The 72,089-nt window shown below is 34.4% G+C and overlaps 1 long non-coding RNA gene across 1 annotated transcript; it reads right to left on the bottom strand.

Moving 5' to 3' along the window:
- Nucleotides 1–30,698: 30,698 nt before the first annotated feature.
- On the bottom strand, nt 30,699–64,135 carry LOC145675535 (uncharacterized). The gene is made up of 3 exons (XR_014129146.1): nt 63,442–64,135; nt 49,060–49,115; nt 30,699–31,398 (listed from the first exon to the last, which is right to left on the bottom strand). It is a non-coding gene; the product is annotated as an uncharacterized LOC145675535 (long non-coding RNA).
- Nucleotides 64,136–72,089: the final 7,954 nt, after the last annotated feature.

The raw sequence follows: 72,089 nt of genomic DNA, 5'->3' as shown, positions 1-72,089 counted from the left end.
GTTGTAAGTCTGTATCATAATCTTGTAAGTCTGTCTCATAAGAAATGAATAGAATATATATTAGCATTGTTTACATCGATTCTGTCTGCGCGTTTACACCGAAAACTCACTGTCGTTGTATCAACATTTTAGGAAAGGGGTGCTATGTTATACATGGAGCCTTTCTTTCTCTATTCGGACATGGAGCAACAACAAAGTTATTTTTATTCATTTTTTGTCTCAATAATTACCCATTCTTTAAAAATTTCACGCATCGACACCGCTTACTGTATTCCATACAATGTGTTTGTTTCGCGTTCTCTTCCACGTGACGTCACGTCGCTCAAGAATTCTGGGTAAATTTTTCTCTCGATAGCAGAAAATGTGCTACCTGTAATACTCTATATACATTGGTTGGTATGTATTAGAGATGCGCGATTGCGAGATGTTACAATCGAAACGTTTCGAGTGTTTGAACCTCCCGAGACATTTCGATTGTGATTTCTTTAACGAGAGGTTCTTACAAGCAAGGTCCACAACGAGGCACACTCAGATCCGACTCAAACTTCGCCCAGAGGACACATAATGGAAAAGAAGAAAAAATGCCAAATTGGAGCTGCCCAATGCCAGAAACACCGGAGTTATGCTCCCCAACATAACGCACCACGCGACAATAGGATCTAAGGTAAACGTCGCCAAGATACCCGTTTATGTCGAAAACGGAAAGGGCGAGAAGCACCGGGGTGATATCAAAAATATACCTGATATGTTATAACAACGTTTTGATGACCATCTTGAAAGTCACGATCTTGGATATAGCGTAAGGTATTGAAATGAGAAGTGGGATGTGTGATATATCAATGTAAGTTAAAATGCAAAATGAAAATCAATGATGTAATCGCGAAAAACATATGTGTAATGGTGAGGACGTGATGAAGTGTAGAAGAAAAAATTATTTTTTTTAGTTTTACGTCCCGCGGTTATGCCGACTAGGCTAAAGGAGACGGTGATTATGAGAAATTAATGAAATGTTGGAATGATGAAAGTGTAGAAGACTCGGGTAAAACAAACGTGTATGCGAAGGACAGAAGACGCCACGGCATTGGGTAACATGCCACGGCAATGGTACGCGACAAGTAAACGTAACAGTGTCTGTACATGGAAGTGTGTCTGCATTGGCGCATTATGTCTTTCAAGGATATTGGGACCCGGCTTGGTACAGTAAAAACCACAGTTGCACCCGCGATACGAGCGTTCGTTTGAAGACTATAGGAACTACAAAGGGCTATCTATTGTGAAACAGCATGAAGGCAGCTCGATCGGGAGAGTAGGTAATATAATATTGGATTGGTTACCAAAAGCAGGACCTACCTGGGATCGAAACTCACTCCTGGGCAACGTTTTGTACGTTTCTTATTCACTTTTCCTGCTGTTTCGTGAAAACAAAGGACATTTCGGCCTATGTTTGTTTGAACAACAGTATTTGAAACAAAGTATGCATGGGTGATAAGGCCCAGCCATGTTCTAGCTGACATTTCTTTACGAATGTTTCTTTTCTTTTGCGCAATGTGCTACACTGTTTTTCGACGGGAGACGCGGTGATTCTGTGGTAGAGCGCCCACCTCTGGTGCTTGGGGTCCCTGGTTTGATCCCAGCTCGCGCCGTGTGGACTTTATGGTGGACAAACACCGTGCTCGTGGGTTTTCTCGGGGTTCTCCCGTTTCCTCCCACTTTCTTCATTCCACCATTTCACTCATCTCTCATCATCACTGTCTCCTTTAGCCTAACCGGCATAATCGTGGGACGTAAAGCTCAAAGATTTCATTTCATTTTTTATTTTTCGATGATCCCAAACAGAATCACAATATCAGTGAAAGGCAGCACTGCGGAGTCGAGTTCCATGAGTTGTTGCAATCTCCTACGAGAGGGCTAATTTACCACACAGTGAGAACACTCGAATTGTGTTTACGGGTTTCACTGGCACAGATGGAACGAAGTGAGCGTGACAGCAGGTGCTAGCCCGTGAGAAGTGATAGTGTGTTTGTGGCATACGTGAGTCAAAACGCGCAATATACTGTATAGTGAATGTGTCCGTACTATTGTTCATCTAAAAACGCCAGTGTAGACCTGCAATATGAACCCTCTCAATGTGGTGTTAGTTATGCAAAGGGAGCTTTCAAAACAAGGGTACGTTCAATCGACAGAACCGACAGTGGCGGAACGAAAAGCAGCTGAACACATGCTGGAGTTTTTGAACAACTACGATGTAACAGAAGTAAATGTGGATGAGACTCTCGACATTGATGAATACGAACCCGGTCCGGCCCAAACAGATGAAGAGGATGCCGCGGATGGAGTGGTGACAGCACGCTGCATTGGAGTGATTCTTCGCCCGAACCACAGGCAACACCGTTCTCGTCCGACAGTGACTATGAGCCGAATGGAAACGAAGGTAATACAAAATATTATACGCTAGAGGACAAAGTTAACATGTTACACTACTGGCTTGACTTAAAAGGCACAGGGCGTCAAACATTCGTACATCGTTCATATCGCTCGATGAAACACAGATTCCGCAACTGTCCCTCGGTGAAAACACTGTTTAAATGGAAAGAACAACGCGACAAAGGCTTATTGAAAACAAAACGCGAAGTGTATCGCGAAATCACAGAACGTGTGCTGCAACAATATATAGCTGCGCGACGTGATAACCGCATTGTCCATGACAGTGATCTTATATTATGGGCAAAGGAGCAGACTCTGAAGTGTAGTCTCCGTACGTTCAATGCTAGTCACGGATGGATTGGGGCACTCAAACAACAAAACAATATCGTGAGCCGTAAAATCACGTCATATGTCACAATGAAGTATGTACGCGACAAGGAGGATATTGATTTGGTTATTACTGGGTGGCGTGACGAAACCAAGACCACCATGGAGGGGTTTGAGAATGCAAATATATGGAATGCTGATGAATCCGGTTTTGCGAAAGAGTTGAGAAGTGGGCGCACATTAGCCAACAGAGGATCATCGCACATTCAGGGCTGTGTCCAGTCTGTGCATGGAACGACGCATACGTACTGTGGTGCCGTTGTTGTCGAAAGCAGGGGTGGTAGCGGATAAACTCTTTGTCATTCTCCAGGAACCCGTAGCTTTAAGTACTAGGGTTCAGGACAATATGTTCGCCGCACCAAATTTAGTGGTATTCTGGACGCCTTCTGGTAAAATGACAAGGGAAGCGTATTCGGTTTTCATCAAAGAATGCGTAATACCACAAGTAGCAGCAGATGCTCCCAACACACAAAGCCTTCTGTTGCTAGATTCATATGGACTTCACAAGACAGACACATTTCCAAGGCTACTTCATGAAAGTGGTTTCACCGCCGATCATATTCGCATCCATATTATACCTGAAAAAACTACTTCGCAGTGCCAACCGTTGGATCTGTATTACTTCCGTATGTATAAACACATGGTACGACGGATTTCGGAGGCATTGTGTGACCATACCAACGTGAACCTTCACCAGCGAGACACCGTCCTTAAGCTGCATTCACTGGTACACAACCAATTTTGTTGTCCACGATTTCATATGACACATCATTCCGGGTGGAAACTAGCTGGATTAGCAGAGGACGTTGCTTTCCAGTACAACAAAACTGACTTTTGTTTCAATCTACGACAGCGTGAATGTTGTAAAGACGAGTGCCCAGAACTTTCTGTGATCAAATGTGCTTGGTGTTTGCGGGAGCTGTCTGTCACCCATTTCTTTACTCACTACCACTACTGCCGAGATTTTCAACAATAGATACAATCTTATATATCTGTATCTATGTATATATATCTGTGTGTGTATGTAGCATTCCAACTCAAATGTATATGTTTCTCTCTATGTGTGTGCGTGTGTGTTTCTTTGTCGCATCATCCATGTGTTCTGGGTTCCTTTGGCCGTTTCTGTTTCATCGCGTTAACAACATAACTTCAGCTGTTTTTCCATACTCTGCTCGCATGAAATCCTCTTCACGTTAATACCATGCTCGATACGTTATTAGAGTTTGGACATTGGTTTCAGTTTCTAATTCTACCCGACATCGATCTTTCACAAGACATCCTTCACGTTTCAATACCTTACGATATATTCACGATAACGGCTTTCAATATGGCGGCCAAGTCTGTGTTAAACCATATCAGGTATCTTGGTATCATCTCGGTGCTTCTCGTCCTTTCCGATTTCGACCTAAACGGGTATCTTGCGACTTTTACCTTATATCATATTGCCGCGTGGTACGTTATGTTGGGGACATAACTCCGGTGTTTCTGGTATTGGGCAGCTCCAATTTGGCATTTTTTCTTCTTTTCCATTATGTGTCTTCTGGGCGAAATTTGAGTCGGATCTGAGTGTGCCTCGTTGTGGACCTTGCTTGTTAGACTGTATGGAGTTGGCGCGAGCCAATAAAAGCGAAGTACGATTATTCAAGTTGAAACCTGCTCCTGCTCGTTAATACAGACAATTACAGACGATTTCCCTTAGCGAATGCAACAATCGAGAACAACCTTTCGATTGTACAAACCTCTCGCTAAGCAATCGAAACAATCTCTAAGCGGAACCTCTCGATAAGGAACCTTTCGATTGTTAGAACCTCTCGCAATCGCATCCTAGTGAATACTATGAATACAGTAGTCTGTACATGCACGAAGGGGAGGTCGAAGAGTAACAATCATGTTTCATTCTGTTTATACATGTCCTGTACGCCTACGATGAAGATATCAATTCAGTAATTCAATATCGTACATGTAACAAAGTCACTTGAAATTGTATGGAAAGGCAATTTAATATTGCAACTCTTACTGTCATTTTTATATATATCATCTTTCGATATATATAACGAAATACTTGCACAACGAAATACTTGCATATCAGAGTACTTTTCATGTATTCGTTTAATAAACGCATGTCCCTTCTTCACTTGAAGAAATGGACAATTAAAAAAACATTTGGCATGTTCTATCCATGGATCATCGTTATCAGTCAAATCTTTTAGTCCACGAGCACAATAGAAGCATGTAGTTTGGTCTCCTTTGTTCATGTAAAAAAAATCCAGTATCACTTAATTGTTCAGAACGTTGTTTTGTTGAAACAGGCCAATGTTCGAATGTTCTTAAACGTAATTCCTTTGTACAGTACTGATTATGTTAAACACCAAAACATGTATATGCAATAATATGTTGTAATTCTGGCTCTTGTTGGAATGGTATTCTTCCAGATACAGAATTCGGTCGCAGTTCCATTCTTAATCTCCAACTAGCGACATCTCGTTAAAAATTGGCGGCCTGTAGCGACGACCGGCGGTGGCTCCTCTTCCGTTTTGAAGATTATACCACCAGTGGCGGAGACGCGACGAAATGCCAATGAACCACAAAATCACCCTCCCAAAATATGATAAATCGCCTATACGTGTACGATAAAAACACTAGAAAAAGTACCAAAAAAATGCCCCAGGAGGAGCTCGAACCAACAACCTTATGATTAGTGGGCCGCTGTTCCACCGCCTTTGCCACGGAGGCGATGAAGAAAACGTCGTTTGTAAAGGGATAAATCGTTGAGATCTTTTTTTTAATTTGGTCAATCAGAGTGCTCCTTTAACGGTGTGTGTAAGGCGATAACTGTTTGGGATAAGATAAAATTAGTAATACATGTAATTTTATAACAAAATGACGCGTTTCTATTTACTTTATTTCATAGTTTTCCCATACTCACTATGTAATGATCGACGATAGGTGCCATCTAAATTCATACAATTATCGCATTTATCTCAATATTTTTCACTTCATGATGTTGAGGCAGACGTTATTCTTAACCCCCGGAGATCACTTTAAGAACTATTCATTAGGAAAAAAAATAATATATAATAATATCCGGATGCACCTGAGTGGTGATTGTTCGTGTTGGTCCCTTCGCGATTCTCTGCGACGAGTCGAAGGAGCGCGGATCAAAACGAAGCCCTCGCTGCTTCGCTGTGGTAACTTTAAAACTTCAACTCGAGATATCTGTTTCGACTTGACGAAACCCTGCTGCTAGTGGGACATTAGCGGCAATCCTTCGACTCGTCACTATATTGACGATCAACGTTTACCAGCAAGTGGGCCACTATTTTTTTACGGCGTGTGGTAGGTCCATGTCTCATATAGCCCCGCACTGAAACGGACGTTAAACTTAAAATCAACTCAACTCAACAAAAAATACAGTATTCGCAACATATATCCACATTTGCTTACCATGCGGTTTATAATAATTGCTGAAGCTTGTTTATTATATGGAGCTCTTAGAGCACATGGCAATCAACCCATAAAATTGTGAGGAAAATAGACATAAAATTTGTAATGTAAGCTTCCGTATGTTGATTTACTTACCTTGATTTGGAACTTTCAAATTTCATACATTATTCCACTGGATAGTATCGATAATTCATCAAGGAAATAATTAGATCACGATAATTTAATTGATATTCATCGTATTTTTTCCCATGACAAACACTTTGCCATTTTATATCGTAAATGTCAGATTCATCGTTATTGTAACAGATTGGTGCTTGAGCGATTGACCGTAGAAATTCAAACTCCAATTAAAATTTGAGAACCTGGTTTTATTACAAGTATAAACTTTTAAGTCGGTATAGAAGAGGCCATGGATGATATGACAAAGTTGATGACGATGTGTTTTGGTAGGTCAGTGGTGAGTCATGGTGTAGGTAGTCAGTCAGAGTGGCCCACGGTGGGTGGTGAATCATGGGTGAGAGTGGGTTACGGTGGGTGGATTGTCAGTGGGTCATGGGTCAAGCTTTCATTGACCCACACCATATCTGATCAAATCTGTAAAACCAAACTAAACAAGGAGCAATAATACACAAAACGCTCAAGATCATAGCTATTCATGACATAATTATGGCATGATCCGAATAACACTAGTATATCCAAAAATCATCATTTGTCATATCTTATATTTCAAATGTTGTTAATACGTAAAGTTCATTGATCTCATCACTTATTCATTTTCTGTCTTATGATCATCAAAATCTTTAAAGAACTTCCCGTAGATATAGAAAGGTGAAATTAGTATCCAGGCTTTGTGTAGCGTGTGAGTAAACAAATGAAAAGCAACACGATAATATTTCCCTCCCCAAATCCCCTAAAGTGTAGTGTGTTGATTATTCGAAAACAGGACTTGAAATCCAATCAGAAAATTAATAAAATATAAAATATGTAGCCCAGTCTCGACTTTGCAATAATAATAATAATAATAATAATAATAATAATAATAATAATAATAATAATAATAATAATAATAATAATAATAATAATAATAATAATAAAGGAATAGCAGAATTACAAAATCAAATACGTTAACGATATATTCCAATTAAGAAAAAAATATGGCCACGACGCAGGTCCATAACTTGTGGTGTCAGAGGGCCACTGCCCACCAGGGAAGTTCCCCACCGTTCCACGGGGGCCATTTTAAGACAAAATTGTCTTACTGCATATACGATACGAACATGAAATTATACGTAAGTGAAGCATCAAAGAGGTTCACTACATTACACAAACAGATCAGCAGACAAAATGTAATAAAACAGAAACGGTCGTGGGCACATTTCAATAAATAAGTCTATTATTAGGAGCCCTAGAAATAATATTTATACGTATATTATTGTCAGGTTTGTGAATAGTGTCCCCTTAATTAACATGTAGGGTTTGAAACGGGTCCTGAGGCATAAGTAATGCAGACCTTGTTGTACGGGAGGGCCCACAGGCTTCAGGGGACCATAAAGAGTAAGAAGAGCGTAGAAAGAGGGGGCCCAAGAATTAGGAAAGCGACTTTTTCTAGGGGATGAAAATACGCGTATTAATGCTTTCCCCTCCCCAGAAAAAATATCTAAGTTCCGGCGCTGCCACGACGGTATTCGAACCCGTTTCTCTGCCATACGAGTTTCGTAATTTGCCAATCTACCACAAATTCCTCATCTGAAGAAAAAACAATAAACTAGTAGTTAGGAAAGATAAAAATTGAACTTTCTTTTTCTACACGTGTTTATGCAATTCAAAGAACGCGAAAATAATATCTACCGCAGGTACCTAGTCAAGGGGCGGGTCTGGATTCCTTGACCTTCCTTCGAAACCAGACATGAAAATATTAAGGAAAGATTAAACAAAATGAAACTAGAAACAGAAGATCCAGCTTTAAAAATATAAAGCTACAGCAAGCGTTTGGTTACTATTTCTTATGAGGAGCTTTGTGTGGGGGAAACAGGAGAGGAGTCAAGTTAAAAATGGATATTATTGTAACGAAGCATTCTGAATTCCATCTAAGTCCCTGCTAATCATGGACTACAAATGACGATCAGATAGACTCTCAGGTAGAACTTCAGAAATACTAATAATCCCCAATGAGCCTGGCAACATAGATTCCAGTGATACTTGTTAGAGATATTTTCAATTTCCCGACAACACTAATCTATTTTGCGGCAGGGTGTTTTCACTGCCGAAAGAGATCTCGTTGCTATCCTTAACGAATTTAACGAAGGTACGAAAGAGAAGAAGAAAAGACAAAAAGAACCGAGTTCGAAAGACCTCGGAAGACTATGGGCCATATGCATAGTCGAGCCCGTAGGGGTACCCTAGACGAACCGTACCTGTGGGATACCTCAATCTTCCTCTTGACTATGTATTGCACAAAGCTTCAAAACTGATCCCTCAGGTACGGTTAACACTGAGGGCTGGTTTGTCTAGCTACACCTCGGGCGACTAAAACTGTGTCAGAAAAAGTTGAAGGTAACGCTCCGAAGCTCAGTTCTACTGTGAAAGTGTAAATATGGCAGGCATGCAGAAACTATAATGGTAAAATGCGTGGCACATGATTCCATGTCAGAAGGGCCCAGACAAAAGGGCGAGAACAGAAAGGCCCGAGTCAAAACGGCCCTGCGACTAAAGGGCCCAGGTCAAAAGAGCCCGCGACAAAAAGTGCCCAGGTCAGAAGAGCCCCGCGTCAAAAAGGCCCGGGTCCAAAGAGTCACGCGACAAAAGGGCCCGGTTTAAAGGGTCCAAGTCAAAAGGGCCACGCGCCGAAAGGCCCCGGGTGAAAAGGCCCCGGTTAAACAAGTCCCCGCGTCAAAAGGGCCCCGCGACAAAAGGGCCTGAGTCAAAAGGGACCCGCGTAAAAAAGGACCCGTGAAAAAGGGCTTGAGTGGAAAGGACACGGGTAGAAATGGTCCCACGGCCAGAAAGCCTGAAGTGCACGAGGGGAAAGTGCCACTTTAGTAAGTAGAAGTGATTGTCCAACGGAAGGTACAATATCACTGGTTATTAGAGACAAAAAGGAAACTTGAATGGTGATCTTAATTTTGTTTGTTGCTGTTTGTTCTGCAACAATCCCCATCGCTTAAGTCCGTCCTCGATGAAAGTTTGCCTTCAACCGCATCTCTCTGAGTTTGTAGATGTGGGAGATCCGGGTTCGATTCCCGGCGGGATTTCTTGTGGTTCGAATTCCACGTTAATCGGTAGGTCCACATCTCATACAGCTTCGCTGCTGAAAGGGACGCTAGATTGAAAATCACATCATATCTCTGAGTTTGTATTCTCAAGACATAGCGCAATCAGACTATCTATTAATGACTGTTCCCTTAGTTCTAAAATTCAATTTCTGCCTCTATGTCAAAGTAGGAAAACACGTATTATATGAATAATATTATCTTGAAAACGTTTCTATAATTTTGGTGTAGGAACATACATGTGGATCTCCATACAGGGTTAGTCAAACGTATTGGGACAGAACAAAAATAACGACACGCGTAGACGGAGGAAAATCAAATGTTGCAATTGGTATTATTGCAAAAACTGCATTGGCTTGGAGTGTGGTCACCGTGGAAGCCACTTTGAATTACACTATATTGCGAATCGCACATTTTTAATGGAAAAGGCAATGATTTTACACTTCAGTTTAGGCTTTATATTTCCGCAAATGAGAATGTGAATTCATTTTTGACACATTACCATTGGTTTATGAGACAGGGTGTTTGACATATGTATCTAATAGAAAAGGTATCATGACAGGGCAATAACAAAGAGACAAATGGACAAAGGAAAAGTAAATGTTACAGGTTGGTATTGGTGTTAAAACTGCGTTAAGTGATCATGGCACCCAACTTGAATTCCGCATATTATATACCATAAAATATTTTCAAATAGACAGGGGTACTTATGTCACAGAAATTTAGGCTACAATCTTGCTACAAACGATAATCTGAATTATGGATGCGCACGAGACAAGCATTGAGGCTTTCTCGTCTCAAAAATGTACTGTAAATGAATTGTCTCGGCTCGAAAAATGTGCATTTGTCTATTGAAAGAGCTGTGTCTCGCCTCGAATTTTATCAGGAAAATTCTGTCTCGACTCATCTCGTGCGCATCCCTAACTGAGTCGACTTTTGACAGATCTCTATTCATTTACGCGATAGTGTGTGCTAAGTTTGACATTTGTTTCTAGTAGAAGAAAGTATTTAAACAGGCAACTAATAAATAGTACTTCATTGTGTTCTTAACGTTTCTGTTCATTTGCTTGCGTGTGTAAAATATTGAGAAGTTACCACATATGTATAACATATTTTAATAGTAAGTATATTTGTGATTAATTGCTACTTTACGACTATAAAGCAATAGAATGCTTTTAATGTGCAGTTTCGAGTATTTGGTAGAGCTCAACAACTTCGTTCAAATAGTGAGTGATAACGATGTTTCTTCTGGTCAGTGTATTGCACCATGTAGAGTTAATACGGGAAGGATATAATGGTAGAATTGCTAGAAAGAAACCATGTATTACCCAAATTAAGAAATATAAGATACTTACATTTTCTAGAGCTTTTGAAAATAAAACCAAAAACTGGTGGGAATGTGTTTTATCGACGAATTTAAGTTAAATTTGCATGATTATGATGGTAGTATAATAGTTTTTCGACAAGTAAATACAGAAATAAATGTCAAGAACTTCCAGCCTACTCTAAAATACAGAGGAGGAAGTGTAATGGTTTGGGTTATATATGTTAACCAGACGTTGGAGAGGTTGTGAGTATTGGTAAGATTCTGATAAGAGAAATATATCTTAACGTTCTTAGAAGGACTTCTAATTTTCTCTAGATATTGATCCCAAACAAAGTATATGTTGTAAAGAAACGATTGCTTTAAAACTGCCCCAAAGTGCGCGAAACCCCACCCCACAGTACCGGATTTAATCCCATTGCGAATCTTTGGAACGAATTGCAACGTAAGGTCAATATATTCGAGTTACGGTGAAAGAAGGTTTGAGAAAAGCATTGCGTACAAATTGAAAGAATATTTCCCCACACTACACCAGGAAAATTGTAACAACGATGCCGAAATGCTTGAAGAAAGTTACAAATCGTTGTGTGTTTGGTATTAAATACTAACTGTATTAACTTGGAGGGATAAAATAATTTTAGAGGACATTTTATAGTAGTTTGTTTAATAATATCTGAATATTTATGTGATCAACAGTGTCCACATCCCCATTCAATGTAATTTTTGCAACAACACACACTCGCAACATTTGCTTTCCCTGCGGCACATTATTATTTTATTGTCCTGATACTTTTGTGTACTACACACTAATGTCAAACATAGCACACTTTCCTCGTAGAAGAATGATGATTGGTAAAGAATGAATCATATTCTCGTTTGGGGGAAAATTCAATCCTAAATTGGTGTGCTAAACATACTCTTTTCCATTTAAAAATATTATGTGATATCCAATATGGCAGAATCCAAGATGGCTGTCATTATGTCCACGCCCTCACTCAGTGCAGTTTTCGCATCAACACACCTGCAACCTTTTACTTTTCTACGTCTACGTGTCTCTTTGCCTGTCCAGATACTTTGGTCTACTAGATACAAATGTCAAACATACCACCCTATCTCGCAAACGAATGAAGATAATTAAAAAAAGAGTTCTTTTTCTCATCTATGGGAACATTCTAGGCTAAATTGATGTATCAAACCCACCTCTCCATTCAAAAGATAGTGTGATATAAAATATCTCAGAATCCAAAGTATTTGCCATGAAGTACATACCCCATTCAATGTAATTTTCGCATCAATACCCATCTGCAATATTTACTTTTCCTCCGTCCATATTTGTCGTAACATATTTACTAATCCTATATTTTTTCCACATGTATGTTCTTTCAACACAAATAAACAGGTATGTCCACGTAATATTTTTCATCTAATAAGTATTTTTATACTTCTGAAGTTTTGCAGGCTATATCTCAGATTTCTTGACGTGGGGCCTTTTTGTCACGGGGCCTTTTTGACCGGGGCCCTCTGACCAAGGTCCTTTTGACTCAGGCCCTTATGACTAAGGCTTTTTTCCTCGCCCTTTTGTTCAGGCCCTTCTGGCGTGACACCGGTTATAGGATAGGAAGAGATCATATATAGAGGTACAACAGTTATTTCATGCTACATTTTCCGAACGTAACCCAATTTCCAAATCAACTACCCAAGAGACAATTCAATGTTTTGCAGGAAGGTACCGTATGCGATCAGGAAGGACGAAATAATGTGGCAATTTGGCAGTTTCTTAGAATTTACAATCTTTTGTGGAAATTCCGCATTCATTAATAACCAGAGTTGCTAACAAGCTAGGTGTTTCCCAGAGATCAGCGCAATGAATTTTTATAAGCTATGGGCTTTATGTAAAGTCATTCTGAAGTATGATTAGTACCATACTAAAGAGTTCGATTAACATATGTTTCCTGGAGTAGTCAAACCTTTAGTATGACGCTAATCATACGTCAAAGCGACTCTGCATAAGGCGGTATAAATTTAAACCCTAGAAGAATGCGTTTAGTGCATGAAATAACGGAAGACAACTTTGATCACCGCATTGAATTTTGCGAAGTAATCATATGAAATATCGATGACAGCAACATTATCGTAAATTACATAGTATTCTCTGTTAACTTTCAGACTTTCAGTTTAATTTCCCACATTATCCCCTTTAGGATGACGATGATTAAAGCAAGTGAATGATGATGAAAGAACGGGTGAAATCAAAAGGAAACGAGGGTACTCCGGGAAAACACACGGATACAATATTGTCCACCACAAACTTACTTGGCCGGGAATCGAACCAGTAGTCCTAGACACCAATGCAAAGCGTTCTACCACTGAACCAGCGTGCTCCCTTCCGGAATTCTTTGATGAAGCGATATTTACCTTATATGATCTGGTGAACCGAAAAAATTATCACTATTGGACCGATAAAACCCACATTGACGGGATGTTATTTCCAAGAACAGAAGTGCAGAAACTACTGAGAGAAATAAACTATATTATTAATTACAAATATTACGAATGATATAACAGAGATGTTAAATTAAAAGTAGAAATACAAAATATTTTTTGAATATGGACTGTGGTTTAATTAGGAATACAGCTGGTAAATAATAATATTAGACTACAAAGGTATTCAGAAGTGTTTCTAGAGGAAATATAAATATTTTGAGATTATTATTATTATTATTATTATTATCGAATTAAAAATTCAATGGTGCATCTGAAATCATGTAAAAGATCAGAAAAAAGTACGTATAGCCAACAAGAGGTAAGAAATGTGTGAAGTATTAAGAGCTTACGAAGAGGGTGCCAGGTAAACCTGATTCGGCGCTACTGATATACGATATTGCATTGAGGACGACCCCTTCTGTACACGTCGTTCATTGTCTGTGTCTTGTTGACATGGAATCAAATAAAAAATAATGAAAGAAGAAGTATACTATAAACAAAAAATCCTTACTAAAAACTATGATATATATATTTTCTCCATTAAATTTCATCAAATTATATATATATAATGTAAATATATATATAATATAATGTAAATATATATATAATGTAAATATATATATATAATGTAAATATAATATTAAAAACTTGACTTCGATGAACATTACATTATTCTTATTATACAGGGTGACCGCGTGACTATGTTACAAAATTTTAGGGATGATTCCTGACACGGAAACAAGAAAAAAAGTTCAAATAACCTTTTGTCCAACGTACATAATTTCGGAGCTACAAGGTGCCGAAAGCGTGGGAAACTGACATTCAAAGCTCTATAGCTCGACTATGGTGAATGATAGAGCTAATGCGGCATGGTCACGTCAAAGACACCGAAGCTGCTGTATTCAAAAATGCTTAGGTCGAGATCGTGCAATTCGTGCACAAGGGATACCCCAAAGGAGCGTAGGGATTCCCGGATAATCTGTCAAGAAAGATGGGTCGAAAAGGACACGGATGAATAGCTGTCTCAACTGCTAGCAATAATGCGTCCTTACTAAGTCGATATCTCGCACAAGCACAAAATGGCGAACAGTTTTATACGTGCAATGTGTGGTTGCATAACGCGCACTAAATAAGAATGGGAAACATGAAAGGAAAATGTGAATAATTTAGTACAAATGTTAAATACATGATATTACGCTGTCCTATTATTGAACATACGCATTTAATAAAAGGCAATAGTCATGAAACGTACTAAAATGGTGTACAAACATCGCACTATCATTGTTTTCTTTCATGTAGTTTTCACTATCATTGTGTGTTATGCAACCACACATGGCACGTATAAAACTGTTCGCCATTTTGTGCTTGTGCGAGATATCGACTTAGTAAGGACGCATTATTGCTAGCAGTTGAGACAGCTATTCATCCGTATCCTTTTCGACCCATCTTTCTTGACAGATTATCCGGGAATCCCTACGCTCCTTTGGGGAATCCCTTGTGCACGAATTGCACGATCTCGACCTAAGCATTTTTGAATACAGCAGCTTCGGAGTCTTTGACGTGACCATGCCGCATTAGCTCTATCATTCACCATAGTCGAGCTATAGAGCTTTGAATGTCAGTTTCCCACGCTTTGGGCACCTTGTAGCTCCGAAATTATGTACGTTGGACAAAAGTTTATTTGAACTTTTTTTCTTGTTTCCGTGTCAGGAATCATCCCTTAAATTTTGTAACATAGTCACGCGGTCACCCTGTATATTAGCCATTATTCTTATTATGGCTAACATAACACGAAGCCTTATAATAAGGTTTTAAAAACGATTGAAAGACAAATGACAAACATTACAAACAAATAGCATTTGTTTATATTTCCTGTTCCATCTGATCAGATATTATACGTATAAAATTATTTTACATCAGAGGATATTTTTTGAACGAATTGACCTTTATTAACATTACATTATGATCCTTATATTTTAGAAATACCGATGTTGCATAAAGCCTTACAATAAGATAAAAAGAGTGAAAAAGGGAAACATTATTAAGAAAAAGTATTTTTGAAATAAACATACTACATTTATTATATTTGAAATGTACTTACTTAACATGAATCCTTACAAAGAAAAATCTTCATATCTTGTCGATTAAATTATATATATATATATATATATATATATATATATATATATATATATGTGTGTGTGTGTGTGTGTATGTGTGTGTGTGTGTGTGTGATTTGGGTCTAAAAGGACGAATGTCACTTTTTGGCAAAAAAATTAGATGTTCGTCAAATTTTAACGCCTGTAAATGGATATTTTCTTTTGCAAGAAAAGCAATTGTTAGTATGAATAGTATATATACTCGAAACTACATTGTGTTGGCATTAGTCCCAAGTCGCAGGTGCCCTTTTTAGTCCCAAGTCGCAAATGTATAAAGTATGTGAACTTACATTGAAAAATTCTAGCTACTTTCATTTGTTTTCAAATTCTTCAACTTATGTTGGACATAAGATTATTATCATTTTGCTTAAATTTCCAAATGCCAAATACGATTGATATTTGTCTCAAACTGCTTACGTGGATTGCAAATTAAAATCGTGAGCCAAGCCACGAAGATATTCTCTAAAGGTCTTTGAACATAGTACTGTACAATAGTACGTACTCGACTTGCAGTTACTCTGTATTTTTTTTTCTGCCTTTGGCCAATACTTGTCTAGCAACTTCTATTAATTTGACCAACAGAGTGCTCCTTTTACCGTGTATATTCGGCGATAACCGTTTGTGATAAGATAAAATTCGTTCACCATATAATTTTATGATAAAATTACGCGCATCTCTTTACTTTATTTCATAGTTCTCCAATATTCACTTTCTCATATTCGGCGACAGTTGCCATCGAAATGCATACAATTATACGCATAATAATAATAATAATAATAATAATAATAATAATAATAATAATAATAATAATAACATAATTACAATATCAATTACGTAAACAATACATTCGAATAAAGAAAAATAAATGTCACGCTGGGATTCGAACCCGGGTCACTTAAATGGCAGTTCTGTGCTTTCTCACTTGATACAAAGATATGAAAATTAACTAGTAGCTATGTTAGATAAACATAGAAAACTATTTCTACACGTGTTCGTGCAATTCAAAGAATGTGAAAATAATGTCTGCCGGCTTTTCCTCTTTAGAAATTAGAAGCTACGGTGAGGAAGAATTGCAGTAATGTAAATCGGGACCAGTTAAAAACGATGAGATATTCACATCTTGAAGAACGCTTCGCGATGTTTTCCTCATTGATGAAGGTCTATATCACTTGTTTTTGAGTTAAAGAAGAAAACCTCGAGTAAGTCATTCTGACACTCATAAGAAACATCTCCTTATACGAGTATTAGTACGAGTGTTTTGTGTATAGTCATACATGTAATGTTTTTAACTAGCTAGTAGTTTAGGCGGAAGATGAAGTGACGAGGTAGGGAAGTGTTTAGCGCATTGAACGTATATTCGGCATACCCGCGTTCAAATCCCAGTCAGGTTCTAACTTTATCAAATGTCTCAATTTCAATACTCAGTGTGACAAGCAAGATTTTCTCTCCTCCAGAAAGAGAATAATGTTTGAATGAGAATTGGAGAAGGTCGATCAATGAAGGCAATCATTTACTAACGTATTTCCAGCAGTTGTTGTAGATTCGATATTTTCGTCTACTTTCAAGCATTTTCTGATTCATGTGTGACCAGTGTTTTTGATTCTTTGAATATACAGTATATAGTGAAATAATATATTACACACACAGCAATACATAATTAACATATGATGTTCATTGGACAATACACTCTGAACCACAGAGGTTCATCTCAGAATGGAGAAATGTTTCGTGCGTCATCTACTCAGAATTTTACTTGCATAAAGACTGGAGTCAGTGCTACCAACAGCTGTCAGTGCCGAGAAAAGTTACGTCTAAATTGGGTTGCATCTGTCTAGGCGTTCAGTAGTTGTATTCCTACATCTATCCTAGCTACGCACGTAGGGGTCGTTGTGAGACAATGGGTAGAGAGTTTAGTTGAATAGAAATACACTATTGTTTAAATGACATATGATGACAGGTAATGGTTGGTGTACTATTGTATGTATAGGAGTTCAATAAAAGAGAATAATGCAAGATGTGAAAGTTGTAAAGATAAATGATTAGTAAAAGAAAAGAAAAAGGCATTGGAAAATCATTGAACAAGGGTAGATTGTTATAAAGAATAATAGAACTACACAATACATTGTAGTTGTATGAAAAGAATAATAAAAAGAGAAACCTCACATGTGTGTGCTATAAAAATAATAATGGAAAATCATTGAAAAGGGTAGATTGTTATAAAGAAAATAATAGAACTATAGAATACATTGCAGCTGTATGCTTAAAAAAGAATAATAACTTAGATGCCGAACAATGGCAGACTGTTATAAAGAATAATAGAAGTATACAATACGTTGTAGGAAGAATTTTAAATAAAAGAAACAGAATAATAGAACTATAGAATACATTGCAGCTGTATGCTTAAAAAAGAATAAGAATTTAGATGCCGAACAATGGCAGACTTTTATAAAGAATAATAGAAGTATACAATACGTTGTAGGAAGAATTTTAAATAAAAGAAACAGAATAATAAAAGAGAAACCTTGCAGCTGTATGTTTTAAAGTATAATAATAAAAGAGAAACCTTGGAAACTTGTTGAACAATGGTAGATTGTTATAAAGAATAATAAAAGTACACAATACATTGTACGAGGAATTTTAAATAAAAGAAATAGAATAATAAAAGAGAAACCTTGGAGCTGTATGCTTTTAAAATAATAAAAGAGAAACATTGGAAACTTGTTGAAGAATACTACATTGTTATAAAGAAAAAGAAAAGAATAATACCAGATGTTGATGTCGTGGGAAGTTGCATTGCACAATACATGAAATGTTTATGAAAAGACTTTTAAGCCGGCGGCGGATGCCAAAAATGTGGACGCGGCGCGGGGCGCGAAAGGCCGGGCGCGAGCGGTAAAAGAAATGTGTGCGCGGACGGTAATAAACTTGAAAATGAATAAAAGAGAAGATGATTTAGAATTTTAAAAGAAGACAATAGTATTTACCTTGAACGTATATATGAAAAGAATTTTGGGATTTTTTTGTTAGTGTAAAGAAAATTTTTTATGTTTTTGTATTGTGATAATGACATGTTTAAATATTGTTTTGAAAAGGAATAGGTGACTTGTATGAACTTGATGCTATTGGTGGACGCCATCTTGTTTGTTTGAACTGCTTAAATACGGGAGTTTTGTAAAATATTGTATGTATTTTAGCTATGGCTGCTATACAGAAAGAAGATTTTGTGTACGCCAATGGAGAGACGTTGCTTTCTCCACCATGTGTGGAGAAGAAGCCGAAGACAGAAAATAGGGATTTGCCGGTAAACCGAAAAGCAGATTCTCCAGATAGTGTGAAAACTATTTATTTATCATTATCTTCGGATGATGATACCGATGTTGAAGATGAAGAATTTTTGCCAGGATCACCATCATTATTATCAAGAACGGTACGATTTTGTAGATTACATTGTACGTGTGGAAATTTTAAAGTGGACAGAAAGTGCATTTTAAATGCTATTAAAGACTGGGAAACGAATAAAATTTTAATTTGTAGTGGTTGTTTTGAAAGTGTGGAGAACCAAATGGCCGACGAATGTTTATTTATGACTGAAGAAGAATTGGTGGAAAGAGGTATGTCAACTTTAATAGAAATAGATATAGATGAACTGTTTTATACTATGCCAAATCGCATACAATTGGCATATGTACACAAGAGATGTTTTATGAATTGTATTATGATTTGATTGAGGAATGGGAAGATACATTTTTAAGTGAAGTGATTGATATTTTTAGATGGAATATAGAAATCATGTGTGAACTGATCTGCAGATATAAAGTGAACTTTGTGTTTGTGTTTGTGTAAATAGTATAAAGACATAAAAAAAGTGAAACAACGATATATACTTTAAACTTTTGACTATGTATGTATGCATATTATGTATTCCAAAAATAATTTTTGTGTATCATGTAGTGAAGAACATATTAGTGAAGTTTGTGTTTTAAAAACTATAAGTGCATACTTACGTTTTAATAATATTATTTGTGAACAATGTTTGCTGCATTTTGAACATCAATATTTATTTCTTCATGATATTGTAACTTTTGCTGTAGAACATTTATCCATCGACATAACAGTTATTGATTTGTTTGAAGAACATCATAGTGAAATTTCAAGTATAAACTTTATACGTAAAGTGCGTGAACACTGATTTGTTGGACAAATTATACCGTTTCTTGTTAGAACGTAAATATAAAATTTCACCATGTGTTAATGAATATATTATTGACATACAAGATTTTAAGATTTCAAATTATGAATTTATTATACGTGAATTTTGTTTAACTGCGTGTGATGATAAAGTAAATGTTCATTGTTTAATAAAATTACCAGTAGAATACAATGTACATACATTGTTAAAAACAAATTGAATGGTTAACATTAAACTTACACGGATTAACTAGGAATAATAAATGCTGTTATATTGTATCACACATACGTAACCTTATATATGAACTTTGTAAACAACATTCAACCTTCTATTGTAAAGGTGCAGAAAAGAGACTGGATTAAAAGATAATTTCGCATAAGCTAATTTTTTAATTAGTAAAATAAAATTTTTTATAACATTGAATGTATTGTATGCAAAGGAAAAATAATAATAATAATTATTATTATTATTATGTGTTATGAATGATAATATCATTAAGTTTTTATTATTATTGTAATTTTATTGTATTGTAATGTGATCAAAATATAAAGAAATAAACTTTTGCATTATAATATTTTTTTCTTTTCTTTTTTAAAAATTGTTAATGAAATAAATAATTTTAAAAAAATTGAAAATGATTGAAAGTAACATATGTTTGATATTTATTTTCTTTTGCATTTACTTATATTATTTGGCGATTAGTATTGTTTCACATGTTTGCGTTATTTTAATTTTTCGTAATATTATTTTACATTTTAAGAAAATATTTAAAGATAGATACGAATAATAATAAAATACTAACAAAGTATTTCAATTTAAAACATACATTTATATATATATTGCTTTAGAGTAAAAAAGTTTAAAGTTTAATACTTAAATAATATAGGTATGAACTAATAAAAAAAGAAATGTTTTGAAAATACTAATTATTTATTTTCTCGTACTAAATTAGTTGAACACTTTTTGTGATCGTGTTAAAAATTGCCAAGAAAATTTTGCTTACGTATTGTATCGTGTGTTTTGGAAAAAACTTAGTTAAAAAGTGTTACTCTACAAATAATTCTTTCGTGTTAAATCAAGTAACACGTTATGTAGAAAATGTTTTGAGAATTTGTTTTAGTAAGTAAAATTTTTATTTTTTAATCTTACGTATTATTAACAGAATCGTTTTTACGAAAACTTTATTTATTTATTTAACTTTGTTGAAATTTTTACGGAATGATTTTAATTTTTGATGATATTTAAAAATAATAAAATGTGCGAACTTAGAAAAACATATATTAATATTAAAAGTGCTTTGGATATAGAATACAATTTTACTTTGTTTTGATGTTAGTATAGTTTTAAAAAATATACATATATACATGCATACCTCTATAATGAAAAGTAAAACACATGTTGCAATTGGAAGCTTTGGTAACCAGTGGAAGCTATGTTCACCATTGGTAGTAAATACTAACTTTTTAACACGCATGCGCAATCGTTAAAAGTTTATACGCATGTGCAGATTTTTTTATGTATACACAGGAACATTACTTAAATAGTATTGTATTTGTGAAGATGTATAGTAGACGGGTATATCATTCCGAGTATATTTCGCCACGAGAGAAAGAACTTAAACTTGTTAATAGGAAGAAAGTTATTTTTCGAGATGATAATATTTGTGAAGTGAAATTATTATATCCTAATGAAGAAAATTGTAATTCGTTTAGAAAATTTTTTCGAAATGATGAAATACAATTAGAAAAAGTGTATCCTAATACACATATTGAAATTCATGAACTAGATATTGTGAACTGTAAGTGCAATCGATTTAAAGTGAGTGACTTGTGCATAAAAGTACTTTTTTGAAAATTATAAACAGAATGAACCACTACTTTTTTGTGCTTGTTCATTAAGAATACCCGATGAGCGCCCTCATTTATGTTTATCATATAATAATCGATTAAAACGTGCTGTGTGTTAATTTGTAATTAAGAAGAAAACTCGTGACATAGTGTTTGAACTATACTTGAAGAAAAATTGTTTAGACGATAATTACAGACAAAACAAAACGTTTTCAAATAGATTTAATTTAACATATGAATCACTGACATTTTTAGATTCTTATATTTTGGATTTAGTGGAACTGATTTTTAGGAAAGATAAAAATGTCTACAGGACACATCGTGTGTATAATTGTAGTTCTTTTTTTGTGACTGAACAGTGCGCGTTGGATTGTATTTATGATGAAAGCCAGAATATAAACTTTTATGTGATGGTTGTTTTGAAAATTCCCGTATTATAGATGAACATGAATGTATTACTGTGGACTATGAAGTGTTGTGGTATAATGCATGGCGTGTTATGGTAGGAGGGGATACTTTTGATGAACTGCATGAAATCTTTTTATCATATCACGATATTGAAATAGATGATTGGAGTTTTATTAATGCATTATATAATATTTTATTAAACAAAAATTATGTTGATTTAATCACAGTGCTTTTCTTCGAAAAAGATTTTATTTTTAATTTTTAATTTGTTTAATGTGTTAGTGAAAGAAGTAAACCAAGTGAAAGTAATACAATGTAAATACAATAAATTTTGTATTGTAAAGTACATATTATAACTTGAAAACAGAAAATTTTAGTATGGTAAATTTGTTTACGTGTACCTGAATTTAAAATTATAATAGAATATAGCATTATATATTTATTTATATTATATTCTTTCCAACAATTTTATTTATAATATATGTAATCAGTTTTAATTTATATAAAAATATTATTTCGATAAAAGCATTTTTGTTGTTTTTATTTGTTTTTAAAAAATTACGTAGTTTGTAAATTGTATACACATAGAAATACCTTGTAATATTGCACGCAAACGTATTTTGTTGTAATTTTCAACACATTGGAATTTTGTTTGTAATGTTCTACCTATACGTTTTCATTTTGTAATTTTGCGTAAAATCGAATTACATAATTATTTTAATATAATTTAATACAATAAGTAAACTGTAAAAATGAAATAACATTTGGAAAGAAGAAAAATATATAAGAAAGATTAAAATATTCATGTTTGAAATACATACATAGAAGAAAACCTTTGAAAGAAAATTAATAGTATGAAAAAATACAAAAGAATTAATGTTTAGTTTATTTTGATAATTTAAAATTAAATTGTAGTTTATATTTGTACTTTAATATGATGAAAAGAAATTTTAACAGCGAGTTTTTAATTAGTATAGTTATTTTTTTAGTCTTGCAAAGTAACTGTTCTGAGCTTTCTTAGCAAGGGATTCGTAAAAATAATTTAAATACATACAAACTAAAAATGAAAAAATAAAAAAAACAATGTTTAGAAAAAGTTTATTGGAAATTGCACTATGAACTTTATTGGTTAATGCTAATGATACTTCCGTTAACAGTTTATTTTAATATTTTCCTAAAATTATAACAGTAGTGAAAAAAAGATTTCTTAGTAAACATATACTACAAATACAATAAGTTAAAAAGTTGAAACTGCATACTACATAGTAATAGAAATAATGAGAAAAGTATATTGAAAACATAAAAGATAAAACATGTACACATATACATATACATTTAGTAATACACATAATCTTGTATACTGAAAAACAATATAAAAAGTGTAAAATTGGAAACATTAAATGCAATCACTTACACAATTAACAATGAGCTTCTTTAGAAGAGAAGAAACAAAATAATGAAAAGTGTAAAATTGCAAGCATTAAATGCATACACTTTCACAATTAACAACGAGCCTTTAAGGTAGCAATCAAACAAAATTCTTACCTTAAAAGGTTATAACAGAAAACATCAAGTGAAACACTCACATACATATATACATACATATATAATTGAATAATAGAAATACTGAAAAGAAATTCAGGAACTACATATGTATATAAAAATTAGTAATACAGAAACTTAATTTACAAAGTTTTAAAATATGTTTACACATATTTAACAACGGCCTTTTCTTTAGTACAAGAAAATATTTTGAACATGTTATTTTTTTACCCCGAGCTTCTAATGAAGCGAAACAATGATAAAAGAAGCGTACCATGAAAATAAGTTGTTATGAATAATTTGTTAAGAGCTTTAATATTATATTCACAAATTGTTAAGAGTTTTTTAAAAGAAATTTTTGTAAGTTTATATATTTTAATATTTTTGCAATGAAATTTAACAACGAGTTTTTTGTAACAAACGAACGAATAAATAAGTACAGCTTTCTATGGAAGCAAATCGAGAAAAATGAAAGCGATCCATTTAAAATTAAGAGTATGCAATGCATACGATTTAACGGTAATAACTAAAAAAGTATACTGTAAATCATAATAATTACCTTAAAAACTAAACTAAATAATATAGTAATATAAATATTGAGAAAAGTATATTTAAACACACATAGCTACATATATGATTAGTAAAACTTATACTAGTGTATACTGAAAAAGCAATATAAAAAGAGTAAAATATCAAACATTAATTGTTGACATACATACATATACAATTTTAGTATACTGAAAAAGAATATAAATACTTTAAATTAGAATATAAGAAATGCAAACGCGTACAAAATTAATAATGATAAGTGTAAGTGTTTTTACAACTTAATATAAAAAAGAATATAAAAATAAAGATTAAAAAATGGAACGATATAACATTAACTGTGAAAAACAGAATAGGTAATTTTAAATATAGTTACAGTTTTATATATGATTAAACTTTAACGTATGTTGTTTTAGAAAAAGACGAAAGAATATATTATTTGATGAATTACAGTTTATGTGTGTTTTGTTAACAAAAGATAAATATTAAAACGATCACAGTCAATAAGTGTTCTGCTAAGAGAAAAATAAGCAGAGGTTCCATAAACTTTTAATATTTTTTAAAATGAGTTTTAACGGGAAGTTTAGAAAGCAAACGATCTAGCTAAAATTCTTATGGACGCAAGTTATTTAAAACTTCAAAATTTTTAGTCTTTTGGAATTAATTTTAAAAAGGGTTTGCGCGGCAAACGATCCAACTAAAATTTCTATGGAAACGACATAACGTAGTTTCTCTTTGAGTTTGTATAAGAAACAGTTTATTTACAAGCTTACAACAATTTTTATATTTTTGGAGTTATTTGTAAGTTCACAAATAAATTTTAACAACGAGTTTTTGTAACAAACGATCCAATAACTAAGCAGAGCTTTCTTTGGAAGCAAATCGAGAAAAAAATGGAAGCGAACCATTAAAAATTACGAGTTAGCACAGCAAACGATTTAATTAAAATTTCTATGGAATTGACTTATTTACAAGTTTACAATTTTTAGTAATTTCGGAATGTAATTTTTCTGAGCTTCCTATGGAAGCGATCGATTAAAAATTACCAGTTTGCAGTTTTAGTATTTTCATAATAAATTTTAACGAGTTTGTGTAACAAACGAACCAATAAATAAACGAGTTTACAAAGCAATTCTTATATAATTACACTTTATTTTAAGAACAAAGTTTTTCCAAAATTTAAATACGATGTCATTTTAGTATTTTCGAAACGTAGTTTCTCTTTATTAACTTGTTTGGAAGTGAATTATTTACAAGTTCACAGCGTAGCTGCTCTTACGAGTTTAAAGTGTTAGAAACTTTAATACTAAAATTAGAAATTGCTCGAGTAAATTATAATACATTGTGTAATATTAATGTTACTAACTTAAAATATTTTGAAACACCTGCGTACGAGACTACAAACTAAATGCATTTGGGTACGAGATTACAAAACTAAATGCTTTTGTGTACAAGATTACAAAATTAAATGCGTTTGAGTATGAGATTACAAAATTAAATGCCTTTGGGTACGAGATTAAATTTTGAAAGTAAATATTTTGCGCTAGAAACTGCGTTACATCCTATACAACTAGTAGTGTTATACTCTGTGTTGATATTATAATTAATTTCGTTACAAAATTACTGTTCTTGCAAAGTACGCATGCATCTAATAATAAACTTTCAAGTATACCTTTGGAAGTTACAAGTCTTTTCGAAATTACATTTACTAAACGTGTATAGGAATTGTTGATACATTCTTATGTACATCTTCGGTTAAGTTCGGCTGTTTTCGGAACCATTCGTGTGGTACATTTACCAACATGTACAGGAATTGACAATCAACTCTTATGTTTATCTTCGGTTAATTTCGGCAATGTTTGGAAAACTTCGGTAAAGTTCGGGAATTTTCGATTTGAGTTCTTGGAATTACCAATTATTGGTGTTCATAATAAGATAATACAATATTAAAAAAACGTCCAGTACCTTAATTGTAAATATTTTAAAATTATACATTTCGATTAATATTATATGTCATATACAAATATTATAAACCTTATTACATATACTACATATCTTTAATTCAAAGAAAACAAATTAAAATCCAATATAGTCACTGCCCTGTTTGTTTCTTTAAACAACGCCATCTGTGCGCACAAGATTGGCATTAGTGTGTATTAGACTGTGCGTGTGTGTATATGTATCATAGCAAGTTACCAAGTGTTGTTTGTTTTTATAACCAGCAATATCCCGCGCAGTTTCCGCGCGGTAATATTTTACGCGTTCCGCGTCGCAAAATCCTTTCTCCGGGCGCAAATACTACGCGGCGCGCACCGGTAGTGGTAAAAAGGCACGAAAATGATGTTTATTTTAATATCATTCATTTTCCTATTCATGTAAAAATATATTTTTTAATAAGCATATTTTCAATTTCAAAAAAATCGACGCCATATTGTTTGTGCAAATTAATTAAAATTTTATTTTAAAGTTACAATCTTCTAACCTGTATATTAGTGTTCGCTATGTCCTAAGATTCAAGAAAATATCTCTTTACTTTCTACGACTAAAAGTTTGCCTTAAAAAGCAAAAAATACATTGTGTCCCACCCCAATATAACAATTCTGGCGGCGCCCATGTTACCCCCGAAAAAATTGTTTATCATGTAAGGTGTCTTTTCATATAGTTTTTGGCCTGATAAGTCGATTTCTGTAGTCTATTTTTTCCTAACATAAATAGTTTAAAAGCTACGCCCATCAAATTTTTATTTTGAAGTTACATTGTTCTAGCTTGTATATTACTATTCGTTAAGTCGGAAACTTCAAGAGAATATTTTTCTTTTGTTTCTACGACCAATAGTAAAAAGCCAAAAATATAGTGTCACAAATCGTATATTTCGAGCCGTTTCTAACACCCCCCGAAAAAATGTTTAAGTTTTTCGTGTGAGGTGTCTTTCTATATAGTTTTTGACCTGACAAATCGATTTCTGTACTCCGTTTTGTTCTATGATGAATAGTATAGGAGTTATGAACATTATATTTTTATTTTAAAGTAGTGTTTGCTATGTCATAAGCTTCAAGAAAATATCTTAATTTTCTTTCTACGATCAATAGTTTGCCGTAAAAAGCAAAAAAGCGTAGTGTCACAAAACTTACTTTTCGAGGCGCCTTTGACACATCCTGAAAAATTGTTTTCAAGTATATCGTGTAGAATGTCTTTCTATATAGTTTTTTACCTGACAAATCCATTTCTGTAGTCTAATTTGTTCTACGATGAATAGTTTAGGAGTTATGACCATCATATTTGTATTTTAAAGTTACAATGTTCTAGCTTGTATATTACTATTCGTTAGGTTGTAAGCTTCAAGAAAATATTTTTCTTTTGTTTCTACGACCAATAGTAAAAAGCCAAAAATATAGTGTCACAAATCGTATATTTCGAGCCGTTTCTAACACCCCCGAAAAAAATGTTTAAGTTTATCATGTGAGGTGTCTTTCTATATAGCATTTGACCTGACAAATCCATTTCTGTAGTCTATTTTGTTGTACGGCGAATAGTTTAGAAGTTATGACCATCATATTTTTATTTTAAAGTTACAATGTTTTAGCTTGTATATTACTATTCGCTAGGTCGTAAGCTTCAAGAAAATACCTTTCTTTTGTTTCTACGACCAATAGTAAAAAGCCAAAAATATAGTGTCACAAATCGTATATTTCGAGCCGTTTCTAACACCCCCGAAAAAAATGTTTAAGTTTATCGTGTGAGGTGTCTTTCTATATAGTATTTGACCTGACAAATCGATTTCTGTACTACATTTTGTTCTATGATGAATGGTAGAGGAGTTACATCTATTTAAAGTTATTATACGGAAAAATTTTACTTCTTTCCCATCAGCAACATTTATATAGCAAACATTGTCAGTACTATGCAGGATTTTGTGCGTTTAACTTCAAAAGTTACGGGCATAGTGTTATTCCTACAAACGGCAATGCCTCATACGTTTACCGACAAAAATATTCTGTCGCTTCCCCGTGTTACCTAATCACGTGTTTATTCCTGCCTAATTTTATTTCTTCGTATACAGTTTCCGTACGTGCTTTAAAACATGCAAGAGGACAATCTGTGTTGAGTAAGTAACAACGTTCTTAAAATTTGTATAATCTCCATGTGCTTTGCAGTAGTACCTATACCCGTATAATGTAGCATTACATAGGCATATGTCATACTCAAAACCTAATTTTCCCCCTTTCAAATGGTACAAATATCTTAAAATAACGCTAAATAGCTAAAAAAATCACTTAAAACCATTTACATATTCTTCAATCTGAATTTACTCTCAATAAGCCGCCCACATAATCATATTCTGCATACGCCACTGTTCTCAACAAACAAATTATTCCTTTTCATTAATAATAATTCAACTCAATCATTTGCTATTCTTTTTTTAATATATATATTAAAACTCGTTCTTAGTTTACGAAAACTCGTGGAGTTCTGGTCTCCAAAAACAAGTTTTTTCCCCTATTTTGTTGCTTCTTCCATTGCAATGTCATAAAACCCACTCCATTGAGCGACCATTCAAGTCGGCTCAAAGCCTGGGTTACAAGCCTTGCCATTGACGCTAACTTTCTCTCTCTCTCTCTCTCTCTCTCACACACACACACACAAAGAAACACACATCAATGCATTTACGTATCCTTGGGGGCATTGTCACACACACCAATACAAAAAATACATTCTCTCTCCTCATCTCTCTCTCTCTTTCCTTCAAAGTAACAACACAAATCCCCCCCGCCTTTCTCTCCGGTCCTAGTGTGACCTGTAGCCAAACCAAACTTTTTTCTTTTTTTTCCTCTCTCTCGCTCTCTCTTGGTTTCCATATTCCTTTGCAATGCTAGGCAACCTCTTTGTCCCCCTTACAGCGTTTATTCAGTCATTTTAAACCATCTTTTACGCCTAGCAAATTTATATATATATATATATATATATATATATATATATATATATATTTCTCTACGTCTCTTTCTCTGTTAACTCTCACACAAATCCTTCTATAAAACTCCAGGAAATACAACCCATTTCCGCTTCCCGTATTTCATTCTTAAATTTGTGATAAGGAAATCTCAATATCTTTTGGCAATCAGTTATTGCTAAAGTCATTTTGGTTATATAAACCTGAGGATTATTATTGCGTTTTCAAAAGCTTTTCATTGACTTTTATTTTTACCCAAATGGATCCAGGTTCTACTTTGTATTTTTGTTTGTGCGACATTCATTTTAATATTGCCCACTCATTCTCGTTTATGTGATGAGTTTTACTAGTGAAAAATTTGTGCAGTCTTCTACAGTTGATGTTTTTGCTTTAAATATATGTTTATCCAATAATACAGTACCCTTGGATAATATACTTGGTAATGTCCAATCATTTTAAAATTTGCATAGAAAAGAAAGAGTAAAAAATATCAATTGAGTTTCTTTTTATGAGATATAATTGAAATCAAGCCATTAAAATACAAGATGCACAGCAAATTAAAACATTGGAGGGAATATGGAAATAATCCCTAAAACTGTGGGACATAAAAACCTATGCAAAAAATCCCATTGAAATCATGACTTATCTAACAGAAATTCAAAGCCTAACACCCTTACATTTTTTACTATCCCCAAAATTTTTATGGAACGAAAATCAAAGAAAGCCTATAGCCAAACAAATAATCATTTTTAAGTAAATATTGGACTTAGAAAGAAGTTGGTCAAGTGCTATATCTGTGCCAATGGCCTATGTGTTCAAAACTTTAGCAATACGCAAGTTATAAATCTTCAAGTGTGTACTTCAAGGTGACAAATAAATTGTATATAAGGACAAACAAAATTATTTTAAAAACGGGTAGAAGAAAAGAGGTGGGTTTTATTCATCTTTCTTTTTGTTAATAATATTATTTTAATTGCATATAGTTTACGAAAAAATTCTTTTTTCTTCATATTAGTATAAAGGAAAAGGTGGAAGGAAAGCAAAGGATAGGAAGAAGATAAGCATAATTTTAAAAACAGATGAGTCAAAATCATAAAGCGTAAAAGAATTATTTTCCAGGTCTGACAAATGGCTGAATACTTAAATAATAATAATAATAATAATAATAATAATAATAATAATAATGAATATTTAAATAGCTGGAATGCTTAGTTGGATTCCAGCTCGCATTACCTAAAATTTGTCTTTTATTCATACATTCTCTAATTTAATCAACGTTTTTTTTCTAAGTTCAGAAAGCATCTTTAAGCAGCAATTGGGAATTATTTACAAAATTGTATTTTCAGCATTATTCTTTTTATAAGGTTTCTATAGAATTTTTTCCTATAATTTGAGCATGCAGTCACTCTTAAATTCCTGTGAAACTAATAACCTTCGCTGGCTCTTTCATAAAAAATAAATAAATAAACAGATTTCTAAAGTCATTCAGTAAAAATACAATATCTTACCTCACATGCAATCGCTTCGCTCCTTCTAGAACCGAAAGGTAACACTAAAAAACAACACCATAAAATTGTGGTCGCTATAAAGGTTTCCAACCAACCAACCTTAAAAACTTGATTTTTCACAGTGCAAATTACCTAAAGTAAACACATTGGAATTAAAAGGAAAAAAACTGTATATTTAATAAAACACCCAAATTATATTACCTATACTAATTTTCTTTTTTTCTTTTTCTTTTTCCATATTTACAATTTTTCTTTTTCTACATTTTTACACTTTTTTCTTTTTATTTACAATACGTCCATATTTACATGTTGATATTCAAAAATATTTACTAGTTATTTCATCAAGCATTTTTACTAGTGCGCAGTCCACTGCAAAGGTTGAAATATTAAATTCAAAGTTTGAATATAAAAAATTGCGTAAATCAACTACAGTATCATAATAGCGCTGGTCCATCCATATTTGCATATTTTGTTGCACTTCGTGTTGTACATTTTGATATATCATTCCCTCCGCATTCTCTTCCTCTTCAACAACAATTATCCCATCCTCCTCCTCTTCGGCAGCTAATTCAATCAGATCCTCCCCGTCCTCTTCCTCTTCAACAACTATTATCTCATCCTCCTCCTCTTCGGCAGCTAATTCAATCAGATCCTCCCCTCCTCCTCCTTTTCAACAACTATTATCTCATCCTCCTCCTTTTCATCAGCTAATTGAATCAGATCCTCCACCTCCTCCTCCTCCTCTTCAACAACTATTATCTCATCCTCCTCCTCTTCGGTATCTATTATTTGAACTTCCTCCTCCTCTTGGTAATCTATTATTTGAACTTCCTCCTCCTCTTGGTTATCTATTATTTCAACTTCCTCCTCCTCTTGGTAATTTAATGTGATAATTTCAACTTCCCGGTGCTCTGCCATCCTGCAACAAAAAAATAACAAATATGAATATAAAGTAACACTATAAAATTTCAAAGGTTATATTTAAGCAAGCGTGCTGTTAAAAATATATCAAAATAATTATGACCTTATTTTTTATGTCTCTCAACAATTCAGGCATTCAGTTATATAACTATCAATACCAAGTTACGGTTCTATTCTCAAAAATAAATAGTTACTGTACATTCAATACGCAGTTAAATTATCAGTCATTTCTCAAATATAACTCTTATAGTTATGCGGTTAACGCCTATAGTTTCATCTGTTAAAGTTATTTCATTATTTAAATATCAGTTCTAAAAACTTGGATCTTCAATACAAATAATGAGTGTAATATTTTTTATTTGTTCTCTTCTGAAAAAGCTGCTTTATTTATTTGTTTCCCACCAGTAAAAACTCCGTTGAGCTAAGCTCCCAAAATCATGTTTATAATGTAATTTACATATACTTCCAACAAAAGTAATATTTCCTTCCTTCATTCATAAAGAAACTAATTTTCTCTGCAATTTTTACCTTACTTTTAAAAGTAACCTACATAAAACTGATAACAAGGCCTTAAAAATCACCAATCTCAAATATTTTCTAACAGAATTACTTTGTATTCCTCCCCAAAAAAAATTCTGTCTCTCTCCCTATATGTGCAAAATATCAAATAGGTTACGTCCTTATTACGTTTGTATGCACGTATTCGTATCATTTAACCTTTTCATAATAAATACCAGACAAATTAAGCAACAGTTTTTTCCTAGGAAGCAGTAGTATTTATGATACTAGCAATGCAATATTCAGTTATCATAACGTTTTTATTTTACTTTTGCTACACAAATCCTAAACTAAAAAGTCGGAATATTCAGTTACTAAATTAATTTCCTCTAGTACATTTGGTCCATACTTTCGTTCTTTAGCTAAGTAACCTTATAATAGACAATATTATGTTTATAATTTTTTTCGGAATTCTTCCGTTTCCTTCCACACCCTTAAATATCATCTCCCTTTACCCTAACTTGCATTACAGTGCAATACAAAGTGTTAAGTGGGACAATAATGTGGATGGATCCGATAATTAATCATTTTTAGTATCATTTTATTGTTCATTGTTTTAAAGTTAATCTGATGCGAAATATTAATATAATAAAGTCATTTTGTGTTTATTAAAGAATCAGAGAAAAAGTAAACATTGTCATGGAGTAAGAAATTACGCATGATGTTGTTATTGTTTATATGTCGTCTAGACATAATGTGTACATTATGATGAAAAGACAGAAATTAAGAAAAGAGCTTGTAAGCTCTATGATGATGTAAAATATTTGTGTATTCAGTTTTGTTCACAGAATACATAATTTCGGATATGACATAATATGCAGACTAGCAGAAATAAGCTGTCTGAGAGTTCTAGACATGGCACAACAATGGAGAAACAAAAGTTTTCCAACAGCTATGACATTTTGACGTCATTCCAAAGTTGGGGGGACACATTCCATCGTCTGGAAGATGGAATAAAAAGCTATTCTTTGTTGCATTGAGGAGGAAGTTTAGATAGACCGATTCAAGCTAGTGCATGGAGTTAGTGTGAGAAACCACCAAAATATTTCACTTCCGGCTACCAGTCTGTAATTTTACACAGTTCTTATATGTATACCAAAGGAAAAGAATCCGCCGGGAGACACTTGATCTGACGTCCGGAACTCATGTGATGACGTAATCAAAATGGCGGACAGCTCGATTCAAAAAATAAGCCATATCTCCGTTATTTATGGACCGATTTTCTTCAAATTTGGCTCATTTTAAAGGAAATTAAATTTGCAATAAAACATGTTACCAAAATATTTCCTCTAAAATTAACCGTTTCGGAGTTATTTAAGAATGTAATAAATTAATGAGTATTTATTGAAGAAAAATACATAATAACTCCGAAACCCTTAGTTTTAGACGAAACACTTAGGTAACGTGTTATATTGTTAATTTCATTACCTTTAAAATGAGCTATTAATGAAGAAAATTGGTCCATAAATAACTGAGATATCACATATAGCGTGTTAATTACATTATTAAAATGGTGGTCACGACTTCTTACAGATAGCGACAAATTCAGCCAAAGTAATTCATTTCCATACACCAGTCCCAAATTTTACACAGTATTTATATACATAATAAATAATTTTAAAATACCTGGGAGACACTTGATTTAACACGTCGAACTCCGATGTTGACGTCATCAAAATGGCCGCCGGGATTAAAAACAGGTTTGCTTGAATACACTTAACTCCGTTACCAATCATTTTATTGAGTCTTCGAATTGTTCCATTTGAAAGAGCATGAAATAAGATACAAAAATGTTATTCAATTTAGTTTATAGGTAAATGGTTTATGAATTACCGTATCAGTGGCGTATTTACGATTTTGTTTCGGGAGGGGCTTTCCTAATTTTCGGGAGGGGGCTTTGCCTGGAAATGTGAAAATTCTGCAAGATATTTCATTTACTTTACTATACTAAGTAAGATTTCGGGGGGGCTTAAGCCCGGAAGCCACCCCCCTAAATACGCCACTGTACCGTATATATGGCGATGACAACTTGGAAGTGGATGTGAAGAACATCCGTACATTTCCTTCTAGTAGATGGCAAAAGTTTCTACTTGAAGAAAACGCAAAAACATTGTACTGGAAGACCACCATGGGACTAGAATGTTTCCTTTTAGATTAGGTCCGCAACATTCGACAGGGCAGTTTGATAGACTTTATTTCTACTCTGGAAAACAATTTTCCATGGATGTTTGCTCTCGATCATACTATGCGCGATGGCTGCCAGTGTTTTTGTACAACTTAAAGCAACTGCCAGAGATGCACCCAACAATGTTCCGTAAGTTCCGAAACGGAAATATATCTGGCTGCAAAACTAAAAGAAAATTTTCCAGGATGGCACATGACTAGTTACATGAGCAGAACAACAACCTAATTAAAAATTCTTCAATTAACCTATTCCGTCTGTCAAGGGGAGGGGCTATTGCAATGGATGGTTGCAGGACCCGAAGTTGTCCGCATGATTGGAGAGTTCGAAAAGGATCGGAACCTGAAATCGTAAATCACTTCCGAGAAGCATCATGAAAATACTCGAAGTTTTCATAAGAAATTCGAAAACCATGTTTCTGCCCTTGTTGAAGTGTTTGAATCACACGGCAACCCATTCGAAGATGACGAATTAACTACAGTCAACAGCAGTAGAATCATTCTCCCAGAAGAAAATGCGATGAGCGTCATGTCGGCAAATGCTACAGGGAAAAGCCAATTTGATACGTTTGTCGAAGATCGGTTGATCCTCAGAAAAGTTTCCATCCATGAAGTCATCAAAAGAAACAACCTTCCCTTGATGAGTGCTAAGAAAGTTACAGTTAAGTCCAAAGACAAGCAGAAAATAGTAGACCTGAGAAAAGACAGCACTCTTTTTGTCAATTGTACGTTGCTAGTCAATCAAGGGGAATTGACGTCAAAAAGTTCTTTACTCATGAAAATAGCTCACGTCCACCTTCCATATCCGACCGCTGTAAGCTCGGAAAATCAATTTTAAAAAATCCGACGTGGTGTCCTAAATCGTCGAGTCAAGTGGAGTTCGGGTGACCACTGCTCATGAGCCCGAAGTTTCTTCGCTCATAATCGATGCAGCAGCCTTGATCCATATGCTTGTCCCTAAATCCAGCCGGACATTTCAAGAGTACTGCAACCAGATTGTTAAACCATACATTCTAGTGAGATTAAGATCTGTGGAAAGAGTTGACCTAGTTTTTGACCGCTACCTAGAAGGAAGCCTAGAAAGTGACGTAAGACAGTCGAGAGGGTTTGGGCTCAAAATAAATGTAAAATCTAATGTTGTCATCCCCAAATCTTTCAGTAAGTTCCTTGCTCACAGTAAAAACAAAGAAGAACTCTTTGAATTTTTAGCAGAAAACCTGGTCAAAATGGATCTCCCCGCCAGGAAAAAAGTCATTTGCACCTACAGAGACACGGTAATTGGATCGCAAGCGGAGGTGACATTTGAAGCTATATCTTCGGAATTCCATGAAGAGGCCGAAGCCCGTCTCCTACTTCATGTATGGCATGCCATGGAATACTCAGGGTGCTCTTAGGTCGTGGTGAAAACTGTTGATAGTGACGTGGTAGTAATTGCTATATATGCCTTTTCTAGACTCAATATACTGAAAGAATTGTGGATTGAATACGGCAATGGAAAGCAACTCCAATACCTTCCGATCCACGAGTTGCACAACAAAGTTCCACGAAGAGTTCCAGATCTGTTGCTTTTCTTCCATGCATTTATGGGGGCTGACACTGTGTCAAGTTTTGTAAGTATTGGTAAAACCAATGCATGGAAAACGTGGATGAATTTCCAAAATATAGACAAAGCTTTTTCGGCATATTGTCAAGTTCTGGACAACATCTCTGACACGTTTTTACTCATTCAACGCTTTGTAGTTCTTATGTACCATTCATCAAGTTCTGCAGAGACCGTCAATGAGGCCAGGCGGATTCTCTTTATCCAGCAAAACAGACCCATTAAAAATATTCCACCAACCAGCAACGCTCTGTTGCAACACTTGAAGAGGGCCATCCTACAATGTTCTTTGTGGACAAACTGTCTTCAACGGAACAGTCAACGCTTGGATCCTTGTGAGTGGGAATGGAAGAAGATCGCAGAGCCCTTCTGGTCGACAAGCGCAAACTTCACCATGGAAAAGCTAAAAGAGTTGATAGCATGGAAGTGCAAACAGATTTGCACGCGCTGTCGATTTTAAAAATACACGAACTTTGCACTTTACTTTGTAGTTGTGAGGGTCAATGCAGAAATTAAGTTTAATCTTACAAACTTGTAATTTTGTTTAAAGTTTACATTGTTTTCAATAGTTGTGGCTTCCGCGTTAATAATCCATATGGACTGTACATGTTTTCATTGTGAGACACTGTTGTAAATATCTGTTACTGTTCCTAAAAAAACAAAGGATTTTTTTTTCATTTTTGCCAATCAGTAAAAAGAGGGCATTGGATCCACTAAAAGATGCAAATAACTATTTTTATTTTCATGTTCACTCTTTTGTGGTATAAATTATAATTAAAGACGAATCACTCTTAAAAAAATTATACAAGCATGCAACATTGCAATGGATGTAATGTGTTTACTTGAGTTAACGCCTCTTATAATGACAGAAATGTCATTGCAAAATATATTAAGCCAACAGTAACCATTTTAAAACATTGTTTTTACCCCCTTCCACGTTGTCATTGTCATAAACCATTTAAAATCGAATAAAATTTTGTAGTTTATTTCATGCTCTTTCAAATGGAACAATTGGAAGACTCAATAAAATAATTGGTAACGGAGTTAAGTGTATTTAAGCAAACCTGTTTTTAATCCCGGCGGCCATTTTGATGACGTCAACATAGGAGTTCGACGTGTTAAATCATGTGTCTCCCAGGTATTTTAAAATTATTTATTATGTATATAAACACTGTGCAAAATTTGGAACTGGTATATGGAAGTGAAGTATTTTGGGTGAATTTGTCGCTATGTGTTAGAAGTTGTGACCACCATTTTAATAATGTAATTAACACGTTATATGTGATATCTCAGTTATTTATGGACCGATTTTCTTCATTAATACCTCATTTTAAAGGTATTAAAATTAACAATATAACACGTTAGCTAAGTGTTTCGTCTAAAACTAAGGGTTTCGGAGTTATTATGTATTTTTCTTCAATCAATACTCATTAATTTATTACATTCTTAAATAACTCCGAAACGGTTAATTTTAGGGGAAATATTTTGGTAACGTGTTTTATTGCAAATTTAATTTCCTTTAAAATGAGCCAAGTTTGAAGAAAATCGGTCCATAAATAACGGAGATATGGCTTATTTTTTGAATCAAGCTGTCCGCCATTTTGATGACGTCATCTCACGAGTTCTGGACATTGGATCGAGTGTCTCCCGGCGGTTTTCTGTTCTTTGGTATACATATAAGAACGTGTAAAATGGCAGACTGGTAGCCGGAAGTGAAATATTTTTACGCTAACTCCACGCACTAAGCGTGAACATCCTAGGAAGAAGGTGAACGAGGTGCATGAAACCTCGGTCCCAGGTTCGAGACCAGAAGACCTCCAGTTGTCGGTTGACAGCTGGACACCAGACAACAAGTATCCAGTTCCAATTCATCACCCATGGTTCAGACAACAGGCGTATCCAGGTATGTCATCGGCTGTGTTGTGGCCTATGTTTAACTTCTCAGAAGTTTGTAGATACTGAGTCTGAGAGTGTCATGTCATATCCAAACGCTTAACATCACACATCACACTTAACTTATTAAATCAGAATATAGTTGTTATTTAAAGTTATTTGATGTTGGTCATTTACTATAACCTCTCGCTAAATTATGGTTTATTCCTGTCCATTCCGGATAGTGGACAGAAGCGACCTAACTGCATCACTTTAAGCATCTTTCACCCCCATTATTTAGGCACCGATGCAGTGAGGTTGAAATGGTGGAGGCGACCTAAGTTCGATCCTTGGAAGTAGATTACCCACCATTGAAATGGTGGAGGTAGCCCTAGGTTCGATCTCCGGGAGGTTTAGTATTTAAAAAATTTTAGTAACCCACCATTGAAATGGTGGAAAGCGACCGTTGGTTCGGTTCCCGGGTTGTTCATAGTTGTAACAAATAAATTATCTACTAAGAACATGGTAAAAGCGACTGTTGTTTCGAGAGTAAATAGTAGTATAGTCACTAGGATATAAGTATGGCTAGAGGCCATAAGGATAAATTAACCCACACCGCCCGCCCTTCCTGGGTGATAGAATTAGGCTTACTACTATTCGAAATATTATCACTAACGCAGCAGTGCTGTCACCATTGTGGTTCATCCAGCGAAATGCTTGGATGATATGATAAGTATTCACCGCACTTAGATATGTAAATAGTAGAGAACAAAGTCATCAAATGTATATAAGTTTTAGTAGTAATAAGTTTAAATATTCATAGAATGGGATAGGTAAATTCCTACATTAATATAGTTATAGTTTAAGTAATTAAGTAGTATGTTAGACATAGGTTAATGTTAGTATTAGTATTGGTATTAGGTTATTATTATAGAATTAAGTAGGTTAGAATAAAATAGGATTAAGCGATATAGTTAAATATAGTAAATAAATAAAACTAAAGATTTAAATAATGAGATAAATTAATTAATAAATGAAGATAAAGATTTAAAGGATAAAGAGATTATGTAAACATAAAAAGTACGAAGAAGTGATTAATCTAATGATAAATAGAGAAGAAATAAGAAATATGATTTATGACGTTAAAGAAGAACTATAAGATTATTAAGCTATCGATAAAAAGAAATATAGGAGATAAGAATATCTAGAATGTAAGAGGCAAAGTTTAGACAAATGAAAAAAAAATGTATGATGATAATTTGTGAATAATGACTATAGTTGTATAAGATTAAAAGTAATAAAGTAATTGGGATAAAACAGAAAAAAATTAGGCAAATTTTCTTAGAGGAAAATACTAGGTAGACGGGAAGTCACATTCTCGTCGAGTTAAAAGTGGGTCTTACCAAAACGTCGATGAGAATATTTTATGTAGAGATTCACATAAGACTTCGATGGTAAAGTAAGAAGAGACACAGAGGATGCCTTGTTTACCATTTGTAAAGCGGTGACAAATTTTTTTTGGGGTGAGTCCAGTTTATCTAGAATAATCCGAAGAGTACCAAATTAATAGTTAAAAATCTAGTTTCTAATTGAAAAAAAATAATAAGTACGTAGTATGAGGAGAAACATGAAGTAGCAAGAATAGTAATGTAAAGTAATTTTTAGAAAAATAATAGAAGAGAGGCTGGCGAATCTAGTAGTAACTAGGTTTGTTTCAGGCCTAGAAGTAAAGAGTAAAGTAATCAACGAGTCATTAACACTTATTGTCATTAGGATTGAGAGGAAAGTGAGAAGGAAAGTAAGATCTGGAGAGAATGAGAAATAGTGAAGTAGACGAATAGAGAAATAAACTATGATAGCATAAAGATAGAAGATATAGTGACAATTTAGAAATAATTATGGATTTGACGTAAAAACTTACCTGAGTTAGACAAGTAATATATATATAAAGAAATATGAATATAGAAAAGATTATAGAAAAAGAATATGAGATATATTATAGAAATAGATGAAGTATATAGATATAAATAGAAAGCGCTAAGAAGTGATAATAAAGAAGAAATATATTATATAGTATATAGTACGTAAAAAGAAATAAGTTTAGGGAATAAAAAGATACAGGTATGACTGATCTAAAGTTGCCCTAAACAAAGATATAGAAATAATTGGAGACGATAAATAAATATCTTCGTTAATAGACGAAATTAAAGGGATCGTTTCAAAGATGAGGCCAAGGCATTTAATTTAATATAATAGTTTGCGTACGTAAGTTAAGTACTTCAAGTGATAGTTACAGAATTATGACGTTAAAATAAATGGATATAGACTACGGCGAAAATAATTTGTTGTTGATTAGCTACCAACAACGAAAGTTAAGCCAATGCACTGATAGGAATAAGAATACCGAATTTTAGGATTAATTAAAATTTAATTATCTGCAGGTCAGGTGATGTAAATTTTATACCGAATATTGACGAACGGGTATAGTTGAGAGATATTTTGACTATAATACGTAGTATAATACCGATTTTGTAAAAAAAAAAAAAAGAAAATATTTAGGAGTATGAAAAAGAATGATATTTTCGAAAAAAAAAGAATATAAATAAATAAAGACTAGTAATATAATGTAATTTTAATAGATAGGTTTTTTAATAATAAGGTAACTAAGAACAAAGCATGTTTATAGATGGACGGCAAGGTGGACCGCCGTTTAGCATCCAAAGTCCGAATCCGAAGCCGAAAGAAATTTCGGTTTCCATCGATCAAAACCCCGAATCTGTAAACAAGTTTTGGTTTTAGTTATCGTTAGTTAGGGTAAATAAATAAATTGTGAATTAAATAAATAGAGTAATTTAAATAACATAACGCGGAGAATAATAATAATAATAATATAAATGTAAATATAATTAATTAATATTTGTACTTACCAAATAGTAATAATAATATCCATCTAGACGTAATTCATGTAACCGTAGTTCAATAAAGATAACGGAAATACACTACACGAAAACACATAGCACTATTAAACTAAAAGTATGACATTCTCGGATTGCAGTACTGATAATAGATGAGTTTTTATCATAGGTCAATCAGTGGATCGATGACAGATCAATTGTTCGAAAATTGATCAACATTTCGAATATTGTTCACGAGTTCTGAAATAGAAAGAACTTGTTGCAGACCGACGTGGTGTCGGTAGATTGAAAAGTGGGACACGTAGACGAAGATTGATGGTCAAGGTTGGCAAGGAAAAACACTGATTCAGCAGTGAGTTGAAGTGAATCAAGTGTTGCCAATTACACAAAAACAGATTGTGGTAATTGGTGTAGTTTTGGCAAAGTGAAGTTTTTGTTTTTGGCATTGGTAGTGATAATTAAGTGGAAAAAAAATCGCAAAAAAGTGTGAAATCAACATGGTAGTGTTTTCGTAGATTGAATTACAGCTTTAGTGAAGAAAGAAAAATATATCAGGTAAGATTAAATTCCTGATGAGCGAAGGAAAAACATTAGAGTTGGAAAGTAAGATAAAGAGTTATGCATGGACATCCGGAAGGAAATTCCATCCTTCGGAGGTGCGAAACGAATTGATAGTTCAAGTAAGCATATATGTATCATCGTTTGTGAGTTGAGCTTCAAGAAGTTCAAGGTTTAGATAACAGATGGCGCAAGAATACGTTCTAGAAACTGTATGGATATGATGAACACTTGAAAAAAAACGTAAATAAACAAAGATACCGAATAAATGAATTAAATAGTAATATTGTGATTAAATAAAGATTTTTTTAAGAATAAATAAGACAAATAGTTAAGAGAAGTATTATTTATATGTTTAAAATGATTAATAGCATTTGTTTGAAAAAGATATACTATGTTAATAAGATTATTATTGTTTTAAAATAGGTAAATAAAAGCCGATCTCCACGGAGATCTAGTCGGTATCGATGCTACCTTAGTTTTGAAGAGGGAGCATGTGGATGGATCCGATAATTAATCATTTTTAGTATCATTTTATTGTTCATTGTTTTAAAGTTAATCTGATTCGAAATATTAATATAATAAAGTCATTTTGTTTTTATTAAAGAATCAGAGAAAAAGTAAACATTGTCATGGAGTAAGAAATTACGCATGATGTTATTGTTTATATGTCGTCTAGACATAATGTGTACATTATGATGAAAAGACAGAAATTAAGAAAAGAGCTTGTAAGCTCTATGATGATGTAAAATATTTGTGTATTCAGCTTTGTTCACAGAATACATAATTTCGGATATGACATAATATGCAGACTAGCAGAAATAAGCTGTCTGAGAGTTTTGGACATGGCACAACAATGGAGAAACGAAAGTTTTCCAACATCTATGACATTTTGACGTCATTCCAAAGTTGGGGGGACACATTCCATCGTCTGGAAGATGGAATAAAAAGCTATTCTTTGTTGCATTGAGGAGGAAGTTTAGATAAAGCGATTCAAGTGTGAACATCCTAGGAAGAAGGTGAACGAGGTGCATGAAACCTCGGTCTCAGGTTCGAGACCAGACGACCTCCAGTTGTCGGTTGACAGCTGGACACCAGACAACAAGTATCCAGTACCAATTCATCACCCATGGTTCAAACAGGCGTATCCAGGTATGTCATCGGCTGTGTTGTGGCCTATGTTTAACTTCTCAGAAGTTTGTAGGTACTGAGTCTGAGAGTGTCATGTCATATCCAAACGCTTAACATCACACATCACACTTAACTTATTAAATCAGAATATAGTTGTTATTTAAAGTTATTTGATGTTGGTCATTTACTATAGCCTCTCGCTAAATTATGGTTTATTCCTGTCCATTCCGGATAGTGGACAGAAGCGACCTAACTGCGTCACTTTAAGCATTTTTCATTCCCATTATTTAGGCACCGATGCAGTGAGGTTGAAAATAAGTATTCATTATTTTGAATAAATTAATATAAGGAAACAAAAATCAATTTTCCTAAAAAAATCTACTTCATACCTATATTTTAAATAAGGTCTTGCAATATACTTAATTTAATTTTTCTATACTTATATTTCTATAATATAAAACATGAATTTACTTTCAGTTTAACTAAATATTTTATCTTGTATTCTGCATTCAAACCATTATTCTAATAAATATTAAGCAAATGATTATACTTTAGACCCAAGTGTTTTTTGTGTTTCCCGCATTTCATTTTTTATTGCACTTCCAATAAGGTCAATTACACAAAACTGTACAAGACTTATAACACAACATAAAATTCAATAATAATAATAATAATAATAATAATAATAATAATAATAATAATAATAATAATAATAATAATATTTAACTCGGGGCACACTCCCCCTAAATTTTTCGGTCTCCCTCAAATACTGCTATTGCCAATAAAACTCATTATAGGTATCAAATAATTTTAGGTACCAAAACATTTCTCTGGAAGTTACTAGTTTAATCCAGACTATTATCACAAGGGGTTTTGCCCAATTCTTTAGCTAACAAATATATTTGGTTTCAGGACACAATGGGTTACTAATAATCCGATTATTTCTGCTTCAAAAATGTGTCTAATTAATCATGGCCATGTAAGTTTGTGGTTTTATTTCTTTACTTCCCACTTTTTTTTAAATACTTATTACTCATGTTTATAGCTTAATGGATATATGATCATGGTACACTTCCACCTATGGCAATTTACATGTCATAAATGTTGTTTTTTTTCCAATATTAAAAACTGTCATCGGAAAACTGTTACATAACAACAGCCATTTAAAGCCATAGTACTATTACGTAACCTTCTATGTACATGCAAAAATACATGGCAATCTACAGTTTTGCAATTAAGGTACCGGTGCCTTTATCGTAAAAACAATTCAGTTCAATTTACCACATTAACTCAACTAATTCCAATTCCACGTTATTTTGTAAGTCTCATCTTACATAGCCTTGCTTTTAAAATTATCAACTAAATTTAAAATACAACCAAGCATTGCTTATGTTTTTCCAATTCAACAATTAACTAAAAGTTTATATCTCATATCCTCTTTCTAATAATAAATTCAAATACATATTAAGAGGGTCGCGGTAGCTCAGTGCTATAGCGCTCACCTCCGGTGCTTGGGGTCCCTCATTCAATACCAGTTCACGCTATATAAACTTTGTCATAAACAAACACCATACACGTAAATTTTTTCGGGGTTCTCCCGTTACCGCCCACTTGCTTCATTCCGCCATTTCACTCATCTCTCATCTTCACCGTCTCTAGCCTAGTGATGGGTAAATTCCCGGTAAGATATTTTTCGGAAATATTCCCGGGAAGATTCCCAAAATGGGAATTTATCCGGGAATTTATGTACAATTACAAAGAAAATTGCATTCTATTACTATACTATGGTTTCAAACATAAATTCATTTTATATCACAGTATGTTATTACTGTTGTCCCCATAGGGGTCTTTAAAATGTATATTCTGAACGATGCTATCTTATTTTATTAATATTCTATTATATTTAGAGAGTACGCATAAATGTATAGTTAATTAATATATGTTCTATCAATTAAATATGTGTGAAAAAATTTTATAGTAAGTCCTAATACTTTTAAACCGCTAAACAGTTTAAATTTATATATAAGTGGATTTGCTAAACTTGACTCTACTAATAATATTATAAACACATTAAATTTATAAATTTTATAAACTAATTAGATTGGGTAAATGCTAGAAGATACATGTCTGACCAATTTATCAACATTTGCGCATACATATTTATGTTCACAAAATTTGCAAGATACTTATTTATCTTTATATTTTAGCACGTAACACTTCCATACACGACCTTTCATTCTACCTATTTCTCGAAATTCACATGTAATACATTAATTCACATGTAAGAGAAGTCCGAGTACCTCTTCAGAAATTAGAGTCAGAGATTCCCGGGAAGATATTTTTTCGGGAAAATTCCCCAAAATGGGAATTTTCCGGAATTTATGTACAATCACAAAGAAAATTGCATTCTATTATTATATTATAATTTCAAAGATAAATTCGTTTTTATATCACAGTATGTTATTACTGTTGTCCCCAGAGGAGTCTTTAAAATGTATATTCTGAACGATGTTATGTTATTTTATTAATATTCTATTATATTTAGAGAGTACGCATAAATGGATATTTATTTACAATAGGGTTCTATGAAAGTAAATATATTTTAAAAATGGTATAGTAAGTCCACATACTTTTAAACCGCTAAACAGTTTAAATTTACATGTAAGTGGCTTTTCTAAACTTGACTGTACTACTGATATTATAAACATATTAAATTTTTAAATGTTATAAATAATTTTGTCAACATTTGCGCATAAATATGTATGTTCACAATATTTGCAAGATACTTTCTTATCTTTATAATTTTGTATGTTACATTGCCACACACGACATTTCCTCCTGCCCATTTCTCGAAATTTCGTGCGTTAATTCACATGTAAGAGAAGTCCGAGTACCTCTTCAGAAATTCGAGTCAGAGAGAGGAGACAGACCGACGTCTATTACTAACGGTGGTTCAGGGTTTATTAATAGTACTTCATCTCTATTTCTACATAAGTTTACTTAATTCTAAATTACTTTACAAAATGGTTCCTTTTCATCATTTGTAAATTAGTACTTTGCTAATTTTGGCTGTTGTTTAGCATTGGGGGCAGGGGTGTAGCCAGCAGGTTTATGTAGGAGGGGCCGTCGTTTTTGACGGGGGGCAGCTACAAAGCCAAAAGAAATTATGTTACATCTAGTGGTTTTGAGGCCTAAAAAACGGCAAATTTTGGTTTTCTTCCGGGGAAACTAAAAACACTGGTTGCTAGCTTATTATTATTATTATTATTATTATTATTATTATTATTATTATTATTATTATTATAAGTTTTTTGTCCATAAATTATATTCCAGGTAGTATTTATTAAGTTTAACCAATAATTACTGTCCCGGACTAAACGTTGTACCTTTGTGCATAACTATTTTAGTTCAAGCCCTTGTACACAAAACCTATCTACATAAGGCTGATTTCCTTTGAAATTTCACTTATTTTCTTTAAGATTTCCTGACAAAAATAATTATTTATTATTCGTGACTAAAAAAAACATAATTATTTTATTAACATCTATGTCTCATTTCCTGTTCTAGGGGCCGTCCACATATTACGTAACGTTATTTTGACCAATTTTTACCCCCTCCCTCCTGCTTGTCACCCTTCGTAACGCAAGACCGAACCCCTCCCCTTTGTTACGTAACACTTTTTGATCCTTGTTTTTTCATTATTTTGATTATTTTAGGGGTTATTACAATAAAAAAAGTATTTTTAATGGTAGAACTTTTTCTTACAAAATACTTATATTATTGTGAACATATTTGCAGCGTTTTTAGCCAACAAATCAAAGTATTCAAAAATGGTAAACCAATAATAATATTTTAACTCCATAAGCTTGTTTAATTAACCAATCCTAATTCTTCAAAACTACTGTCGTTTCCCCAAGGAGATCGCACCCATCATTTTAGGTCACTGGTGGTTGACAAGGAGAAAGTACTGCGGAAGATGCAGTTAAAACAAAGGATGTTACACATAGAGGATCCGCCCATATGTATCTTCATCCTATTGTTGGCTCAAAACATTCAAATCCTATTGGGCGGAGTGGGCAGAGTAGGGGTGGCGAAAGTGTGACGTATGGTTTCAAGATTTTGTTGTAAGGGCAGATCCTCTATTTTATAAGATTCTTGGTTAAAACAGGATTTAAAGAAATAACATCGACCTTTTCTTCCGAGATCCAGGATGCCTCGTGCATTTGAAGTTCACCAGTGTTAACGATGCAGAGTTCTGTTCCTCGTCGACCACAGATTCGAAGTGGCTGCACACGTGAAGGAGCAGGAACATCTCGTTTGTAAACAAGCTTTCGAGCATCTTCTTTGGGCTCCGGACTTCAGTTTACCACTTTACAAATTCTTTTTTTTTTCCCTAAATCAGTGCGAGAATGCAAATAATCTCGATTTCTTCAGAAATATTCAAATCCAAAAATAATAATAAAAAAGTAGTACGACATAAATATCTGAGGAATTAGGTTTTTAATATCTTTAGGTCTGCAAATCGTGCATTGTTTCGTCGCGGAAAATATTTCACGAAAAAAAAAAGTCTTCTGTTTCGCATGCGAAACTTCTTCGAAGAAAAGAGTGGGCAATGATTCGAATCAGAAGTTTTAAATAATATTCTCAGAAATAGCGATACAAGTGGGAACGCGAAGGAATTTTAAAGCGGTGGTTATGATCACTAACAAGTAACTCCAGAAAAGGGTGTGACGTAAATGCAATGGGTCGATAGCCGCAAAACGGAGTTTTATTGTATTATAATACACACAGAGTTCTTCACCAGCCATGCTGGTGTCTAGTGCGTCTTCGAATAACTTCTGTATGATTCAATTTATATAGGCTATAAACGCAACTTTCCGAAATAATATAATTATTTATTTATCTATCTATATACACAGGGTGAACGGTAACTACGTGGACGAACTTGGACATCTTTAAAAAAAGTACATCTTACATCTTTAAGTACATCTTACATCTTTAAAAAAAGCAAAAAAGTCCTAGTGAACATGGAGGAAATTCCGTCCCGCTTAGGAATGACAGTGTTGAAAGCATGGGAACACGAACTTCAGAGGCCAACAGCTTAAAAACAATACATCGTGGGGAGTGCGGTTAAAAACGTCACTTAGAAAGTCATACCTACTCTATTGAAAAATGCATATTTGAAAACGCAGCTACGTGTGCGCACGGAATTAACAACGTGTGACACTTCTTTACTTTACAGCATGTCCGGGAATCCCTCCGTTTCTTTGGGGAATCCCGTGCGCACGCATAGCTGCGTTTCCAAATAGCTGCGTTTCCAAACATGCATTTTTCAATAGAGTAGGTATGACTTTCTAAGTGACGTTTTTAACCGCACTCTCTGTGATGCATTGTTTTTAAGCTGTTGGCCTCTGAAGTTCATGTTCTCACGCTTTCAACACACTGTCGGTGACATGTAAAAATAATTTAAAATTACCGATTAATTGAAATCCATACTGAAAAACGTTGTTTTTCACCAATTTTTTTCTGATATAAATGTTTTTTTTTTTCTAATACTAGTTATAGCATATAAAAAATGTAATGCAGGCCTACTTACAAATCAGTTTAGTACCACTGTTTTATGGTAGTATTTACAGTACCTTGTTGAAACGTTGATCTTCAAAGTGTCAAATATAAATCGCAGTAAATTGTGTAATCTGTTGTAAAATAAATAAATAAATAAATAAATAATAAACCATACTGTTTTCCGATTGGCATAAGGAGGAGATACCATACTATTTTTCGATTGGTATGGTATTTTTCCATACTATTTTACCGTAAATTATTAATTATATGTAAACTTTGTTATTTTTAAGTGACTTAAGCGAGGTGATCTTACAATGACGTTTTAAAAGCTGGTCACTTGGGGGGCCAGGAAATCATTTGGGGGGCCTGGCCCCGATGGGTTACACCCCTGATTGGGGGCCAGCTTTTGCACCTACTTTCTTGCGATATTCTATTTCGATGCGGTTGTTTTATGGTTTCATACGTTAAATTACGTTACCAACATTAAATTCAGACAACATTGCAGAGCGAGCGTTAACGAGTGAAGGCTGGTTAGAGCCCCGCATGGCACGATTTTTTTGTATCTTCGTTACCAACAATTCACTTTCTTTTCTCACATAAATCACTTCCACTTATATTTATTGTTTGTACAAATCCCTTACTGCCCTAAAAAATTGTGACTTCATGACTACTTGAACATCACTATCAGTTCATTTCTTCCGTAAATCACCCTATTTTTGCTAATTTTGGCCCCCCAATATAAACAATTAGCTTACTTTTTAGTGCAAATTCAAATGGAACTTAAAAATCGTATTATTAGTTATATAAAGTACAGTCAAATAATTTTACATTTTTAACCTCCAAATTCTTTAAAACCTAGAAGTAAATAATAATATATTAAAATAAAGTAATTAGTCATATGGTTCTTATAATTTGGAAGATAAAGTAAAAAGTTGGAAATAAATTCCTTCCCGGGAATTTATAGGCTAGGGAAAAAACCCGGGAATATTCCCATTTTTAAATTCCTTCCCACCGGGAATATTCCCACTGCCCATCACTACTCTAGCCTAACCGGCATAACCGTAAAACGTCAAACTTAAAAATTTCATTTTCTATGGCATTCATAAGCTTTTATCTTTGCATCGTCTCCTGCTTTCCTCTGCATAAACTAGGCTAAACATGCTATAGTCAATATGTTCCCAACTATAACGTGGTCTCTTCCAACAAGTCATTTAAAACAGTAAAGGTGGCACTTTTCCTTTCTTAAGTTTAAAAATAAATAAAATAATTTATTTCTTACCTCAAATTTAGGAATTATTTCGACACAAGTACCCTCACAAACAATCCAGGAAAAATCTAAAACAAAAATAAAAATAATTTTAATATAAGATAATAAAACTTGGCAAGCAAAAAAAAAATATATTCAATTTTTAACTCAAAAGACAAAAAATAATTAATATAAACGCAACACCTCCTGCGTAAGCACATAACAATATTATTCTCTATATAGTATATATATTAAAAACTTAATGAAGATTACTTGAGTGGTTTAGAATTATGTTCTATGCATTTATGTAAATTTCTATATAGTTTTAAAAATTAATCCCACCCTCAGCTCTTCAATATTTATCCTTTATTTTCTCTTAAAAGTCAACAAATAAAAATTAACCTCATGTTACAATTTACATTAAAAATGATATATCCACACTTTAATCAGCTATAAAAGTTAACTTCATTCATTATTTCTTTATAAGCTAAAAACGTAAATATAGTGAGAATAATAGCAACTCGGTGATTGTGCGAGCTGTTTTTCTCTTTTTCCCCTCAGCTGATCTAATAGTGACTGCGCCGCACTCCGAACACGTACAGGAGAATTGGCAAAGCAACACGAGAGCCCACCTGAAACAAATAGTAGCTGAAACTTCTGAATGATACTTCCAACCTACATTCAAGGTCTCTTTATAATGACAAAAATTATATTGTATATTTTACGTTTAACTTCGCTTAAAATATTTTGTTCTCTCTAAGATTTTAAGTTCAATCCCCTTCTTTTCTTTCTTTTCGTTGATAAAAACTAATTACCTTTTTTACTTAATCGGGGCATGATTTTTTTCCACACAGGTACTGAACTTTGAATTTAGCGCTTGAGAGTACCAGAAATATACGAGCTTGATATTCCTCCGCGAGTCCAACATCCACTCATTACTTAGTTCTGTTGCTCGACACTAGGTGGTAATATGATGCAGTTACGAAAAACGAGCAATTACCGATTTGAATTCCACTAATTTTACTTACAAATGTTAACCTATTGCGTTAGTACTGCATCATACGTTTTCCTAAGATAATGTAATTTGCCCTTAGCTGTTTGGTTTCTCTCAAGCTCCAAGCAGAAATAGACCAGATGCTTTTGATCTTCACTAGCGCATTTTTCTTTCTATTTTAAATAATATTAATTTTGCGTACCAAATAAATTAATTTCCACTAAGATAAGACAACCTAATAATCACACAGAATAAATCAATACAAACATAATCTTGAAATTCCGTCATGTTTCGTCTCAAAAAGTGGAATAGTTTCCAATATAAATCAATGGAGAGCATTTTAAAATTTCCGGCGGTATTCAGTCATCTTAAGTGGAAACTGTCGTCGATCAATAGAGAGTTAATATGGGAGAACTATGAAATAAAGTATACAGACACGCGTCATTTTGTAATAAAATTACATGGCGAGTGCATTTTATCTGATCCGAAGCTGTTATCGTTGAATATACGCGATTAAAGGAGCTCTGATTGGCCAAATTAAAAAGACCTCAGCCATTTATCTCTCTACAGGCGAATTTTTCTTCGTCGCCACCGGTGGGAATACGGGTTTCTTATTACCCTGAAACCAGAAAACCCTTTAGCTGAAACACAGACCACTCCATAACTGATGGTGAAATATCAAAAGTGCTAATAACAGTATGTCGCATGTGCTTGAAGGACATGAAAAACTGAAACGACACATTCTGTAAGGATAATACGCTAAAATAAACGAATACGTTTTCTTTATTTTCTGCGGAAAAACGGTTAGGGGCCAAAAGGTTCACCTAAAATTTTGAAAATTGAGGCCCTAAAGGCCAGACTAAGTGAACCGAAGTGAATGAAATTGTGCCCAGATATTCTGTTTCCTATTCTGACTGCAAATGACTAGTCAATATTTACCCAATTTTCACATATTTTCATAACTTTGGATAGCAACCCTACTTCCAGGAAGTGACTGTTTTTTGCACTATAACTATCGCTCTTACATAAAGAAATGTTTAAGTGTTAGGAAAGATACATCCTATATGATACGCGATATTCTCAACACTGAATTTTAACTTGTAGTCAAATTCTAACCACTTACCGTCAAGCAGGTAACTTCAATTCTTCATACAATGAAAACTGTAAAACCAACACGCACCCAACTCTCTACTAAAACTCCTCACGCACTAAGCTCTCCCTCCATGAGGGGTTTTACATTCTGCATAGCTGTCCAGTAGTGCCCGATACAATTTTCTTAGAGTGGCCCGATTTGAACGGTGGCCCTAATCATCCACACATACCATATATGCCAATCCATCATTAAATATTTAGGAGATGATGATGTCTTGGAACGATCTAACTCGGGATTGTGATATGGTTCATAGTCCATCACAATAACTGAATTACCTGAGAAGTTAGGAATTAACGGCGATTTAAAACACTTTTCAAAGTTTCCATAATTCATGTCGCTGTGGTAGTCACCAGATTTCATACCGTACTTGAAAAAGACTGTATATATAATTGGTTCGGGCAAAAAAAAGGGTTTCGCTGATATTATTACAAAAAGGGGTCAAAAATTAAGATCTACCCTATTTTTTGTCGAATATAATTCGGAAGGGTTGAGAGGGCCATGCGGAGGCGGCAAGGAAGGTGGAGAACCCACTTCAAAAGTTTCAGGACCCTGGTTCTTCCGATTTGTGTACCATAGTGTCCCAAGTTAGATTAAAAGTCCATAGCGTACCTGTCCATGCTTGGAATAATTTCAATTTCAAAAGAGCAACAAATTTCTGTTATTCACTGAAGTGATGTTCCTATGTTATCTAGAGGTCGAACCGCACTTGCAAGTTCATTCACTGGTTGATCTTGGATCACTAAGAGAAAATGCTGAGCTGTTTGTACTTTTTAGACACTTATTGTCACATAAATGCTGTATATTAGTTCAATAGATTTTTAATTGAAATTTCAATGCAGTTTTTGGCCTATATCTTTGGTATAGTTCTTCACATTTTTAAGCTGTTTTCACTATAGTGTTCTCCAAAAGTTCACACAATCAGTGATATAAAGCAGTTCGACCTACGTAGCCTCTTTCGTACTCCTTTTTTGTTCCTTCGTGGAGCAGCGGAAAACACGCTTTCACACTGAATCACTCAACAATACTTAAAATTATCCCTTTCTGAGGATTTAGGTGGATTAAGGTTAAACACAAGGGGCGAATACTCATTGCCGAAGATGAATTTCGATCAAAGTGATTGGCTTATTTACGAGTTACATATCATGTGCCAGAATCACCATATAGTTTATGTGTATGAGGCATGCTTGTATGTAACGCCTACAAAACAAAGCGAGTGGAGCGATAAGAAGAATACAGGTTTACTTACATACATTTCCTAAGAACAACGAGTTTTAATATAGATATGTCAGTCATTTTCAAAACTAGAATGAAATCTAGTGACTGCCACAGCGACATGAATTATGGAAACTTTGAAAAGTGGTTTAAGTTTCCGTTAATTCCTAACTTGTCAGGTAAATCAGTTATTGTGATAAACTATGCACCATATCACAATCTGAAGTAAGATCGTCCCAAACCATCATCGTCTTGTAAAGACGTAATGATGGATTGGCATATATGGTATGTGCGGATGATTAGGGCCACCGTTCAACTCGGGCCACTCTAAGAAAATTCCATCTGGCAACACTGGACAGCTATGCAGAATGTAAAACCACTCATTGGGGGAGAGCTTAGAACGTGAGGAGTGTTAGTGGAAGAGGTGGATGCATATTGGTTTTACAGTTTTCATTGTATGAAGAATTGAGTTTACCTGCTTGACGGTAAGTGGTTAGACTTTGAATACAAGTCAAAATTTAGTGTTGAGAATATTGTGTATCGTACAGCATATATTTGTCCTAACAATGAAACATCTCTTTATATAAGAGCGATAGTTATAGTGTAACAAATAGTCACTTGTTCGAGGTCAGTCAGTTCCTGGAAGTAGGGTTGCTATCTAATGATATGAAAATATATGAAAATTGCGTAAATATTGACTAGTCATTTGGTGCGAATAAGACCACTATACTTGTAACATATTTTGTAGATTTGTATACTTGTAGTAATGATGTTTTGACGATAACTTCACGTATTAAGAGACCTTTAAAAAATATCAAATATTTTGTTACTTTTTAATATCAGATGACAACATACAAAGGAAAAACTCAAGTCAACTTGACTGAAGAAGTTATTCAGGCGACACTCCAGGCAGTTAGAGACGGTATGAGTCAAAGACAAGCAGCGAGGATGTATGCAGTTCCCAGAACGATCTTGCAGAGAAGAATTAAAGGTAAAGCAAGTTTGAAACCAGTTGACAACGAAGAAAGACAAACATATTTTATAAATGATCAACAGCAGAAGTTGGAACAACGATCAGTAAAAATGTCAAAATGTGGTTTTCAAAACTAATCATCAACCATGCTGTGCTATAGGCCCTGAATCTTCTACTGACAAATCGAAAGGAAATCAAGAAAGGAAAGGAGAAAACAAAGAACGTAAATTTGATGACAACAATTGTGCATTTCTTGGTATTACATATTATCACCCCAATTCTTCATCCATCTCCGTTTGGATATCTTGTGTGAAATATCAAGCTTGGTTCCATGCACGATGCGTAAGCCAGAGAAGAAAAAATGTTCACAAACAACGCTTGATTGTCTCTACTTCTTAAATACAAGTGTAACTTTAGACTCAAGTGTTACTATTGAGTCTCGAGTGATTTTATTATTATTTCATACGAGGAATATAATTTCATGATATTATTCTGTAATCTACCATATTCCTATTAATCACTAATGTTTTATATTTACTCTGAATCCTGAAAGAAAATCTTATTTATTTTTTTTACAATATTGTTCTTTGATAATTCATTATTTCATGAATACTTTCTAATCCAATGTATCACAATATTTTTGTACTTCATTATTCATGAAAAAACTTCTTTTTTCGGAATATTGTTCTTTCTTCGGACTATTGATAACATATACTTTGTTCTCTTGATAAGTAAATGTATTCCTAAACTATGTTTTTTTCAGTGATAAGTAAACTCAATGGCCCTATTCAATCTTTGGGTGGCCGTATTCACCCAATCAACTATGGTGAATAGAGCCACTCGTAATACTTTGTTTTTTTTTTTTAAATTCCCTCTCCAACCTTACAGGATGTGTTAATATTTCTGGGTGGAATCAATGGCTAATGGATGTACGAAACATATTTACTAGAAATTCGTAAAATATAATAAATAATGAAGGAGCAGCTGGTATTATTTGAAAAGTGGTCCTAATCACCCGCAAGTACCATAAAACAATTTCTCGCTTTAAAGAAAATATGTACAAACTATAACTTCATTATTAAAATTATTAAATCAAAGCCAATAGAGCTCGTTCTCCGATATAGATACCCTCATTGATGAATATGAATATTCAACTCTTTGTTTGCCTTTGAATCCTCCTGACCTAAACCCGATAAAGTTGATTTGAGCTGCAGTGAAATAGTATCTAGCAGCAACAAATACTACTGTTTTCATTGACGAAGCGATGAGTGAAGTAAAGTACAACGATATAAACAAGCACATTTGATGTAAAAACTGAGAAATTCTTACTGAAAATATTACGATAAACGTGACCGGGGACAGTGATAATATTAGTTATTCCTCAGAAGAAAGTCACGACGAGGCGGAAGACGTAGATGAGATGGATTATTTGAATGACATTGCCCTTTAAAAATCATAATATATAAATACATACTCTTAAGTAGTTATTATCCATTGTTTTTACTTTTTTTCGAGGTTAGTATCGGCATGGGCAAGAAATATTAAGTAAAAATATCCCTTCTCTCTCCGCTGCCTTCTCGCGGCGAATAATGTTGTTCCTACCTCGCGCTTCTCATAGGTCATGCTATTCATCGGACGCTATAGGCAACTTGAATCTCCAGTTATTTCTTGTAGGACGTTTTAGAAATTCACTGTTTCTTGTCTGGTGATTTACTTTCTTCGATTCATGGTTTTGTAAACTACAGAGTAAAATTTACGATCGTTATGGCTGTTTAATTCACAATATTATGCATAAATGACTTTCATCCTAACATACACTTTTCTATAAGAAAATTTGACAATAAGCATTGATTTCAGTTTTACTGAAACACTTCCAGTTTACACAGAAATATGTTGATATCGATGGAAAAGAAAATGTTTGAAAAATCTTAAATATGTTGCCAATTTTGTCGTATATTTCTCTTATCCTTACTTGAAAAATTAATATCAAAAACATCGAGAAATATTTTTCTTTCACATCTTGACTTCAATGAGTAGCACTGGCATGAGTGTCGATAACTGGGGTCGGGAGGGACGTGTTCCCCAGATTTTCGTTAGGTGTATTCAAAGAAACTATACAAATTTGTATATATAACTTTTGTCGGAAACGGGATTTTGGTCCAACCTTCCCCAGATTTAAAAATCCAACGACGCCAGTGGCACAGGGTGTGCTCAGAGATTATGGAAAAATCTAAAAGCTACTTACATATCTTACTCACGAGGGTAGTAGAATTATTTGAGATTTCTATTAGTATTCAATATAAACAGGAGGAGGCAACATTATTGGTATAACAACTGGTTGTAAAATGTTTTAGCATACTTAAAACGTACTGAATCATTTTCAGGCAATTCATTTCGTGTACTACATGTTTTTAGAATGTATGCGTAAAATGTAGATTCGTTATTAGATGTGTATGTGTTAGGAACGATCATCCAAACTCACACAGTTATACACGTTAACTTTGAGTGAAGTATCCAGGAACATATTATCCTTATCGCCCCAGGAACTGAAGATAATTTGCACTCGTCAGTACTAACAAATATCTTGTGATGTGGCGTTCAGAGCACTGCATTTCATCTTCATCTCCTTCTCTCCATACTGTCTCCTGTACTATATTCATCCCAGTTTTGCATTCGTCTTACGTCAGCACTACATGGTAATAAATGTTTTATTTTCTACAATATTGTTTTCTCATGCTTATATCATGCTTGTACTTCATTAAATGTTATTGTCACCCTTCGATCACCTCTCTGTGTGTATATGTATTTAATAAATAAATAAATCTTATAGACTTGTGCACCTCTTAGACCAGCCACATTAAACTACAAACTATCTTTTCTATAGAGCACTTACCCGAAGAAAGGGCAAAACCCTTTAGCGGGACGACGGACAAAAAAAAAATATCCTTACATCTTTCGGGTCGATAGTGATATCCACGACATCTGCTGCGACGCACCGAACGTCACCACGGCTGTCTTTTGTACTCCTGTCCTCGATCCTGGGACTTGCTCGACAGATATTCGCTGAGCAACAGCTATCAGACTTATCACAGCCAAGGGTAGCTCGTTGTAGATAAACATATGTTTTAGATAAACTATATTTTGGATTTTAAATCAAATACCTGGGTTTTAAACATATTCTTCAGCTTCATCGATCAATATTAAGAATTCAAGGCTCGCAGAGAAGGCTCCATTTGAATTTCCGTTATATTTCACAAAATATTTTTACCGTAAAAGAATCGAAATCAAAATGCTATTTATGAGAACACATACAGAATAAAATTTCCAAACTTTACAATTATTACTGGAATTTAACGCTGTCTCCCATTTCAAACATTATAAAAGCACATAGTTTGTAATGTGTTCAAACTTCATTTCTTATCGGTACTATGAAACGTTGTAAATAGATGTAAGTTTCTATAACTATTCTCAGATTAATATGTAGAAAGTAGATTAATATATAACCAAAGGTAGTCTAGTGATGTTTAACAAAAATTCCAAAATAAACCTCTTGAATGAAGTTCTTATTTTTTGGCTGTTGCAATGGTCTTTCCAAGGATCTTTTGGCTGTTGCAATGATCTTTCCAGGCAGTTTGATAAAAATTCAGGGTAGCCTAACAACAACATCTGTTTCTCTTTTTATATGTAAAAAAGAGAAAAAAAGTTGGTAAATTGAATGTAAGGGGGCGCCGATTTCTATCAGCAATCATCCATCCAGTAAGACTTGCTAATGCCAAGCTATGAGGTAGTATTCTCTTCTGGAAGAAATCGTTATACCGTATTCTCCAATATAGACAATATGGAGGAATGCTATTCCTAATTACATTGACGGTACACAGCATTGTCACTTGTTCAGCATGTCCTGCTGAAGTTACCTGTCCAACTCGTTTCCGTCTTCGGGAAGCTTTCACTCGTGGTGGAGTGTGTACGGTACTAAGTCAAATTTAATCATAGTTAAAAGTACACTTTAGAGTGAAGTTATAATTTTTATATGCTAATTTCAAATTGTACTAAAAGTCCTACACGTTATGTTTGTTGAAGCTGATACTTGTTGCAAAACTTTCGATTCCAGCGATTGTAATGGTTACTGACGGTGATGATCTATAAAACCATTAAACCAGTCATATCCTCCAATTTTGTGCACAGTCTAATATTCCGGGACATTTTTCTTCAAAGCATTTGCATATCCATAAATCAAAGTTCGTACCCGCCTGGCTCTAAGCCCATAATTCATCTTACTTGCGCTAAGGAGACATTTCCACGAAATGTTATATTTCAAAAAAGTAGTTGAGGTATACTGCATATGGAAGTAGTTGAGGAGACGCAGAAGCTGATTGTTGAAGCTAAATTGTGGGCGAAAGCTTGCTTGATGTCGTGGTAAAAGATGGTACTGAGAAAGATGAACCTGAAGTTGTTTGAAGATATTTTCTCTAGGATCTTGGTGAAGAGTATGTTGAGCTGTATCGGGCGGTAGGATGTAAACTTGTCAGTAGGTTTATTGGGTTTAAGGAACTAGAGAAATTTGAATGTTTTCTAATGAGCTGGTAGATAGTCGTTATGGGGAATAAATGTGCAAATGTGACCGAGAATATTGAGCAGTATTGATGGACTTGCTCTTACATGTCGATAGATGTTGTCCGTTCCAAGGTCGTTATAACGTTTATGATTACTAACATAAGTAAGTTCTGTGATAGAAAGTTTCAGCTTGAATTCTTCTGGAGCAAGCCGAGATTTAAACTTGTAGCTGTACGTCGAATGCGGAAGTTGATGCGAAGCGTTGTAGGTTGGAGATTGTTGCAGATTCAGATAACTTTTCATAGGATAAAAACAAGTGCCGTAGCCACATTTGATTTGATTAATACACCTGTAAGCAGGATTTGCATTTTATTCTTGGCAGCGTTCACCTCGGAGAGGAAGTGATCGTAGTGAGTGGGAAGGTTCAACTCGGTGTCTCTTCTTAAAAAATTAAGATTCGTTTATGCAATAATATCTTGTGATGTTCTCAGAATTGGAACTATGTAGGTAGGTCCCTCATTGTTCGGAATCCGAAAGAATTTTTTAAAGGTGTAGCCTACCTCAGGTAGTTCCGCTTATATTAGGTCATCTGTTATAGATGGAGGGACCCCTCGTACTACTACGGACATAGGTGGCTGAGATTACTTGTTGAATTGACTCGATGGTGAATTTGATGTCTCTTTTAGCAGCGAAACTATAGAGACATGACCTACTGATTAGCGTGGAATCCGGGCATGAGCTCCCGCCGGGAATCGGACCTGGTCTCCCACGCCAATGTCGCGTACACTAACCGCTTAGCCACGAAGGTTCTCGCTAAGGTTGCTTGTGTTCGGATGTTGTTAAGAGAAGTTGAAGTTGCAGTTTTCCTGAAGGTTTCAAAACTGTGTGACCGTTTTTGCAAAGTTAGCAAACCGTGACTTGATGTGTCCATTTCTTGTTCCTACCACTTGCGAAGTAACTTAGCGTGGGCGATCCTGGAGAAGTTGGAGAAGTAAAAGCTTATAATTCATGTACGCTGGTCCGAGTCAGAGCCGGAGCTCCAGATGATATGTGCGTCTGTATACTTCCTAATGGTGGTGAACTCGCAGATGGTGCTTGGTGGTTGCCAATGATTGGAGAACGAGAACGCTGAGAACTTGGCTCAGTGTATGGTCTTTCTCGTCGATTTCTACGCCTCTCGATTATCTTCAAAGGATGTGTAAAAACCGTCCATGGTAATGATCATATACGATAAGATAACCGAACTGAAGCAGTATCTGCAACTATGGAATGAGTATATGAGGATAAGAATGAAAATGATCATAATGATCATAAATTCATCATTTGTGTAATTCTGTCAGCGCCCACGCGTGAAAACTCTTAATCTCTTGCAACCTGTCGCCTCTTAATGTGTACAGATCACCGTGCGTCTACACGAGTGCAACACTTGGCAACTATGCCTCACTACAAGAGCTGTAATACGCCAGCTGGGAAAGTGTGCGCATGCACTATCAACTACTGGGCAGCCAAAATGGCAAGGTACCTATGAGAAAGTTACACCCTCTGTAAGTTGAGTGATGAAAAGGAATTTATCGTGCAAAATATAAGTAGTGGTCAGTGCTGTATTACAATTTTACAATTGTATGGTATAACAATATGGTATACAATTGTAAGGTATGTGCTCCATTGTAAAATTCTATGTTATAACAAAGAAATCAGAAAAAAACGCAAAAAAATGGACGTAAGGAACTTTGATAATTAGGATCATGAAGGAAGTATACATATTTAACACATAACTTAATATAGGCAGAATGATTCAATAAATAAATAAAATACAATTACGGAAAAAGGAAGAGATTGCGACGACGGAGGATCAGGCAGGTGTGAAGCACAGGATAACACATGGGTGTTGTAAATCAGACAAATGAATCTGTTTCCTGCGTAGGGTCAGCTCTATATGATGATGAGAACAGGGAAAACCAAACTGAGTAGAAGGTGATTACTGTGCATGATATGATGGATGAGAGTGGAAGTTGCTAATGAATAACATAATCAGATATAATTAAGAACAACGAATCTCACGAGGGTGAAGTGTACTGATAGAGAGTAAACAGTAGAGACAAGGGGTATGATAATAGGGATGTGGTGTGGGATGTAAAGCGAGGCATTGAATACTGTATGAAGTAATAGGTGCTGGATTTGGAATCGTTTGTTGATATAGGTGAGTAGTATTTCGATATACTCTTGTAAAGTGGAGCAAGTTATGCCTTGATATAGCTTTTGGGTGGAACTCGGTAAACGGAGAAGGAAAGCTGTGTGGAAAACTTATCGCTGGAGGATCAAAAAGTTTGGACAGAATTTGGATGTCGCGGGTATCCACGCCATAAATAAGTATGTTAAGTTTGCCCGTAAGGAAAAATTGTATGTATATAGGTTGTCTGTGCATTAAGCAGAAAGAGATGGTACCAAACCTTAGGAAAAGTGAAGTTCGTGTTCCTTTTTCAGAAAGAATATTTGTGCTACCTCTGTTTTTAACATTTCCATTGTGAGCCAAGTAGTTAGGTTACCGTAAGAGTCTGTGTTCGGCAACGCACCGCACAATATCTAGCTGGAAATGCTACGAAACACCGTCATTTTTTTTGTTTACTTAATATAATTAACAATACTAAACACAGATGGCAAGAAAACAGTGAGAATTGTCGCCGACCCCAGGCACATTTTTTTAAATTCAAGAGAGATTGAAAAACATTTTTAATTTTGAACTTTATTAACCAAGCCTCGTATATGAATGAATAATCTCGAAGTTTCTTTCATCAGTTTGGAATGTTATGCACCTGTGTTAGTAAGCCTAGCTTCGACTCTACAGCTATATATGAGGGCTACAGCTATAAACGACAGAGAAATCGATCTCGTGATCGCAGCATTTTTGGTGACTGTTTCTTTGTGTTTGATTTTTGTGACTCTCACCCGCCACCCAAGCACTGGTGTAGCTGAGAATTGATTGGACAATAATCCTGTTTATAGTTGATTTTCGGGACTCTCATCTATCACCCACGCTAAACTGTACCTAAAAGAGTCAATGTTAACTAGGGGAATCTCGGGTCATTCTTCTGCTTGTGACGACGCACGATCCGCGTGGATCGTCGCTCGTTGGGCCGTCCTTGATTACAAGTCGGGCGTGGTATTCTGAGTTGATACGCGCCATTGCTTTATATGCGCTGCCCTGAAAGGGTTGGTATTAAGGAATAGACTATTGATCAAAAATCAACTGATCGAGTCCCAAGTATGAAAGGGAACTCATTGCTCATGAGAGTGAACCTTTCTTTTGTTGGTAATGTTGTGATTACTGAAGAATTTACACGTCGTGTTGTGCACACTATTTCTCGTATACCAGGATAGTAGCCTACACTCGTACGTGTTAAGAAACTGTGCGCAAGTTCGAACCCTCACGACTGAAACTCTGGGATAATTATTGTGCTGCTGTAAGTGTATCAACGTAGACCAGCTCAAATCCTTATTATGAAGCCTATTGTAGACCTTTGCATCTAATTGGGACTCGACACCGGAACCACAACGTTCCTGAAGGAGTTGACCGTTCGAAGATTACTGCGAGTAAATGAAAATTTGTTGATCGCGTTGCCACATCGACGACATAAAAACCACAATATATATATAAGTAAACGTTTATTTGTATGTTTCTACTCTTTTGATGTTATTTCCGATGTAGTGTGCATTATACTAAGTGTCATTATATTCTTTACACACTTTAGTTAGGCTTTGTGATTTGATCCTCGAGCTTATTTTAATTTATTATTATTTGTGCTTAGTTCAGTCGCATACACATATTTTCATTTTACGGCATTTATATTTCTGTTTGCCGTTCTCCCATCTACGGATATGACAAGAATATAGGTATTGGAACAAAAGATAGAAGCCAGAATTTGAGTCACGTAGTTACGTGTAAGAGACGAACAAACACCTGTTAGCTGACCGTATTCGAACACACACATACACACAAGTTACATCATTTCCATCTTTGATTCAAAAATAAATTAATGAATATGAAAAAATATTTTTTGTATGGTGTTAGTATATAAAGTAACTTTGTTATTTTAAATCTGCTTACATTTGTAACATTATAAATTGAAGCATTTGAATTAGTGAAAAAAATCGTTTGAGTAATTAAAATATTATATTTTTGAAAGCTGTTTGTTTACACTTTGTTGTTGAAGTTAAGCGTTCGTATTTTACAATTTTTGTACTTCAAGTTAGTTTTCCCGATTTACATCAACATGGACCCATTATGATTAATCAATTAGAGCAAAAGAAAGTTGAATCAGTAGGTGAATGCAAACATTCCATAGCCAAACTAGCGAATGATTGCGCACAGAAGAGACTTGAATTAGAAAATAGATTTGATATTTTGAATAGTGATATTACATTGACTAACAACTCCTTAAGTGAAGTCCATTTCGAAGTAGTCCAGTCGGGTAACCACGTTGATTTAGGAACCGCTGAAATTAAAAATAGAGTAGCGGAATGTAAGCAAAATCTCATAGCGTTTTGTGAATGCATGCAAACAGCAAAGGTTGAGCACAAGCAAATCGATAAAGTACAACGACGCGAGGAAGTGCAAGGCGAAAGAGAAATTGGAAACACTCTTGAATTCGAGCCGGCCCACGTGTGGAAGATACGTGCAAAATAAACTAGTAAGTCAATTATAGTCAGGATCAGGGAATATGCAATGTAGACATAGCGACAAAGGAAGGATCATTATTTGTATTTGTAGATAATTACGTTTGCAGTGTAATTGTTTTGCCGGCAAAGGATGCCGATGAGGCACACCTTATGAGCGGTAGCGCTGAGGTTGCGTGTACCCACCCTCTCCAAAAAGCCAGGGAATGTTTCAGAGTTGAATTGTTGTTTTGTGTGATAATAAGGTTTCAGTATTGCCGTTTTTGTATCGCATGCAACTGGTTTTGCGCGACTTAACAGATTCAAATAAGCAGAATTAAAATTGAGTAGACGTGATCTTAATATCAGTTCATCGGATCCCACATTTAGTAGCTTTCAGTTGCCGAAAAGTGTGAATTTTCGAGCTAGTACTCCGGTATTGCGGAATTTAGTTGAGTTGATTTTGGGTTTAACGTCCCGTTCAGCAGTGACACTATATGAGACGTGGACCTACTGATTAACGTGGAATCCGAACCACATGAGCTCCCGCCGGGAATCGAACCCGGGTTTCCCACGCCAAAGGCGCGTACGCTAACCGCTTAGCCACGAAGGAGCTCTCGGTTTGCGGAATTGTGGAAAGCGAAAATTTAAGTGTAGGGCTACTCAAAATGTAAGACATCTGATCAAGAAATTTTTACCACACTCTAGGGAGGTAGAAAGTTTGTCACCACGTGTCTGAACTGACTATCCTCTCATGTACAAACATGATTCTTCAGTAAATCGTTTAACCTATCTTACGTACTTCCACAAAAAAAAAAAAAAAAAAACGAAAACTTTAAATAGACGATTTTCACACTTTTGCATACCATCTTTTACCTGTATTGGATGTCTCTCCAAAACCGAACTTCAAATAAATCATTCTTGAAAGTCTTGATACGAGCAGTTCTTATCCATCTATATTAATAACTCTATTGCCAAATTAGGTTTTTATTTAAATCGTTACTGTCTATTTAGAACGCTGTAGTTCATTTATTCTTATGTGGTAATATACCTTTTCCCTTTGTGTTTTAACAAGTGCGTTGCAAAATGTGTTTTATATAAATCTTCTTTTCACCTGTGGCCATGTATGTGAATTAATCTCTGTGTAAAAATGACTTGTTAAACTTGAACGTAGACCAAATAATTTTCCACAATTTTCACTTGTGTAAAGTTTTGCACATGTGTATATTAAAATGTCTTGCCAAGCTTAAAGTCGAGTTAAATCCCTTTCCACATTCTCCTTATTTCAAAAGTTTTGCACCTATGTGTAGTAACATGTTTTGCTAAACTTGAATGCAAACATTACAACGCACTCTTCGCATGTGTCTGGTCACTCAGTTGTTTTAACATGTAATTTGCTAAATCTATAATTGATTAAATGTCGATTCACTCTTATCATATCCGAGACTTTTGTCTTGCGTGGATTAACATGCGATTTGCTAAATGTGAAATTTAAGAAAATGCTAGTCTTCGTTCTTTGGAAGTGTGAAATTTTTCACGTATGTGTGGCCAAACTGGAACGATTAGAGCGCTTACCATTCTCTTGACACTTGTGAGGCCTTTCTCGTGTGGCTTAACATGTGTGTAACCAAGTGTGAACTTCTTCTAAATTTTTTTCCACACTCTTGGCATTTATGAGGAATTTTACCTGTGTGTATTAACATATGTGTAGTCACAGTTGAACGATGTCTAAATCCTTTTCCACACTGTTGACATGTGTGAGGTTTTTCGCCTGTGTGGATTAACATGTGTCTAGCCAGACTGGAGGGAACACTAAACCCCTTTCCACACTCTTGGCATTTATGAGCTTTTTCTCCAGTGTGGGTTAACATGTGTGTAGCCAAATGTGAACGCTGTTTAAATCTTTTACCACACGCTTGGCATTTGTGAGGTTTTTCCCCAGTGTGAATTAAGATGTGTGTAGTCAAGTGTGAACGCTCTTTAAATCCTTTTCCACACACTTGGCATGTGTTAGGTTTTGCTCCTGTGTGAATCAACGTGTGTCTAGCCAAACCGGTACGAAAACAAAACCTTTTTCCACACTCTTCGCATGCATATGGTTTTTCACCTGTGTGGATTTTCATATGTTTTGTCAAATTCCAACGCCTACTAAATGCTTTTCCACACTCCAGGCACGTATGAACTTTTTCGCCTGTGAGGATTAACATGTGTGTAGTCAAGTGTGAACGCTGTCTGAATCCGTCTCCACACACTTGGCATTTGTGAGGTTTTTGTCCTGTGTGGATCAATATGTGTCTAGTTAGACTGGAACGGAAACAGAATCCCTCTCCACACTCTTCGCATGTATAGCATTTTTCGCCTGAGTGGGTTAGCATGTCATTAGCCAAGCTGGAAGGTACACTAAATCGCTTTTCACACTCTCCACAAATGTGGGATTTCTCACCTCTGTGTGTTAACATGTTTTTTGCTAGGACTGAACGTTGACTAAATACCTTTCCACACCCTTCGCAACTGTGGGAACTCTTACCTGTATGTATTAACATCTGACTTGACGAAGTGGAATTTGGACTGTGGCAATTATTACTCTGTCGGTACGATTGACGCTTTTCACTTCCGTGTGTTAGCCTATATCTTGACAAACGTGACCGATTGCATCCCCTGGAAAACTGCTTCGAGGTATGACATTTCTGATCTGAATGAGAAATTGTTTCCTTTAAGGTAATAAACGTATTCGCCTCTTTGTGGAAATCAAATAGCTCATCTTGCCTGTAAGAAATTCAGTAAACAAGGAAATGTTAATGGAGGTAATTAATAAGTAACAACAAAGAAATGAAGTCATTCTCTGTATTTCACGATAAAATTACTTTTAGTTTTGTTCTATTACATGAAATCTTGTTAAAATATGGAAGAGAGAACTATCGAGGATTTTCCAAACCTCCCTATTTTTAAATTAAGAGTATGTAGTTTCCATTACTAATTCAAATTGTACAATCCGTTATATATATGATACCAAAGTTAACTCAAGTACATAACAGCATATATATTTTGTGCTATGTCAAATAAACTTTTCAATATATAAAGTGAAAATAGGTATCCGTTGTCACTAAAAATATTTATATACCATTAACTTTTGTTTCGGAAAATGTAAAAATCGCATGAAGTTCTTGCAATTGTAATTACAAAAGTATGATCGGAAACAAACGAAGGGACAACTTTCAAAATTTTGCACAAAATACGTCATTTCATTCAGTATACCGATCTCTAGCTGCGTTTTTATATATTCTGATACTTTGTGATAGTAAGTTTCAATAAGTACTACAATATTTGCATCTATTGATATATAGTTATGTACTTATATCTGATACACATTTAAGCCCTCTTATTAAACAAATATTTTTGAGAAGCACAAATTTTGAATTTCTTCTAATTTTTCTATTTACCTCAAATACATGATATTACGATTCCACAATTCAACGTTAAGATAACGTGGAAGAAGCATAAGCACGTTCGTCACCCTTAGATTATTACTAGTGCATGTATATTTGTGCTCAAAATAACCTGTTATAACCTGGTGTAATGCCATTCGGAGAAATCAAAATTCTATACTGGGTTTGGAATCCTACTATCACAAGTTTTCTTTGGAAACAATGTCCCTCAACTGTTATCAGCATCATGAAACACTTTAGTAATTATTGTTTTTTACGTTAAATGTAAAAACGGCGTGTGAAGATAAATGTTATACTCTAAAAACCGAAAAATAGAAGAAATATGTTATGCATCACATTATGAAAGACAGGAAGTGGAACTGTTTGAAATAAATTATTTAAAGGATAAATTATCTATATAAGTTGAGTGTCCACATTTAACCGGCATTTCATTATTTTATGTGCATTGAAATGGTTATCATAAGGACGAGAAGATGATTAAATTTGTAGATTAAAAATTATAATCTTACGTGTCTTTCTCGTTAAAGAGAGGACTGTTGGTACATTAGCTTTCTTACTTTTAAAAAACTGCCCCGAGAACCAGTCTTTTGGGAAATATAAAATCAAGCCGGAGATAATGAACACTCTACATATTATATCTCAATGCACAAACTTGATATCTAGCTAATCTGGCATTTTCTATAGAAATGGGTGAATCGATTGAAATTAAATTTTACACTGTTGTTAGTCAGACATGTATCTCAGCTAGAAAACTTCTTCCTTTCTTTTTTTTATGATACTGTCATTAGAACGAACATCCTAGAAGTAAGAGAACAGATTTAAATTTTACGCGAAAAGCAGAGCATTTGACAAGTGGTTTATATAGGGAGGAAAAATTTGCCATACAAAATCTTTACTCAATACCATGTAACAAGTGATCTACGCCTTAAGAGATGAAAACGGCCAATTTCCGTAATTTCTAAATATATAAAATTACAATATGATATAAAATGAATATGTAATGTATAGAACCTTATCACGCATTTTCTAATGGAGTTAAGTGACCACAAGTTAGTTAGTTTACAAGAAATTTTCAGAAAACTACGTTTTCAAGCGCATGTTGTAAAATTAAGCTGTAAACCCATACAACTACAAATCAACTTATAGACTTTTTTACATCTTTTACCACGTGCAACGTAAAAAACAGCAAAAAAGTTTCTAGTTTACGACTTAAAAGTTATCATTTCTCTTTCAAATCACGCCTTTATCCTTTCCGGACGTTTTGTTTCACTTATATAGAGCATTCTACTTCTTAGGGAAAAACATCAAGGAGTAACTGTTCCTTCTTCCGTAATTCACATTGATATTACTTGTTTCATTCCAGCGTTACTACATTAAGTATGGCTTACGAAGTTTTATACGAAGAATATACGAAGCTCATTCACCCAATGATTAACCAAACCCGAAATCCCACAACTTAGAAATTTAACTTCTCAGCTGAATATCATTCCGCAATAAAACCTGACAACTTGTATTATTATCATCCATTTTTGAAGTAACGTATTGTATAATACTATTTTATCGTTTTTACATAAAAACCTCTCACAAGAACTTCGCAGTTCCTATGCGTGTTACTGACACAAGTAACGTGATCCGCCTATCGTAGATATATCGATTTCAATATTTGTGTAAAAAATGTGATGTCTTCCTATTGTAAATGTTAACTATACATATAGCGACGCAAACCTTTTCATTCATCTCACGCTAACTAACTTATTCGAAATTTAACAGTCTTTTCCTGTGTGTTAATAACCATCTTTATTCCTTTGAGCTCTCACCTACCCGATCGCGCGGGTAGATAGAATCAACAATATGTACGATATTGGCCGAATATGCACAACTGTTCAGGTTAATGTTTCGGAAAGCTAGTAGTTCAAAAAAAACTAAATCATATTTATGAGGATTAGTAGATGATAGTAGATTACGAAAACACTTTTCTTTGCATTTTTTTAAAATTAAAAACAGTCGTCCGGGTGGAGAGGGATATGAATCGATACCAAGGACTTACGACAACTAAGTTTAGTTTAAACTGAGATAGAGGAGAAAATCCCCCCTTTCTCAAATTGGCCTTTCTTAAGAACTGTTCACAGTTGAGATGACATTTAGTAAAACTGGTCAACAGATATTTTCTCCTTCCGGATCGATTGCAAGTAAACTTGTAGCTGCGTGATAGGTCCTTTCTAACAACTAAACTTATACCTTTCATTACAGCAAAAACCAACAATTACATAAATTATTATGCATCCAAAGCAAATTTGTTCTACAACGTGATATTACTGGTATTAAACTTCAGCATTTTACAAACTGGTAAACTTTGGGGACACACACATTAATAAAAGTTTAATCAACGGGACAAAACGTTATTGAACACATTTCCACATGCAGTAAGGAATATACAATTAAATACCAGAAAATTGACCCAAAAGAGACAAATTCATGAAGTTACGCTTTTATTGTTCGTCCTGGTATTCACCAGAGAGCTAATATCTTTAGCTTTACTTTATAAGGTGGTTAGTACAGGGAAAGAAACGTTCAAAATAAAGCATACAAATGGAAATAAGAACGAAAAAGGTGTTAAAAAATTTCACAGAAACATTTTGTTTACACTAAGACAACTATCATCATCAAGTTTAAAAAGTTACAATATTTGTAAAATATTTGAATTTATGTACAAGTGATACGGTCTTAGCGGTATGTATGAAATAATAAACGTAAATGTCAGAATGGTAAAAGGTTGTTGGCGTTAAAACGCATCATTATCTGAAAGACGATCAAAATAACAACACTAATAGGAAATTATTTTAAATCAGAATAAATGTTTAAATTAATGGCAGTGAAGGACAAAGTGTGAAGCGGAAAATTTGTTTCAACCATTCACATAACTTCTGCTGGATCCATCTCAAAATGCTATTACTTGCTATCCGTTAATGTTACTCCAATAGAGATAAATATTGTAAGAATCGTTAATTTGAAGTGCTTCTAATTTGAACAGAAAATTAAAGGAGGCAGAACGTATCGTTGGAACGCTAATCCGATCCCACAAGAGCTTCTCGACATCTTACTAAGTTTTTCTCTATGAAAATCAGAGAACAGGAGTAATAATCATTTGCAAAACAACAGCTCTTCGATTCCTCTTACCATTTTCGTTTTATAACGATAACGTTGAAACCAAAGACGGATAATTTTAATCACTTCCAGTTTGAACAGAGCTTCAACGAGAAAGAAATGAAATGAAATCTTAGAGATTTACGTCCCACGGTTATGCAGGTTAGACTAAGGGAGACGGTGATGATGAGTAATGAATGAAATGGTGGAATGAAGAGTGGGAGGAAACGGAAGAACCCCGAGAAGACCCACGCACACGGTGTTTGTCCACCACAAAATTTACGTGGTGGAGGCTGGGATCGAACCCGGGAACGCTAGCACCAGAGGAGAATGCTCTACCACTCAGTCTCCGCAGCCTATTCAATGAGAAAGATGGATAGTTTTCAGGCAAGGTGTACAAAACCAGATATTATATTCCTTACCATTTTTGCTTTACGGAAATCAGTATTGAAACCGGAAGTAATATTAAGCTAGAAGCAGTTGCGGTTCTCATATAGTTCTATATATAGTAGAGATTTCCTAAAACGTTTAACATGCTAAAATGTTTATTCAAAACGCTTCTCACTATTTACTACCGTGTTTGTTTTGTGACGATAAATATTGGAAACAGAAATGGTTTATTCTAACCACTTCCCGTTCGGATTGAATTTCAAGGCAGAAAATGAACATACTATTTGAATGGAGAAGAGATTACACGAATGAGCATCCTGATAGATTTTAGCATTCTTCCTCTAAGAAAATAAATATTGAAATTGAGCATTTACTAGTGAATATAAACTACTTCCGAATGTGTGTGTCGTGAATATTAATTATATATTCTACTCAAATTCTCAATCGCTTGCAGAAAACTGATTCTTGTTATATGCTATTATTTTTGTTCTATGGCAATAAAAGTTGAAAAATATATTGAAACCGGATGTAGTAATAAATTTGAACAATGTTCGTTTCTGCAGAGTTCTGTGGGTAATCACGATACGTTCAATTTAAACATTGAATTGTTTGCAAAAGTCCGCCTTTTGCTATCTGATACCTTTTCCGCTCTGTAGCGATAAATGTTGAAACCTGAAATGGCTATATTGAAATGCTTACGGTTTGAATAGAGCTAACGGAGGAGATGGACCTATTATTGTTAAGATGAATCGATTGTACGAAACCATATTTCGGTATCTCTTATCGTCGTTACTCTACGGAAATCAGTATTGAAATTACTTGTTTAGATACTTTCAACAACTTCCGATTTTTGTAAAGTGCTGCCGAATGTGATGTGTTCATCTGAGACACTCAATCGGTTTTAAAATCCGTTTGTTACCGTCTCACCGTTTTCCTCCCATGTTAACAAATATTTGCAGCAGAGATGGTTAATTTCAATCGCTCCGCTTTGAATAGAGGTTAGTAGAAAATTTGTAACCTTATCTTAGAACGCTCAGCTGATAGTATAAACGCAACTCAATAACTCTGACAGCAATTGTCATATAGAAATAAGTATTGAATCCTTAATTAATATTAAATTTGAGCCACTTCCTGTTTTCGTAGAGTGTTGCCAAGAGTTATGTTATGTTTGACGCTCAATGGTTTGTTGAAAGACGTCCTCTGGCTGTTTCCAATCTCTGGCGAAGAAAGTTCAAACCGGAAGTGGATAGTATTAACCATGTTTGGTTTGAATAAGATTACAACACAGGAGATGGAACAGATGCTTGAGACGCTTCATCCAATGCAAAATGTCACTTCCTGATAGCATTTACAGTGTTCGTTCTAAGTAAATCAATTTTGAAACCAGACGTACTACTAATATCCAGGAAAGTAGCGCTATGTTGCTTTAAGACGCTGAACTATTGGCAGCAAACCGCTTATCCTTCCCTGTTACCGTTTTCGTCCTACGGCAATAAACATTGAAACCGGTGTTGAAATTGGCAGCAATAGGGAAATTGTAAAACCTCTCATTTTGGCAGAGCGTTGAAGACAGTAATTATGTATTGTATATAGACAGAGGATCATTTGCAGTCAGTCACTATCGTTCTCGGTTACCGTTTCGTTCTATTGTTTTTGCTCGTTAAGTCAAACTAATGGTTAGTTTGGAGTAATTTCTGTTTGAGTATAAAGTTGACGGGCGGAATTGAATCTATTCGAGGAACGCTCAACTATATCTAAAAAAAAGCATCATGAAAGCATTTTCTGTTTATTCTATACGGAAATCACTTGAAACTGGATGGAATGCTACATTTGAACTATCTTCAGTTTCAGTAAATTACATTCGATAGTCATGAAAGTTGTGTTAAGACGATGAATCGTTTGGAAAGAAACACTTCCCGGTATATTACAATATTCGTTCTATAGCGATAAACGCTGAAAATTGAAATGGTTTATTTGAACCAATTTTGGTTGAATAGAGAGTTAAAGAAGAAGACGGAGCCTATCCTTTGGAGGTTGAAAAATTGCAATAAAATGTTCCTCTGTATTTTTTTTAAACCATTTTGGTGATAACCGGGAACAGACGGACGGACGAAGAAATCTGTTCTAGAAGACTGCCCTCACGCACACACAATATAGTTTTTGTCTGAAAAACTGCGTTTGTATTCATTTGCGTTATGAATAATAGCATACCATTGAAACTTACGTATATAATTAAAAAAATAGTGATATTACTTCAGATTCGAAACTAGTTCTGGTATGCCTGTTCTAAAATGTAGTGTAAAATATTGTGTGGGATCAAATAAAACGAAACATTTTAATAATATTTAATTATCAAGTTTTCTATTTTTTTTATCATAATAGCTATCCATAGGTAATTTTTGAAACATGTACTAACACATAACGAGTGGCCAAATACCTGATTCAGAAGAGCAGAAGAGCAACAGTGAGTAAAACGTTTAATTGCATAGCACACACTTGCAATAATTTTGTGAATAAAGGAAACATTGCTGTGTAAACAAAAAG

The sequence above is a fragment of the Thermobia domestica genome, chromosome 18, assembly GCF_964235325.1.
Source record: "Thermobia domestica chromosome 18, izTheDome1.hap1.1, whole genome shotgun sequence".
In the NCBI taxonomy this organism is placed as follows: Eukaryota; Metazoa; Arthropoda; class Insecta; order Zygentoma; family Lepismatidae; genus Thermobia; species Thermobia domestica.
Note: the sequence above shows the minus strand (reverse complement) of the source record. Positions and strands in the feature narration are given on the sequence as shown.